Below are 72,089 nucleotides of genomic sequence, written 5' to 3' on the forward strand. Positions count from 1 at the left end.
CAGAGAAAAGATGTGTGTCGTACGTGTCTGTTTGGTGTCTTGTCAATTGACATTGTGAGGGCCAGAGTGATGTTATCCACAGGTCCCCCACCCCATCTCCCAGAGTGATTTACAACAGGAGACATTTGCTATTTTAAAGAAAAAAAGATTCCATTACATTGCGCAAAGGCTACTTAATTAAAAAGAAGGGGGAACAGAGGACCCTCCTGCCAGTTATCAGGTTATTTCCGTGCATTTATAGGTATTGTCCCTGTTTCAAGTGCTGGTTTTTTCAAAGTGTGCATTTGAACATATTAGCTATTGAGCTAAAAGATGAATGATCTGGGTGGCCTTGGTTCCCATTATTAAGAAAGATGTAAGTTGCTAAGATGAAAATGAAATCCCCAGGATAACACAATTAGGTCATGTTAGGTAGCTGGCTTGTTTTCCCCATTTCTCACTCCACAGACGGCAGCCTAACATATAACGTCACCATCCTCACAAGCACATATAGAATAGCACTAGGTATATTGCGCTCTTAAAGGGTTTTGCCTAATTGAATGGAGCAAGGAGAAGTACTAATTTATGTATGCATCTAAAAGAAATATTGTGTATGTATATTAATGTTTTTCATTTCTAGGTTCCTCAGAGTTGCAGGATATATAACAATTTATATTGTAAGGGGAATGCGCTAAAATGCTTTTGAAAGCAGTGCATTTGCCAGGGGCTACAAAGGATTGGACAAAGAGTCGTAATATTATGTTTATTTATTGGTCTTTAGTAATGAGTATATGCCAATGCAGAAGGATAGTGGGCATTGAATAACTGTGCTTCGTATTATGATGTTTTAAGGATACAATGTGTACAGATTTATTATGTCTTTTAATGTACAGGTGCAGTCTTTAGGGGTGTTAGTGAATAGGTGTCCTGTGACAAAAACCACTTGTCCCTTTTGTGCCATGCAATGCGGCGACAAATTATGGCAGCAATATCATTATATAAGATCTCTGAAATAGCATTTCTGATTATGCCAGGGCACCTTCCATAGTAGGGTTTGAATACTAACTATTACCTTATGCTGCCACGTTCCGCAGATCTACATACAGGGGATGAAGGTAATGGTAAGAATGCTGAGACAGGTTGGATTTTTACTCTTGAAAATGGCAGACATAATACTTCTTCCAAGGTTGGCTAAAAGTGGATGGAGGAAAAGTGAACTTGCAAACACTCAGATTTTCGCATGAGTAGATCTACGCCTGCATATTTGCTCATGCTTAAATGCACAGATATTTTCTAGGAATACTATTTCTTGGCCTACTTCTGTAAAGTCTTGTGAATTAACAACAGTTGTATATCTGCACCTAATGAAAGGACGTGGGTGCACTTTATTTCATAACTCGGCCCCTAATTAGGTCTGGCATTAACAGTGACCTTCTGTGTTTATTAAAATGTTGTCTCTTTCCCTCTCTCTCCATGAGGGGATTCCTCACACCCACAGGCCAACAAATATAACATGCACAGTTGATCAGTGGCCTCCTCCAAGCATTACTAAGACAAACCAAAGTGGCTATAATACAATGTGCAGCGCACACATCATCAAAGGAACATGTATCGTAGGGCAACGCATTTATTGATGGGGAAGAAAGGAGAATAGCACTGACAGGCTGCCAGTTAGCAATGGTACAAATAACAAGCAGTGAGAAGAACTCTAAAGATAACAGTGACTCATTACACTATGACCCAATTTATATTCAGAGGAAGGTAGAGAAGGCTAAAAAAGAGAAATGGGCCAAAGGAGAATGTGTGCAAACAACGGAGGGGTTATGGACAGGGCCCAATGGGAAGATATGCCTGCCTTCAGCAATGCTTCCTTCTATCACATGCCTTTTTCACGATCTCTCACATGTTGGCCGAGATGGCATGATCAGACTGTTTTCCCAATGTTGGTATAACTCCAAGTTCCGCCAAATAGCAGAAAGACTTTGCAGGCAATGCACTGTTTGCGCACAATATAATACTGGAAAGGGCACACCAACTGCACCTGGTCATTTCCCTCCTCCCCACGGACCATTTGAAAGCCTCCAGATGGACTTCATAGATATGCCCCCCACCCACAGGTACAAACATGTGTTGATAATTGTGTGCATGTTCAGTAAGTGGATGGAAGCATACCCAACAAAGAACTGTGATGCACATACGGTTGCCAAATGCCTCCTACAGGAACTTATCCCACGCTTTGGAATACCAGCCCTTCTGAGCTCCGACAACGGGCCAGCATTAATTTCCCATGTCATAGGGGGAATATGTAAGGGACTTGGGGTCACACAGAAACTACACTACACCTATTCCCCCCGCAGCGGGCGCGGTGGAGAGGAAGAATGGGGTGTTGAAGAATAAGATTGGAAAAATGTGTGCATCAACTGAACTTTCATGGGTAGATGCACTACCACTAGCCCTGCTGGCAATGAGGAGTACGCCAGATAGGGTAACAAAGCCCAGCCCAAGAAATAGTATTTGGCCACCCCATGAACATTGCAGGCCATATGTCCACAGCTCCACTATCAATGACAGACTACCTGGTTTTATGTTATTGCAAGAAATTAACAGAGACCTTACGTTATCTTCACCACCAGGTACTGCAGGCTCTTCCAGAGGCAACATCTCCACCGCCACATGACCTGCAGCCTGGTGACTAGATCTGGGTAGAGGCCCACGCCCGACTGCACTGCCTCCAGCCAAGGTGAAAGGGACCTCACCAGATCATCCTCAGCACAGTAACAGCAGTGAAGTGCCAAGGGCTGACATCCTGGATCCACAGCTCCAACACCAAGAAAGCAGACGCACCAGACAGCAGAGAACGAGCTCGACCAGCACCACCAGCGACATCTGAGGCACCTCGCAGGTACAACATTCGATCGAGCACGCAAGACAAGACCAACGGGAAATAAGAGGCAGACACCTGCTCGGGGCAGGCTAGGCCTCCAACAGAAAACAGAAGACACCAGAGGCAGTAACTTACTGCGCACAACAAGCCCAGGCCTCTGGGTATCATCACTCCAAAGACGTCTGTACCAGCTACTTTCCAAGGGAGTGCCAACTGTCATGTGCTAGTAACCTCTGACAGTACACCATCAAGGCACCAACGTTTTTTCTAAATGGTTGACTGGTGTCTGCACCAATAGACCCCTAGGAGGTGCAGAGCCTGCTAGTTAGAGTTGCTGGTTATGATCCAATTAGGCACATAGCGGTGTATCACCCGCTAGTTAGATATCAAGGACAAGGCTTTGGAACATCAAAGAACTGAATTGAACACTTGGTTAAGGGTATGTAACTACCTAAGTACACCTCAATTACAACAAATGCCAGCAACGAGATCTGGAAGGTTTAGATCTATACAAGTGAGGGTAGAAGAGTAACAACTAATAATTCATATGAGGTTATTGTGTCTTGGAATAAAATTAAATAGTGTGCTGGAACCAACTGTGCCAAATACTCCGCTATTAAGTGTGGTAAGAGACCTTATCTTGCAAGACATCTCGTTCCCCACTTTTAGACATCACACAACAGCACAAGAAATAGCAGACATTTGACTTGACATTTTGGATTGCGTGATTTATGCAATAGAAGAGATCTGATCTGGTCTTATCAGAGACATTAACTAAACAAGTGAAAGAAAGGAACAATGCCAAGTACAAGAAGAACGGACAGGACATGGCCATCAGTGTTAGGGGCCATATTGACACCAGTCATAGGGATAATAGTGACTGCTCTGATAATAATATTTGCATAAGATATTGAAATACTGTTCATCAATGGCCAGCAGGGAGGTGAGGGGTTAGAAGATAGTGATTTGGTATCAGATGGGGCAATGTAGAAGCCATCTTTCTTGTATGATACCAAATGCTGTAAGCTTTTAGGCCCATCTAAGTTGACATGAAAAGCAGTGCACAAAATGCTTGTACTTTTCCATTCGCTTCAGAGACACAGCTTTTGTAACACAAGGTCGATCAAGAATAATACGTGACAGGGAAGATGCTCACGTAGACACAGACATTTCAGCATAGCACATTTTGCAATATGTCTGGTCCTTTCTATTATGTTGCAATAATTTACTGGGAATGTACCAACGTTGATAGATTACATTACAGTGGAAAGTCCCCATAGCTGCCCACTTGGGACACGTGGTTAGCAACAGCATATTTCGGACCTTAAAAGGTATAGCACAATGTAGGCCTTTGCTAATTGGTCAAATGGATAGGGCTTAATTTGTGCTACGTATGCGATGATGCCGTATCCTTTGTGGTTTTGGCCTATAAAAGCTGTCTCCAATGTCACATCTTTGGGCATTCAGTATCTTTATTGTCTGCCTCCGTGCTGCACGTACTTTTGCATTATTTGTTGTTCCCAAATAAATCTGGCTAACAGTTGTGCTGACAGAGACTTGTGTTATTTGTATTATTCCTTATTATTTCTCAAGTTGCACCACTCCGAGTATCCAATATAGTATGAATTAGTCCAAATCCATCAGGTTTCTTTTCAAAGCAATCTTCTTTATTTCAATTTGTCATGTACACATTAAAACATCAAAAACAGCCAAAGCAGCCGACGCGTTTCGTCCACCTCGGGACTTCTTCAGGGCTGCAACAAATTTAATAAAAATACATGAAATAAATACCACACATAGGAGTTAAGCACAGAACAAATAGAACAATACAATACACAGCCATCAAAAGGCCCAAATTTTAAAAAAAGGGGGTTCACATTTCCATCAATGATAAAAATGGACATTCATTAATCGATGTCAACCAACATAGAGTCATTGGATCTATGGAATTTTTCAAATGTGCTATTCATCTAATGACAACATATAGTCGACCTCACAATGTCACAGTGATTTATTTACAAAAACAGATAATTTTATTCACATGTGGTGATTTAATTAAAAAGGACCTTTAACAATGAACATAAGAGGATATAACAGTTTCTTTATATAATTAGTGTGTCATCATTTAAGTATTTAGTTATTTTGGGGTAATCTCACTACGCTTCATGAAGAGTGAATCGGGGGCCTGTCTTATTGCTAAATTTTAACTAATAGTTAGCCCTCATCATGTCAAGATGTAAACAAATATCTGCATTTTTTCTGGGGTGCAGGGAAAGGAAGCAACAGAATTAAACAGCGAGAAGGGTAATATAATTGATACCCACCAAAACGAATTGCTGTGTTAATCTTAGTATTTTAAATGTATTTCTCTGGGTCAATAATAATGTCACCGGAAGCATCATTAGGTGTCACTAAGAGAAAGCCAGAAACCGGGTCAAAGATAAAAACAAACTACTGAGTACAAGAACAACATTTCTCCAAATTAGTCAGGGAAAAAATGCGTACTCACTTTAAAATGGTGTGTGTCTTAATCTCAATTGTGTAAGTAGAATCAATTGTTCTCTAAGTAGCTAGGTCTGTTCTTGTCCTTCAGCATAGGTACTCTTTAAAATTCTATCCAACGATGTAAGTAGCAATGTCGCTATTTTGTGATGCCTAGAGACAATTTATAATACATATTAAGAATAGGTCTACGAAGGAAAAAAGCAAAGACAGGATATAATAATAATGGCCATGATGAAATGTAACAGTGGACCATGTATATAATGCCTATACCAGCAGTTACAAAACAGTAGTTAAAGAAATAGGCTGGGCCAAGAGAATTATATATATATAGCCTCATTTAAACCGTTTTGTAAAGCATAGCCGTGTTGAGTAATTAGTAAGCTAAATGAGCCTATGACAATATCGGTTGGCCCCAGTGTAGTGAACTAACAATAGAAAAAATTCCAATGGGATTCCATGCCCCAAAGCTACCAACAAATTATCAACGTGAGTGAAACTGACAACATATTAGCAACGTGATTGAAATGGTCCCGGTATATCCACTACACAGCAACGCGAGTAAAGGGGTCCCGATATATCGGGACCCTTTTACTCGCGTTGCTAATACCAACAAATTATCAACGTGAGTGAAACTGACAACATATTAGCAACGCGAGTAAAGGGGTCCCGATATATCATGCAGATATTTGTTTACATCTTGACATGATGAGGGCTAACTATTAGTTAAAATTTAGCAATAAGACAGGCCCCCGATTCACTCTTCATGAAGCGTAGTGAGGTTACCCCAAAATAACTAAATACTTAAATGATGACACACTAACTATATAAAGAAACTGTTATATCCTCTTATGTTCATTGTTAAAGGTCCTTTTTAATTAAATCACCACATGTGAATAAAATTATCTGTTTTTGTAAATAAATCACTGTGACATTGTGAGGTCGACTATATGTTGTCATTAGATGAATAGCACATTTGAAAAATTCCATAGATCCAATGACTCTATGTTGGTTGACATCGATAAATGAATGTCCATTTTTATCATTGATGGAAATGTGAACCCCCTTTTTTTAAAATTTGGGCCTTTTGATGGCTGTGTATTGTATTGTTCTATTTGTTCTGTGCTTAACTCCTATGTGTGGTATTTATTTCATGTATTTTTATTAAATTTGTTGCAGCCCTGAAGAAGTCCCGAGGTGGACGAAACGCGTCGGCTGCTTTGGCTGTTTTTGATGTTTTAATGTGTACATGACAAATTGAAATAAAGAAGATTGCTTTGAAAAGAAACCTGATGGATTTGGACTAATTCATACTATATTGGATACTCGGAGTGGTGCAACTTGTGTTGTTTTCTTTACCTTCATTCCAGAATTTGGAATAGCACAGTGTTAGCGGGTGCTTTTCGAGTTTGCACACTCACGGTGAATAAGAATATCACCACTGGATAGGATGGGATAATCCAAAATTCGGTGCTGTCCCAGAGGGATACCGCTAGCTTTGTTTTCTTTTCCTTATTATTTCTATTTCAGCTTCTACAATAGCATGTCACAAAATGGTACATTTAATGCCGCTGCAATGTCTCCATTCGGGTGGTCATTATGGCCTCTGAACATGAATGTCTCTCATTCTTGTTTCGTGAACACTACTTCAGTGTTTACATTAAACAGACCTGATCCACATTATCCAGATTTCAACACTGTTACCACTTATTCTGTAGGTAAATTATGTCAACAGTGGTTAGAAAATTTCACATTGGCTACCGCGAAACAACATTTTTCTCTTCTAGTGGATGACATAAAACTATATGATTTCCTTTTAGATGCAAAAGCCCCTCGTTCAAAACGATTTGTTTATGCTGCATATAATGAATTTTGGAAATTGTCACCAATGGAAGCAGAAGAACGCGTACTCTAAATTGATCAGGATAATTTAGACGATGGGCTTGCTGTTGTCGACAACAGCATTAATACAAAACCATCTTGTATTTATACTTTAGATAATATTGTGTCTTCTGGTACTGATACCGTACAAAATGAAGTGTCTACCTTGTATCATGTTTGGGAACACATACTTTTGTCATATATGTATGCGCAGATGGGTAACACACACTTGGAGAGGGACCATTCCAGGGAAAAGATTGTGACAGCACCTGAAATGTAGAACTTTCATCTGTGTATACTAAGGCACAGGTCTGCTGCTAACACCTTGAGATCTTCAGATATATAATCATTTTGCTTCTGTAGAAGGGGAGGAAGGTTAGGTTACACTATTGTATATAATGACAGCTCCATTTATGATTTACAGACTACTTGCTATGCTAACCGTATTTGTGTTAGGCAGTTTCCTACTTGTTGTGGCATGCATACTGCATACTAGAGCACTATAGGTAAAACAAACACATTAAACTTCCCTCGTGTCTCTGTCAGAACTTATTGTGAACTAGTACGAGGGTGAGAGTGAAAGGTGTGTCCTGTAACCATGATTTCCGAGAGGGTCGGAAGTTTCAGGGGTGTCTAATTACTTGTTCCACTGAGTGAGTAGGAGGGCAAGTAAGACACTAAAGCTAGTCGGTCCCAAGTTCATGGGTACTCAGTGGTAGGATGAGACATTCCCTGCCTACTAAGGTTCTATGAGCCCAAGCATAGTTCTGTTACTCTACATAATCCCTGCAAAACTACCTCCTCTTCCTATCCTCCCCCAGGGGATAGTTGATTTCCACCATCAACTCTGACCGCATTCAATCTCACACACACCAGCCCAGTGCACACGTCCCCTCTTAACTTGATACAAATCTCAACTATTTTCCCGGAGCAGCCAAGTCATAAAGACAACAGCTTCTCCCTGAACTGCATGCTACATAATTGTCGGTCTACAGCCATTCACTGTCTAGAGGTATCTGACTCAGTCCAGTCTCATAATCTTGTCATCCTGATCCACACAGAAACATGGCTCAGTGCCTCATCTGACCATGCTCTAGACCTTCTTCTTCCTCCTAACTACTCAATTTTGTGTCACAACCGGGAAGATGGATATGGTGGAGGTCTTCCTCTCATTCACCGAAGCTCCTTGAGATGCCAAACCCTCTCAATGACTCATTTTCAGTCCTTCGAAGGCATGTTGCTGGAACTGACAACATCCACTACCTTCAACTATATATTGAATATGATTTACCACCGACCGGGTCAAATCAATACCTTCTTTGAGGACTGCATAGTTTTCTTCACCTTTTCAACTCATCAGCTCACACAACAATATCTTCCTTGGTGACATCAACATCCACTGGGGAGGCATGGGCAACAGTTACATGGACACTTTTACCGTCATTCTTAATGCCAATGATCTCTAACAACACTGCCAAAAACCAACACACTGCAAAGGCGTCATTCTGGATATGATAATCTCCAACTCCCCCAACCTAAAGACATATGATCTCATCTCAGTCGACTGGTCTGATCACATGCAGATTCCATTCTCTCTAACCGGCTCGCATACCAAAAAATTAAACAATCGAAGAAAGAGAAAATATGGTTCAGGGACACATCCAACGTTGACATAAAAACCATGGCTATCATAGCTCTTCCCATCCTAATTTCGATTACACCTCATCTGGACATTAACAAGGCCACTGAAAAATACAACTCCTGCATGAATCCGTTATCGACACATGTGCACCCCTAAAGTGCAAATTATCCAGACCAAAACCCTCCAGGCCATGGTTCTCTAAAGAACTTCATAAAGAATGGAGGCAAGTGCCATCTCACCTGAGTTTGGCTAAGCTTCGTAAGGTGAGAAAATAATACAAACACTGAATCCTCAGGGCCAAATCCTACCACATCAGAGTCATCGTGAATTCTGCAAAGAATAGACCAAAGTGCTTGTTCGAGGTCATTGCACAGGCTACTAACCCCTCCACCATTTCATCTCCTAAGTCATCCATGGTCTGATGCAACAATTGTGTGGATTTCTTTGATAAAAAATTTGTAGACATCCATATCTCGCTGCACACGACTCACTTGAAATGGTTGACACTCTATCATGCAAGGCACTACAATCATGGTCATCCTTCTCTCCAATTTCTGAACAAGACCTACAACGAACAATCTCTAAAGTAAAACCCTCACACCACCATAAGGACGCCATTCCATGTTCTATCAGCAAATCCCTTGCCGCACACCTCCCATCCATATGGACCACCATGGTGAACTCCTCTCTCAAACAAGACCTCTGCCCAGAACGTCTAAAAATGGGTCAAATAACACCTCTCTTGAAAAAAACCTCTAGATCCAGAGAACATGAACAACTACCACCCAGTCTCCACAGTCCCATTCTTAGGCAAGTCATTCAAAGTTGTGCAGCGTCCCAACTAGCCTAACACATTTGAACAAACAACCTCCTAGACTCTCTCCAATCAGGTTTCCACCTGGGTCTCAGTATAGAAACCGCAATCCTCCAAATAGTTGACTCCCTCAGAGGGATTCATCTGCTGCATTTAATACTGCCAAACTTTTGGACCTCCTTCGTACTCTTGAACTTCGCATGGGAGGTAGAGCCACTGTCCTCAACTGGTTTTCCTCATACATATCCAACTGCTCCCAAATTGTGAAATTGGGCAACTCGTACTTGAGACCAGTCAGTATTCTTAAAGGGGTTTCTCAAGGCTCTATCCTCTCCCCAACCCTCCTTAACCTCTACCAAGAACCTCTCTGTATGATTCTCAAAATCTCTGGAATTCTCTTCCGCCGAAGACACCCAAATACACTTGATAATCTCATCCCCAGAAGACATTTCCCTGCTTTCAAAAACACTTAAAGATTCAAAACTGGACGTCTAACCACCATTTAAAACTCAACTCAACTAAAACAGAATTTCTTTTTACCTCACCTGCGAAAGTAAAAACGCCAGTACAAGAATGGATGGCCAAACTTTCCACCCTGGATGGCTACTCCACCATTGTCCAGAGTTCCAGATTACTTGGCATCACCCTTGATAATCATTAAAATCTTCACAGCCACATCACAGCCATGGCCAACAGTGCACGTCACCAACTTAGGCGGCTTCAGGGCATAAGACAATTGATTACAGAATAAGGCCTCAAAATAGTGGTGCAGTCTTTTGTTCGGTCTCGACTAGACTATGGAATTGCCCTTGTCTCAGGCATTCCCAAGATTCACCTGGGCTTACTGAGAGCAACACTACATGCTGCAGCATGCTTCGTCTTAGGCCTCAAGAGATTTTACCATATTTCCCCTGTCCTGCTAATTCTCCATTGGCTCCCCATTGAAGCGCTGGTCTAATTCAAAATTGCTTGCATTACCACAGAGCGCTGCACTCCTCCTCACCCCCCTATCTAAAAGAGAAAGTGAAAATATCCAGAGCAAACAGAGCTTCAGAAATGCCCAATCCCAGCTACTGGAACTCCCACCTTCAGTAGGGAACGATACAATAAACAGTCTTTCCCTGGATGCGCCGCTAGCATCTGGATCTCTCTGCCTCCCTCCACCCAACCACCTACTTAGTAATCTTCAAAAGGGACCACAAGCTACTCCTTTTTGAAAGACATCTTGGTTAAATTCACCGTCGATCTGACTTATGTACTCCCCCACTACGATCTGACCTGCCCTTGTTTTATGACCCCACCACCTAAATTAATGCTTTTACTGTGTATCTTCCCCTGCTCATTAGCTGTGACTATTTCTTTTGATAACTCCTGCACACACCCATCATTGTTAACGTACAAGATTGATTACTAGTACTGTAACCCACTGTAACCCTTGTATCCTGCTTGTTGTAAAGCGATCTGATGCCTTTGGGCCATGTCCCTGATACATAAAATTGCAAATATTAATAAATAAATAAATAACTCAAACTAATTGTAAAATTTTGCACCTAATTTCTTTGTCCGTCGCCATGTTTCTTATACAAATTTCCTCATTATATCATTTTGGTATCATTATACTATGTTTTTGCCTTGTTGTGTTTTCACTTTATTACTGTTTGTGCGCTGCAGAAAAACTTTACACATTGCCTATAAGTTAAGCCTGACTGCTTTTGTGCCAATCTACCAGAGGGTTAAGCACAAGTTAATTTAGTGAGAAGAAGAAGCAACTTTATTGTTTTGTTAATTAAACCGTACAAGTGTTGTTACATAAAAACATTTTTTGTGACCCTAGTAAAACACATTAGGCACATGTGGCTTCCTTAAATGAGAATTAAAGAACGAGTTACTTACCTTCGGTATTGATGTATCTGGTAGAGACACAGTCTAGAGGCAGATTCCTAATATCCCCAGGCGTCAGACTGGATTCAGAGAATTTTCAGCAGTAACTCTGCGTGACGGGGGGCGGCGGCGCATGTCTCCGTCCTGACGTCGTCCACGGATATGACGTCAATGGAGCCATATAAGTTTCTCCCAGCGCGCTGACGTCAGTTTTCTACTGTGAAACTCCTCCGCGCCACAATGCAGAGCCACTACAAAAACTGTGAGAGTGCGGGAACAGTGTGCCAAAAAGATCAAATATCTTTGAAACAACAATGACAAGGAACAGAGAATAATGAGAAACATCCCTCCTGCATGACAAAGAAAGAGTACTTTATACTGTAAGCAGGCGCGTAGCTAGGGGGGGGCGGTGGGGGCGGACCGCCCCAGGCGGCACTATATTTAGGGCGGCTGCTGCCTGCGGCGGCCTTTATAATTTACTTAGGGACACAGTGTCACTAAATAAATTATAAAGTCGGGCGGCCCAGTTTGAGTGCAACTGCAAGCAGCGCGCTGCGCACTGCGCGCACTGACCTACTTGGTTGTAGTGCTGTGCGGAGTGCGCCAGTGCGTCAGCGCCTGCTGCTGCACTTGCAATTTGATTATTTGCCAATGGATGTTGATGTCGATCATGACCGTTAATCTCTGCCCGCGGCGCCGCCCCGGCGCGTATACGTTGACTGGCCCATCCCATGATCCCAGCCTGCTCCAGGGCCGTCAATCATGGAGAGCGCGCGCCAGCGCTACCAATGACGGCCCTGGGCTACATTTTTGCCCACCCCTCGCGATGAGAATGGAGCGGTGACGCGTCAGGCGCGTCACCGCTACGCACTCTCGTGACGACCTTGTGGCCTGGGGGCACGGGCACTGGCAGTCTCTGCTGCGTCACCGTGGCGGAGGATAATTCGTTACAGTGCAGTTGAAGTTCGTTCTGCTAGTAGGTAAGAGAATGTGTTTCTTACTAATTCTTTTCTTTTTTAAAAATATGCGCAGGCCCAGCAGGACACGTACTTCCTGTGCGCACTGCGCTTCATTCATTCATACCCAAGTGTATGCCCTTACTTGTCGTGCAATGACTGATTTATGTGGTAAGGGGATGAAAACTAGCTGTATCCCGTCCATTCATGGGCCCAGTTTTTAAGTCCTACAACATTAGTGAGACTTTAGAGGGGTGTAATATATGTTTATGGCACCTTTGGGCGCCAGAAGTTAGTGTTTTGAGCTTTGAGTTTTGAAAACACCTCCATGTTCATTTCATCAACCTCTTTTACAGGAAATGTGACGCCCAGCTAGTTGGGCCCGGATTATGAGCTTAGCACAGACATTTTGCCCTGTGCAAACTGGATTTGCAATGTTAATTCGAAAACAATTTTTATTTCAACTCATTCACAGTGCAATTTCATTTTAAGCCAGTGGGAATTGGTTTGGGACAAGAGGGCCGATGAGTGTGACTGGTCTTCGACTGGCACCAAAGTTTGGGAATTATACCTCTAATGTACTGGGGTTAACCCACATAAACTGAGCACCCCTTTAGTAGTTGACTACCACGCTAACGAAGCAGAGCAGTCCAAGGTTTACCCAGAGAACTGGTGTGGGTATGCGGTCAATAATCATTAAGATGCGTATATACTAATAAACACTTCACTTTCCTGCTTGTGCTGTTCCGAATCCTTAAACAGAAAAAAGTACATTAATGCACACACAACTAAATATTTATACAAACATATGGACTGAATGAAGGACTGGTGTATACAGCAGAAAACAAAAAGCTTAAATAGGTAAACAAATAATATAAAGAATGATTCCTTTGTTTTGTGAGGTTTCATTTTTGTCACTATTCGTGTTCCCATCACATATACTGGTCTTAATGCTGCAGTTAATTCAAAAAGGCACTCATACTTTAGAGCAATCACAAATCGAACTTTTTAGGCCCCAAGTCTTAAATTTTAAATTACGTTCCTTTCCGTCCCATATAATTTAATCAATCTTGCTATAACATTTGGTGCTCCACTGCCACATGTTTCCAGTGATCCTAATTATGAAGCTACAATATTCACCATCATCCAGGCTTTAACGTAGGGGACTAACCCAGGGATGTCTGCAGGGTCGGACTGGGACGAAAAATAGGTCCAGGCACTAAACTAAAAGTGCCCCCTTTAGTGAATAGTAGCCCATGTTTGCAAACTGGGACAGTATTTTGTAAGGTATGTCTTTGTCTTTCTTGTCTTTCCCCCTCTTGCCGAACGCCCTCTTGCTGTATAGCCGCGGCAATGCCCTCTGTGTCTCCTACTTTCCTGACCTCTTCTTGCTTTGTATTTTTTTTTATCCTTGTCGTTTGACGATATTATGGATGTTGCTTTTATATCTGACTGGGTTATGACCTCCGGATGCATTGGGGGGAAGGGAGCCCTTTCAGTTCAGGATTGCTGGCATGGCATTTAGGAAAGCCCCTGCATCTTTCACAAATGAACATTTTGAATATATTTTAGGTTGATAGCCGGTTTTGATTGTCTTTGCTGGTGACCGTGAGGCACCTTTTATTGTCACCAATGTGGTTTGCGCCGTAGGGTCAAGGAATCCTGTCATAGCCATGCCCTTGTAAGGCACGCCCAACATTTTGTTCTTCCTTTTCCTGTTGTTAATTATGGTGGTAACTGACCGCCTTTCACTTCCTGACCTCATTCTCCGCCTGAGGAGCTGCAAGGACTCAGGAGAGCCTAAAGAGCTGTGGTAGGGGAGCCACAAATTCGCATGGTTGCAAGTAGTCCGCCCGTCCACATGGCTGCCTCTGGCGTGAGGGAGAGCTGACCCTAGCTCGCAGGGTGGTTGAGCTGCTTGAAAGCAATGATCTTGCTAGCACCTGGCGCTTCGTGCTTCGTGAGCCTCTGTATGTACAAGCGATCCTCCGAACTTATCCAGCTCGTGGACAAAGGCCAATGTAGGGATGAAGGGAGAGGAGCCCACACGACCTTCCCAGAGAACACAGAGAGGGATGAGAGAGAGAGGCCCCCGAGCAGAAGCTTCAGAGCAACCGCAGGCGGCAGCCAGACCTAGCTGGGCAGCTTCTGCAGTGCCTGGCTCGCACTCCAGCTCCCTCCCAGATCCCCCCGCCTCTTATCTCCTCCTGCTGCTGAGGATTAGAGTCGGGCTGCCACTGCAGGTATCCCTCTATGCAGGAATGACCCTAAAAGGGATGCTGGATAGCAGGACTGGGGAGCCCGTTGAGTCTGCACCACCGCCCTGTTGATTCTTCAGGAACCGGGCTGCCACTACTGCCGCCTCTGCCACTGCATAGCTTGCAGCCCCAGATGAGAGATGTAGAGGTTGCAGAGGCTGAGGTTGCAGAGGCAGCTCCAGCTCCTCGCGCCCCGAATGGCTTGATGGTGCAGCACTAGGCTGACTCAGGGCATCAGCGGACATGCTCTCCGAGATCATGGAGGTCCCATTGCTGCATCTGCAGCTTGTTAGCTAGAAGATGGTCTGGAGCTGGACAGAGCAGACATTCCAGTTCTCCCAGTAAACAGCATGTGAGTAACGCATGGCAAGTCACCACAGTAGAGCTCCCAAGAAGGGTGGAGGAGAAAAAGTTAGGAGAGGCTCCGCTCCATTTGCTCCATGGATGAAGACTACTCTGAAAATTGGGATGTTTCCAGACATGGGCAACATAGGCAGCAGCCTGTGCCTAGACATGTTTAGGCGACTGGCACCACCTGCTGCAGAGTGCTAGTCAAACCCGCTGAATAGGGGATGTAGCTACAAAGAGTGCCAAGGACAAAGGACCTCCCCACATGTCCCTATAATACCTTATGGGGACCATGATGGGACCGTGCACAGATGCAGGAGCGACCTCTGTCTCGTACTCGTATACAAAGAGTTTAGGCTTGTCTGGATTTTGGTGTACAGATGTGATTTTGAGTAAACAGGTCTGAAAAGTGGCTGCTTCTCATTCTTCATTCCTCAGCCCCTAAAAATAGAGAGAAAGTCCCACAGAGATCAGTGGGAATCTTGGAATAACTCATGTAGAACCTCATTTGCTGAGTACCGCAAGACTCAATGGATTGGCTGAATATGAGGATGAGTGTTATTTCCCTCTGTGAGTGCAGAAATACATTGTTTTACCTGGCTATGCGGGCAGCCTTGGTGTACCTGTGACTGCAAATGTTGTGTTCTCCATACAGCCAGGTAGACGGCCAGTTCAGCCGCCTCTATATCAGGAACACAGTTGATCAAAGATGGGAACGTGACTCCTAGCCAGCAAAGCATTAGCTTTGATTTCTTGTTCGCCCACATTTAGGGATTCCTTGACCCAGAGCATCATGCATAAATGCAAACATGGACCGTGATGACCCAATAAAGTATTTCTAGCCCACTCATAAACACACACACACATGCGCAGATACAAGCGCCACGCCATCATCCAATCCCAATCGTACAGCACAGAAAGGTAACCCTATCCTGCGTAGGCCAAAGCAAACAAGAAAACAACCCTCCGTCGTACCACATAGGAGGTAGAGTAACATTCAGAGGGGAGTAACAAGGCACTTCATAGTTATCATTTTAATAACGTTTTTAGGTTAGATGTCATACAATTAAAATACCACAATGCAGACCACACCTGGAAGAAATACTTAGGGGATTCTAGCATTCACTGAAAAGAATCCGTCTTCCCCTAATAATGTTGCTACAAATTGGATAGAGTTGAACAAGTTTCCATGGCCCCCATAACTGTGTTTAAGGATTGTGATCATAATGTGTCGCCCCTCCCTGTATTTTAGCTTTGGGCCCCCAGGCAGGCTGTGCACCATGTGTGTGCTCAGGCTGCTGTGAAGGAGAGATGCACTATTACAAGCTGGTTTTGGGTACCAAGAGCACATGTCTTTTCATTCCCAGGGAGTTGGTTGCTGCTGCTTGGAAGTAATGACAGGGAGCGACCCCTGCTTGTTGTTGCCTTTGGGCCACCAGAGTGGGCTTTGTATCCGGTCTGTGTTGGCAAGGTGGAGCTGACTGACCCCTTTGTGCTGCGTTTAGTTTTAAGGGCACACAGTGAGTCATTCCCTGTGAATAATTAATTTGCTGTTTTTGAAAGATAAAGAATCACAGGCTTCCACACTGTTAAGTTAGTTTTGGGTCCACAGAGCACATCACGTTTGTGCAGGTCCCCACTGCTTTAATGGGGGGGACCATGATGTATGGTCATTTAATGTCAGCTGTAGATGAAGGTTACATGAACAGTGTCATGTATGTGCATGTTTGCATTGTGCTGAGGGGATTACCAGGTAATTGTTCACGCAGCTCTCTGATGGATGTCACATGCGTTTTTTCTGAGTCCCCAGATAGATCATGCAGTCTGTGTGTTCCCTTTTGTACTGCCAGTCACCGCTGTTTTCAACTGTGTAGCCTTGGACCGTGTCATGTATGTGCATGTAAGTTGCATGATCAAGGTAACTATTAGCGGCGATACTACGTGTCTCTCGGACCTCTTTGAAGTGCATGCCCCCCCCCCCCCCGGGGGGGCGGCAATCTGAGGGATAGCCCCAGGCGCCACAAGCTCTAGCTACGCCACTGACTGTAAGGGACTGAAGGGAAAGAACAGAGCACTCGTCCCTTGAAAAAGTCTTGCAGCAGCGAAGATCCATGCCCCCTTATGATGCAAAAGGGCATTGGAAAAGAATACCATGACAAACAATAGGCAGTCTGCAACCACCAGTTGTAACTGCAAGGGTAGCAAGACTGGAACAACATGACTTATGGAAAGGGACCAATTTCAGCAACAACAGAGAATGTGCAACCATACACTACATAAACAACCTATTGACTGGAGCACAGTGAAATAGACGCCCAAACCAATTGACTGTAGCATAGTCAAGAAGAACAGGAGTAATCCCCACACCGGAGAAACAGGGTGGAGCGAGGCAGGACATAAAAATCCACCACCCAATTATGAGAGCGGGTGGAGAATTAACAGAATGAGACATCCTGCCCCGGAGGGAGGTGAAGTAGACCACCCCACAGGAAGACAAAGGCCACCTGTAAGGGGGTCAAGAGCGTAGAACCCAACCTGAAAATGTCCTCGCAGAACGGGGAGGAAGGGTGGGCGTTAAGGAATCTGCGGCTAGACTGTGTCTCTACCAGATACATTGTTACCGAAGGTAAGTAACTTGTTCATCTGATAGAGACATCTAGCCGCAGATTCCTTAACTTAGAATAGATACCAAAGCCATACCCCATTGGAGGAGGGTCTGTGACTGAAACCCACCAAGTTCCAAAGAGAACTAATCTGTCAACAACATTGACTAAAACACGGTGGGGACAGCAATGCCAGCGTGACTGGCACCAGACCCATGAAGATCTGTAGGGGAGCATCAACAAGGGGAGGCAAAGGCACCAGAATCCGCCAGAGGAAGGAACAAGACCTCCCTCGTCCAGATAGGGACGAAGAAAAACACAGACCCAGAAAGGTCAGTGCATAATGGAAGACATGCCAAAAACCTCTGCAAAAAGAAGTTAAATGGAGTACCGGGTCCTAGGATCCGCAAGAGACAAAGTCCCAGAGAAGGAACAAAACAGTATGACAGCGTCAGAGTATACAAAGTAAACATGCACCACAGTGGATATATCAAAATGACATGTGAGGGGACAGATGTCACCATGCAGAAATATACAGAATCGTGACTACCAGGAGATACGTGTATGTGAATGACTGGATACATATAAGGAAACAGTGTGTACCGTGAGAACTGCACCACACACATGCAAAAGCCCAATGAATTATAGTGTCAAAAGCTCGCATGCGTCGACAAAGAGAGACAGGCGCAGCACCAGGTAGTCAACTAGCCATCTGTACCCAGAGGTACAAATGGTGAAGGGAAACCAGCAGAAGCCGGGAACACACAGAGGGCTTGAGAGAGAGAGAGAGAATGAATGAATCTAGGGCAAAAACCCCAGACACTAGGGCACAGAAAAATCTAGTATTCGTGCTCTCTCGCGGTGTGTATACCTCATGACATATATACATATAAATGTAGAAGTATATATGAAAAATGAAAAACAAGGGGGGACTCGAAGAGTATGCTCTAGGTACGAGGAGAACGCACAAGAGGCACCAACGGCACCGGTGTGAAGCATAGCAGAACATAACATTTTCAAGACACATAAAAAGCGTCAGCATCCTCCCCGTCGAGGATGAAGCCCTAGTCTCCCGTGTGAAAGGCGGTGACACTGACCACTACAATAACGAGGAATGAGTGAGAAAGACACATACATAGAGTTGCCAGAAAAAATGTATACATAGTCATATACAGAGACTGTATAAAGACAATGAGTATACAAAAGAAGAATACTCGCACTGTAAGCTTGTATTAAAGAAAGCAAGATTGCCTATATCTTTGATCGGCAACTCACAATCAGTGAAACACTGGATTTGAGCACATAGCCCGTGGAGTAAGAGTCATAGATCGTAACCACTAGGCCACAGTGAGCCATAAACAGCAGCAGAGATCAGGAGCAGAAGTACTGAAACCCCTGCATGACAATAAGCAGAGGGACCGAAGTACCTGCCAGGGAAGTGCACAAGGAAATAGGTTACAAGGCAACACGCAACAGTGACATAGCTGTCGGAAACTCCACTGTCCATAGGCAAAAACCAGACAGGGTCTGAGTAATGAGAGAAGACGTAAGCACTGCCTCACACCAGGGATTGAAGAGTAGACAATACCACCAGAATAGAACGCAGCCAATGAATATCCCACAGAGGGTATGGCACATCCCTATAAAGAGCAAGGAACACCTCTTGAGATGAGCTCGAAGACAGAGGACTCAAACAGAAATGCAGAAACAGCTGGTTAGATGTACCAAATAAGGGCAAAAAACGGGCCGTACAGTCCGTCCGGGAAAAACCGTCTTGAACCCATAGACGGATACCAGAAAAAGCACTGATAATACTGCAGCTAAAAGCCGAAGTCCGCAACAAGGACAAGAAACCACGGAATTCATGGAAACCCAAACATGAGATGTTGGACCGCTGAGTCAGCATGACAGTCAAAAAGGGTGACGCCATTAAAGGGCAAATCCCCAAGACGCTCCTAAATATTTTCAAGGAAACAGCCATGTTAGAATCCGGGGTCTCTGGTTGGCGCAGGTATGCACTTGCGACCAGCAGGGACCCTTTTCATCTAAGTCAGGGCGTATGATTACCTCTTTAAAAATAACCCACCGCTCACCCTCTAGGTAACGTGGCGCGAGCAGTCAGGCTAGATTCCAGAGGGCATTAGGTTAAGCATTCAAGATGTTCCACACAATAACCACCAACCCACCACACAGAGACACAAGGCTGTATTTATGTAAAAATAAAGTTCTTTATATAAAAGATTTCTTTAAGCAGGCTTTCAAAAATACAGATCTTCACTTAAATCAAGTTCCAGTTACTTGTATTGCTTTTAGGCAGTCCACAGTTCTTAAAATGGCAGATTGTTATTTAAAATGAGCTTCTTTGGGGGTCTGTGCGCTTCGTGCGCCGCTGGTACGCTTCGTACAAGGTTTTAAACGTGTCTTGCCGTTTCTCATGCTTCCCGCGTGAGCAACGTCCTATATATTCAATGGAGTACGGACCGTACCTTCACGGGGGCCTCGCACAGCTGATACGGAGGGTGCCAAAGTTCACGCTTCACGCGTGAACAGTGTAGCGGTACGGCAGCGCCAGTACAGCCCGAACAAAGCAACGGACGGGTCGTACTAGCGCGCGCAGCTCACAGTACCTTTGTTCTTTGGGGGAACTCGTCGTCACGGCCTCAGGGGTCCACAGAGGAAGGTCCCACGTCGCGTTGTCGTCCCTCCTGGTCAGCGGGCGGCGATGCTTCGTGGGGCACTTCGGAACGCTCCCAGGCACACAACGAGGTCGGTAGAAGGAGGGGCCGGCCGGGGGTGATTTCTAGCGTGTTGCAGCGCTGTCGGCTTTGTTCAGGGGATGAACGGTGCGCCGCAGGTCCTTACAGGGGCTTCCACGGCCAGTAGGGTCGCAGTGGCTCGGCGCTTGGAGCCTGATCAGTTTCTTCTTTGCTGTGCGAGCTACGGCTCGGGGGGCAGTTACTTGCTGGGCTCGGGCCAGGCAGGCCTATGCGGTGCTTACAATAGTCCCGGTGGCAGAAGTCGCGGTGCGAAGATGAGGGGCACACAGGTTCGCTGAGGTCAGCGGCTTGCAGAATCACTTCCAGCAGCTTCTCTTCTTCTTGGGGAAAGGTAGCGCCCACTATTCCTGGGGCGCAGTTCAGGGGGCAAGTTCACAAGCAAGCCCTTGGAGATTGTTTGATAAGCACAAGTTGATCAAAAGTCTTTCTCAGTCTTTTTTTCCTCTCCTTCCAGCAGCAAGGCACCTACTGCAGGCCAGTCTCTCAGGCTTAGAGACAGTACTCCTCCATACAGCTTTTCCAGGTCCTTCTCTTCAGGCAGAGTTTCTTCTTGGCGCAAACAGGATCTGATTTCTTAGGAGCAGGGCTCCTTCTTTTATAGCAAGTTTCTTTTGTTCTTTGTCGCCAGGGGGCCTGGGCCTGGCTCAGTCCGGTTTTGGAGCACTTTGTTGTGGTGACTCAGCTCTTTCCTTTCAGCAGCAGGGCAGAGACATCAGCCGCTCCACAGGGGGCGGAGCCAGTATTGTGGTGGCAGAGCACAGGTCTATTCAGAGTCAAGGTGTACTCCTCCCACCCATCCTGGTGTAATCTCTCTGCCCACCACCTGGCAGCCAGCCCGTCTCCTGGAATTCCCCGGCCCTGCTCCTCACTGTTACTAGGCAGAACACACACATACAGCAGAGGCGGACTGAAATGGGCAGGTCAGTAAATACTAACTTTCTAAAAGTAGTATATACAAACACAGGATATTAAAATAAACTTTACTAAAAGAGGTATTTTATTATTCTGAGTTCAGGCATACTAAACTTGACTTTCTACCCTGCTCTCTGAGTCCACTAGGATTACAGCGTGTAGTAATTCCAGCAGCCCAGTCTGGCCTATGGAGAGCAGGTAGCCTTCAATAGTGAAAAACGAAAATGGCTCTAATTCACTATTAGGACATGCCACACACATCAGGGCATGTCCTACCTTATACCTACAATGCACCCTGCCCTTGGGCCTACCAGAGGGGTGACTAATATGTAGTTAAGTGAAGGTTTGGGGACTGGCAAGTAGGTGCACTTGCGCAATCAGCGCGACAGTACCAGACTGCGCGCAGGTTCTGCAATGGCAGACCCTAGACATATTTTACCAGGCCGCTTCTGTGGGTGGCACAACCAGTGCTGCAGTCCCACCAGCAGCATTTGTATTTACAAGCCCTGGCACTCCTGGTGCACTTTACTAGGGGCTGATAGTAAACCAAATAAGCCAAACATGGACACCAATCAATGTATACACTTTTCAAAAGGGAGCACTTGCACTGTGGCCCTGATTAGCAGTGGCACAGGGCCCTGAGCAGCTAACACCAACAAAACACAATGAGGCACAATAGCAAAAAGTGGAAGGGAAACTCACGCCAAGGTGCCAGGTCTAACAAGCCATCACGCAGCCAGGCATGGTGACGCAGAGCAACCGACCTGGCCATAGCCCAACCCACAGAGTCAGTGGTGTCCATAACCAACCGAATGGAAAACTGCGCCATTTCCCGGCCATCATGTAGTAACCCATCCAGGTCAGTTTCAGGGCTCTCCGGAAGAGGTGGAAGGAGACACTTGACCGAGTCCCCAAAGGGCAGAAGTAGCCAGTGCAAACATGCAAGACGTGTTCAGGGATCTAAGGCCCGCACTGGTGGACGCAGACATGGTGGCCACACGACTCCAACCATTGAGACATCCAAGTGGGAGGGAGTAACGGAGGAGGGGGGGAAGACAGCGAGACTACCAGCCCTTGAGCCCTAGGATGAAGGGACAAACAGACAGGGTCATCTGGAGCCAAGAGTGAACCCGCCGGCGAAGCCCCGATCTGAGCTCCTACCCCTCTGTGGGGCCCAAAGGCGCACCAGGGAGAGGGGGCGTGCCAAAGATGACAAGTAAGGCCCAAGAATAGGACTCCATCTGGGTCCTAGTCGCCCCCAGCACCAGGAAATGGTGGGTCGTGGGGGTCAACTCCTGGGGACCAGTGTCCGGTGAAGACCGGGAACAGCAGGCCCAGACATCACGTTTATGTGAGGTTGATTTCCTCTGTGACTTCTTCTTGTGCTTACCTACGTCAGGTGAGCGAAGTCCGCGGGAACGACTCCATGATCTGTCCCGAGCCGAAGCCCCAGCTTGAGAGGGAGACCAGCGGCACGAGGACTCCAAACGGGACATCGAGGCGGTCAATAACTTCATCCGACGTTCCCGTAGAGATTTCGGCCTCAGCTGCCGGCAGGCGTCGCACTCCTTAGAGTCGTGGTGCTCTCCCAAGCACCACATACAGATTGCATGTGGATCCGTCGCTGACATCTGCCGCGTACAGGACTCACACGACTTGAAGCCTGAAGGCATCACACCCTGTTGCCGGACGCTAAAAGGCGTGGATAAGGCCTGAAAACAGAAAAAGGCCGGAGGATCCGCGTTGGAATGTGGAAAAGAAGGAAACTGACGTCAGGGCCCCGGGAGGGACTTATATGGCTCCATTGACGTCATATCCGTGGATGACGTCAGGACGGAGCCACGCGACGCCACCCACCGGTGCACAGAGGTACTGCTGAAAATTCTCCGGATCCAGTCTGATGCCTGGGAATATTCTAAGTTAAGGAATCTGTGGCTAGATGTCTCTATCAGATATTGCTGTTCAGTGCAATAAAACAGTTATGTTTATATTGTTGGTTAAACTAGTATGCTTTTTAAGGCTAATTCATGATACTTTAAAATCTTTAGCAGCTTATAGTTCAGTTGAGTCTCTAATGGATTAAGGCACTGAGTTATGGCAGCCATACATGTCCTGATTTTCCTCTTTTTAAGGTCAGGCTGCAGTCCAGTGACTTGTGCCAAATAAAAGTATGGGCAAATGCTAATCAGATGAACAAAATCCTCTTTTTTTTTACCACAAAGTCTACATGTTATGGGGCCACTGTATTGACAGCTTAGTAGATCTGCTGTTGTTGGTACGTCACCAAACCAGAGTGCCATCAGTCGTTTCTTGTAAAAGACAGAGAATGTGGCGTTTAGATAGGGTGCTTGTTTTAAAGACGTAGTTATTAATTACCATCCATGCATGTGTTTGCCTGCTGAATGTTGTTTTGTCTTCTGCAATGTTTGAAGTCTTGCCAAATGGCGATACACCGGAATTCTGAGAAGGACAGACTTTTTTCCACAGGTCTTCTGTCTTGGTGTTTTAAAGGGCTTTATGGAGAAAATTAATATATGATGATTCTTTATCCCTCTCAATTTCTATCCATAGTGCTACACTGAGTTTACAGTGTTCTTTGTCAAGTTCTGTTTTGTACCAGCTTTTTACAGTCAAAAACATCCTTCCTAATGTTTAATTTATTAGTCCAAATTCCATCCTCCCCTGAGCTGGTGCTGCACTTTTTGGCAGCTGAAATGTCCATTTACAGGTGGATACCTGCAATTTGTTTAGTAGTGCAGAATCTTTTCCCTGTTGAGTAATGCTGCCATAAGTTAGTGTTGGCAGGAGCCTTGCTGCCATCACTGCTAGTAGTGGCTTAAACGACAGACACACCAGTTTGTTTGCTAATGTGCTAAAGGCGAATGATAACGCACCAGCACTTTTTTCAATATAATTCCTTTGTGCTTGTTGGTTGAATCTGTTGTCTAGGTAGACTCCTAAATATTTGTAGTTTGGGACTTCCTCCAGCTTCTTAAGTTAAGTTAATTTAGTGACTTTTTAGGTTCACCCTGGTAAGATTTGTGTTTATTACTTTAATAGGGCTTCCACCCCGCTCAACTAAAAACCCAATTTCTTGAATCCATCATTCCTTGTTGATGTCATGTGCCTCACGTTGAATGTCTCTGAGTTCATTGAGCATGTGAAAGGTGGTCAGTATCATTTTTGTCACCTAATCAATGTCAGTTTTACATGGTTCATCCACATTAAATGAGCTGAACTCAAGAATACAGCATTTGGCCACTTTGTTTGCATATCAAAATCCTGATGTGACTATGTTGTCACCACTCTTGTGTGCTGCAAATTGCACAACAAAACACACAAGATGATGAACGGAATGTTGCACATTGGCAAAACATTCACCCCCAGTCACAGATCTGGGTTTAATCCATTGTTATTTTGCTCACCACGCCACCCCAGTTCAGACATGGCCATATGCAAATGAGTCTTGACCCTGTGCCTCATGGGAACAGTCCAGCTCGAAGTGCCAAGCCATGTCTTCCCTGGACCGGAATCAAGCATCCTAGGACCGGTTTCTGGGTTTCACCCCTCTTCAGCCAGGATAGCTTGACCCCAGTGGCGTAGTGAGCACGGGACCCACCTGTTCTGTTCATTCAGAAAGTGAATGAGCAATAAAGATGCCATTAAATCTTGTTTTTATCTTTACACATCTGCTGTCTTTTCAAGAAAAGAGTTCAAATGTCAGTTTGTCACTTAACTAATTGCTGCTTGGAAAATTAGGTTTATTTTTCTCTCTCTTAATAGAGTTAGAGATTTTTGTCAAGTGAGCTGTCTGAAGATGTCAGTTAAATTTTTCTAACATTTAAATAAATAGCTTGTAAATTAATATTACAAAATATATCAGGAATTACAAAAGCAAATTGTTTTGTAATTAAGAAGTGTAATGCAAACAAAGATGTAAATAGGAGCAAAGCAAACCAGAACACATTACTTTGTGTTATGCAAATGACAAATATTTGCGGGAAGTGAAGCTGAACGTTGTTGCCCTGTTTTTGGTTTGCCCTGCTGTTGTGGCCATTGCAAGGAGGGTCTCATTGTCCCGGTAGGGAGAGCGGAGGAGGAGGCGGACTCCCGCGCTGTGCTCTGAAAAGTGCAGTTGACCTCCCGCTGTGTGGGCCACGTGCGGCCCGCGCCAGTGAGGGCCTGTCTGCCCCCATCAGGGACCAGAGGAGTCTGAGCTCAGCCTACCCTCTCGGTCTCCATCTTTCTTGGCAGTAACCTACTACTTGGTGCATCATGAGGTGGAGGTTGTCAGTGGATGTCGCACCTGGGCCACCCATTTCATTCCTGGCGATAAGTTCAGAGGAGCAGGTAGGGAGGGCAGTGTTCCCTCGTGTTACATCATTAGTATTCGTATTCATTCACCTGCCGCCGGTTGTAGTGTCACAGCGCCTAGGTGACTTGTGAACTTTTTTAACTGCCTGCAATGCCTGTCAGGCTTGTCCTTTTTGTTCTACTATGTGCCAATGTGCTTTTAGTCCACTACTGGAATTATGCGCATCAAACTGCAGCACGTATTTGGTTACTTTTCACTGTAAATTCACAGCGGAAGAGTGCAGAGTGGATATTTGTCTGGGTCTACATCGGCAAACACAAGGTGACCACGGATTCTGGGAGGGCTGCAACAGGCACAGTAGTGGCAATGGATTCTATTTTACAGAAGGCGGCAGGAGTGCTTGATAAAGAGATGGAGCTGGTAACTAGGCTTCTATCTCGGACCCCTGTTAACCACCTTTTATGGTATCCAGCCAGGACGCTTACGATCCCTGATAACGCCACTGGTCTATCAAATTGATCTGTGGTACAAGATGTAGAGGGTTGGGTCAGCAGCATGGCTGGTCAGCACATTCCTCTACCACCCCCCTTTGAGGTTACTGAATTACCCAAAATCCAAAAGCAAGTGGCTGGCAGTTTTGATAAACAATCAACAATCTTTACACCTGCCACACAAGAGAGGACAAGTGGAGGAGAGATGGCCGGTATAGAATTAGGTTTGAAAAGAAAGGGTCAAATGCCTGGGGGAAGGCTCAAAGGTTGATCGCGCTTGCCATATTCCGTGGCTTAACCATATGAAGAATTGTTTCGGAAGATTGGGAAGAGCCGACTTATTCACCAACCCAGAATTAGTGATTAAGAAAGACTTGGGTTGAGTGCGAGAGGCTTTCTATAATCAGAGGATACTAGATAGGGAAGAGTCTGAATTAAGGAAACCTAGAGTCTCTAAATTCATTATTCTGAAAACTGAGCCATATCTTTTAGGGTCTCTTAGTACTTATGAACGTTTCTTATTGACCAGATTTTGCTTTGATCTCTTCCACCTTCTGTTGGCTCAGCCACGCGGGTGTAGTAGAGGTCAGATCTTACAGTCTTGTGGTTGCGACGGTAAGTCTCCACTGGACATGCTTCAATTTTTTTGTTTTGTAAGCAATATGTGATTCCTCTGAAATATTTTTTCATCCCAATTTTAAAAAGGTTGGAGTTTAAGCAAGAGTGACCAGCTATTATCTATTTACAATTGTTGTCTGGTGATACTGTCTTTTTTGTTCTTAATTTTCTAGTTCTTAATTTTCTAAAATCATCAATGAGGATTAGGGCCTGTTGCGATTAATTAAAAGTTGTTTTTAAATGACAGTGTATTGCCTTGCTAGGCTTGCTGATGACACATATAGCTCATTTAGGGTTTTTGTGCTTATTCTCACTTTTTTCGCTCATTCTTAATGATTTATTGTACATGCACTTTATAACAATTTTTCCTATTGCATGATAATTTTATATTAGATTTCTTATTAATGTGTTTTTGTACAAATATATTGTATTATATTATATTTTATATTATGAATGGTTTTAGAATGCTTTTATGGTTTTATGGAGAAACCGGATAAAGTGCAGTTGATTGATTGATTGATTGATTGACTGATTGACACATATTCGCAGAAACTCAATTACTAAACATTATTGTTTGTACACTATATAGTTTTATCAGTAACGCTGCATGTCAGTGGGAAAGTTTGCGTCCAATTCAAAGTAAAATCTCCAGATTACAAATCACAGTTTGCTACCACTTCATGCTTTAGTTATGTATTTATTAAAAGTGATAGTTTTTAAGCATGATTTAAGAAACATAGGTTAGTTACAGATTCCTTACCTTAGAATTACCCCCAGGCGTCAAACTGGATCCGGAAAGTTTTTCGTCAGCAGTACCCCTGCACGTCGGAAGGTGGTGTTGGTCGACTCCGCATTCGTCGTCGTGGTCGCCGGGATGACGTCGCGGTAGCTACATAGACGCCGCCCTCGCACGCTGACGTCAGTTCTGTACACCACATTCCACGCCAGAAGCGCAGAGCCATGCAAGACACTGACCACTGGTGCACAAAACTAGGGCCCTAAAAGGATGACCTTAACCCTAGAAGTCAGTTCGCAGAATGGGAAGGATGGGCGGGCGGTAAGGAATCTATAACTAACCTATGTTTCTTACAGATATATCATTACCGAAGGTAAATAACTTGTTCATCTGAAAGAAACAGTGAGTTATAGATTCCTAACCTTAGGATAGATACCCCAGCAATACCAACCCCAGAGGTGGGTCTGAGAACTAAGTTCACACCAGAGAGTCCTGGAGAACAGAATGGCCAAAGAAGCCGTCTCTCCGGACTTGGCTGTCCAGGCAGTAGTTTTTAATGAACACGTGCAAGGCTGCCCACATAGCTGCCTGACAGATGCCATTTAGGGGGACTTCTCATCCCAAAGCAGTGGTAGCTGCCGTCGCCCTGGTGGAATGGGCGCGCAGTCCCACTGGAGGCTCCTTCTTTGCCAAAGAATAGCAGGCTTTGATGCACAGAATCACCCACCTGGCGATGGTCCGTTTGTGCACAGCCCGAACTTTCTTAGCACCCACGTAACCAAAAAAGAGCTGGTCATCCACCCAGAATTGTTTGGTGCGAACCAAGCAGAAGGAAAGCGCACGTTTTAGATCTAGACGGTGGAGCTTTTCTTCCTCTTTCAAAGGATGCGGAGGCGGAAAGAAGGTGGGCAAAGTGATGGTTTGGCCAATGTGGAAAGTAGAAACCACCTTTGGAAGAGAGAAAGGTCTAGTTCGTAGGACAACCTTGTCCGGATAGACAGCCAGAAAGGGAGGCTTGGAAGAAAGAGCTTGTAGCTCACTCACCCTGCTTGCAGAGGTGATGGCCACCAGAAAGGCAGTTTTTAAAGTGAGAAGCCTGAGAGGACAGTTATGTAGTGGCTCAAAGGAAGCGCACATAAGATATATAAGAACCAAGTTCAAGTCCCACAGGGGCATTACGAAGGGAACAGGAGGAAAAAGATGAGTAATGCCCTTAAAGAATCTATTCACAACAGAGGACTTGAAAAGAGAAGGCGGATCAGGAAGCCTAAGGAAGGCTGAAATGGTCGAAAGGTAGCACTTTAGAGTGCCCAGAGCAGAGCCTTGCTGGGCCAAAGAAAGGAGGAACAAGAAAACCTCAGAAAGAGGGGTAGAAAGGGGATCCATAACCTTTGCTGGGCACCATGCCACAAATGTATTCAACTGGCAGGCGTATATCGTCTTAGTGGAGGGATGCTTGGCTGCCAAGATAACATCACAGACTTCGGGAGGCAGGTCAAACGACATCAACTGCCGCCGCTCAATCTCCACGCAAGAAGGTGGCGGCTTAACAGGTTCAGGTGGAGGACTGTCCCCTGCTGCTTTGACAGAAGATCCTCTTGAAGAGGCAGCCGGATCGAAGGATCGATTGCCATGTTGAGCAGCTCAGGATACCAGACTCTTCTCGCCCAATCCTGAGCCACAAGAATAAGTTGGGCCCAGTCGCACTTGATCTTCTTCAGCACTGTGGGCAGAAGTGGTATAGGCGGAAAGGTGTATAGAAAACCGCAACTCCACTCGCGACGAAAAGCGTCGCCTAGCGAGTGCCGCCTTGGAAATTCCAAGCCGCAGAACTGCTGACATTGTGCATTCTCTTCGGTGGCGAATAGATCTAACCAAGGCTCTCCCCACTGCTGAAAGAGACCTTGCACCACCTCCGAGTAAAGACGCCATTCGTGATCCGTCATGCACCTGCGGCTGAGTTTGTCTGCCCTGGCGTTCAGGGAACCTGCCAGGTGTTGAACCAACAGGGATATGCCCTGATGTTCATGCCATCTCCAGAGGCGGAGGGCCTCCTGACATAGGGTCCACGACCCCACCCCGCCTTGTTTGTTGCAGTACCACAGGGAAGTGGTGTTGTTTGTGAACACCTGCACTACTCTTCCCTGCACAGAAGGATAGGAATACTTTTAGTACAAGACAAATCACCCGAAGCTCCAGAAGGTTGATGTGGAGAACAGACTCCGCCGGAGTCTAGAGGCCTCTGATCTCCGCCTCCCCCAAGTGGCCGCCCCATCCCAGAAAATGATGCATCGGTCACCCCAGTAAAATCTGGTTGGGGAAGGGAGAGGGATCTGCCACTGACCCAATCCTGGTTTGTCAGCCACCACTGCAATTGATGTGCAGTGCCCTCCGAGATCTGGACGCAATCGGACAGATTCCCTTGATGTTGTGCCCACTGGAACTTCAGGTCCAACTGCAGAGCCCGCATATGCCATCTGGCCTGATCCACCAGCTGGATGCAGGATGTGGAGAACAGACTCCGCCGGAGTCTAGAGGCCTCTGATCTCCGCCTCCCCCAAGTGGCCGCCCCATCCCAGAAAATGATGCATCGGTCACCCCAGTAAAATCTGGTTGGGGAAGGGAGAGGGATCTGCCACTGACCCAATCCTGGTTTGTCAGCCACCACTGCAATTGATGTGCAGTGCCCTCCGAGATCTGGACGCAATCGGACAGATTCCCTTGATGTTGTGCCCACTGGAACTTCAGGTCCAACTGCAGAGCCCGCATATGCCATCTGGCCTGATCCACCAGCTGGATGCAGGAGGCCATCAGACCCAGCAGTCTGAGGGTCATCCTGAACGAAACCCGAGAAAGAGGCTGAAAGATCGGAATCATAGCCCGAATATCCTGGACTCGCTGTTCGGGAGGATAAACTTGAAACTGCGTTGTGTCCCGAGCCGCTCCGATGAAGAGGAGCTTCTGAGAGGGGGTCAGGTGTGACTTTGGCACGTTGATGGAGAACCCCAGCAAATGCAGGAGGTTGGCCGTAGTCTGGAGGTGGGAGACGACAGCCTGGGGCGAGTCCGCCTTCAAAACCTGTCGTCAAGATAGGGGAAGACTGGAACCCCTGATCTGCGCAGATGAGCTGCGACCACCGCCATCACTTTCGTGAACACCTGAGGGGTGCTCTTAAGGCCAAAGGGGAGAACGGTAACCTGAAAGTGCTCGTGGCCTACCGTGAACTGTAGGTAATGCCGGTGGTCCGACAGGACGGGGATGTGAAAGTAAGCATCCTGCAAGTACAACGCTACCATCCAGTTTCCAGGGTCGAGGGCAGACAAGACCTGAGCGAGCATCATCATCTTGAACTTCACCTTGCGGTGGAAGCGGTTGACGTTCCTGAGATCCAAGATAGGACGCAGGCCTTTGTCCTTCTTGGGCATCAGAAAGTAGTGGGAATAACAACCACAACCTACTTCTGGGCAGGAACGCGCTCGATAACACCCTTGGCCAAGAGTGCCGAAACCTCCTGTTGGAGAAGGGCCAGGTGATCCTCTGACATGCGATGGTATTGAGTTGGCATGGATGGAGGGGAAGTCTCGAGGGAGGGAGTAGCCCCTTCGGACTATTTGCAAAACCCACCTGTCTGACGTGATGATGCGCCAGTGGGGGAGGTGATGGCGGACCCTGCCACCCACTGGTGTTTGGTGGCCCTGAAAGGTCGGACTAGGAGGGATTGGAGGCTGCTGCAGAGGGGGCTGTGGTGGACTGGCCCACCCGCTGGCCCCCGGAACCACGTCGGTGGTTTCCACGTCCCCAGCCGCACTGGGGCTGTACAGCTTGCACCGGCCTGTGGTTCTGGATGGGACGTAGCAGGGCACCCCTTCCGTAGCCACAAAAGGGGCGAAAGGCAGATTGCGCAGGGCAGGTGGTGGAGAGGCCCTAGGACCTGACCTTAGCCCGAGAGTCCTTAAAGCACTCTGGCGCGCTGTCTGCCTTGTCGCCGAAAAGGCGATGGCCATCAAACGGCATGTCCATAAGGGTGGATTGGACATCCCCGGAAAAACCAGTCGAACGCAACCGGGTGTAGCGTCGAAGGGCTACTGACGTGGAAATCGTCCTGCCAAGTGCGTCAGCGTTATCCAGCCCACAGCAGATGGTAAACTTCACTGCGTCTCTCCCCTTGGCAACTGCATGGAAGAGCACGGCCCGGCCTCCTCTGGGCTCTGGTGCAGCACCTGCGCTACCATATCCCCCACAGAGTGGGTGTAACGGCCTAACAGACATGCAGTGTTTACCGACCGCAGTCCCTGGCGGAAGAGAACATTTTCATCCCAAGGTGGTCCAGCTTTTTGGATTCCCTATCTGGTGGTGCGTTAGGGAATGTGCCTTTTGAAGTGGAGGCTTGGACCACCAAGCTCTCAGGGGTGGGGTGTTGGGAGAGGAAAGTGGGATCGCCTGGGGCTGGGCGGTGGCGTCGGGCAATCATCCTGTCCACAGGAGCCCCTGTGTTGGGCCTGGACCAGGTGCCCGAAAGGATGTCCGTGAGGGCTTCATTAAACGGCAGCAGGCGCTCACTGCCGGTTGAAGGACCTCTGTCAGGAGGTTAGTCCTGACTGCCACCATAGGTAGCTCGAGGTGGAGAGCCTTGGCCGCCCTACGCAACACCACTGCGTATGACGCTCCCTCCTCCGTAGCCATGGTAGGAGGAGACAACATGCCAAGGTCTGGTGAGGTATTCAGACCACTGGCTTCCCCCAGTTCCTGTCTCCAGTCCTGCTCATACACCAACTGGTCGGTTAAAGGGTCCCCAGACCCCTCCCAGTCCTCCTAACCCTCCTCTGGCTGCCAATATGGTCTCAAAGAGCCGCCGGTCCGACTCCGTGTCTACCTAGAGGTTGAGGCTGGGGTCGACGTCGGCTGGGGACACAGCTGAAGCCCGTTGCAGACGTGGTGCTGGTGGAATTGGCGCTGGTGGAGGCATAACAAGGTCGAGCAGCGCCGATCAGGATCCAGGCCTGGATCCAAGGGGACCCTGCGGTGCCAAAGCCGCCAAAGCCGAAGGCCCTGGGCCCCCTGCCGAGTCCGCAGGGCCCGAAGGCGCGCCCGCGGAGTCGCGCTGCCCAAAGATGGCATGCATCGCTTCGTAAAACTGACGAAGCTGGGCAAGGGGTGCTCTCGGTCCAGAAAAGGGGGGGGGAATCCGGAGCGGACCCTACGGGCTCTGCACACGGAGCCATGGGAGGGGCACCACCCACGTCCCTCATCGCGTCGGCCGACGGACGGGGAGAAGTCGAACAGAGATGCTGCTTCTTTGACTTGTTATTGCGCTTCGACTTACTTGACCCCGAGTGGGAAGTCTTGGAGGAAGAATGGTGTTGGCTCCACGACCGGTCCCTCCACCTCTTACGCAAACGGGACATCGAGCGGCGTGGAGCTGACTACCAGGCCTCGTGTAGCTTTTGGGACCGCTTCCGCAAAGACTTCGGGGCCATGGCTTGGCAGTTGGAGCACGACTTGGGGTCGTGGTCGCGCTCCAGGCAGTAGAGGCACACGTGGTGTGGATCCATCACCGACATCAGTCAGGTACAGGAACCACAAGCCTTGAAGTCGGGCATCCATCGTGCACCAGGAGTCGATGAACTCAAAAAACAACGAAGTCAACAAAAGTCGAGAAAAAAAGTTCAGTCAAAAAATGACTGGGGGTGCCTCTCTCTCCAAATCTGCACCTGCTGGCGTGGAAAAAGAAAGAACTGACGTCAGCACACAAGGGCAGCATCTATGTAGCTACTGGGATATCATCCAGGCAACCACAACGCCGGCCATGAACACGTAGTCGACCGACGCCACCTTCCGAAGCGCAGGGGTACTGCTGAGGAAAACCTTTCCGGATCCAGTCAGACGCCTGGGGGTAATTCTAAGGTAAGGAATCTATAACTAACTGTTTCTTTCAGATACTTGTGACAGAGCGGGACATGTACCTGTGTTCCGGGTGTTTGGACAGAATATCGACTTTTAAATATTGTGATATGAATATCTTGTCAAAAAGTATTGTTACCATCAAACTATTGTGGCACTAAATATCACAGGGAAGAATACTGATTTATTTTGGCATATAATATTGTTGTAAATAATATTATTGTTTTTCTAATATTGTCTCCTTTAATATAGTTGTAAAAAATATTTGTTTAATTAGTTTATTTCATTTAATTAATGTAATTTATTCATTATTTTTTGGGTTAATATAAATATAAATGTTTTAGCTGCTAATATTGTTACCGTAATTGTTTTTCTTTTAAAACAAAGTTTGTAATTTAAAGTGTTTTAGTAGTTTATTGTTAAATTTAACTAGTCATTTATTTTCTTCTTTTTTTTTTGCTGATGCAAAAATAGAGAATACCAAAAAACATTCAACCCAAACCCCTCCACCCCCAGTGCAAAAAAAACCCAGCATAATTGACTCGTGGTGAAGAAAGAGCTATTACATTCAAACAATTTCTAATTATTTCTTAAGCCATAAAAAAAATGCATGATTCAAAACATAATCTCGTAAGAAAAGCTAACTTTTAGTAGCTATCTTTTTAAAAAAAAATTATATGTAAGATAGACAATATGGGCAGAATAGTGTCCCTATCATAAATTCTATAGGAGTTGAATAAAGAAGAGCTTTCCTATCCCCAGGCGCCACATACATTCCAAATCCGTAAAATGTGTATGTCCTCATTGGTAGACCAGGGAGTGCTTAAAAATATGAATGAATTCTTATTTTTAGGGACCCCAAGATTGTATCTACTCAAGCCAAGCAATTAAAGGTTCCCAGATAGCAAGACCCTTCCTTTTCCCCCGGTTACCCTTCCTGGCAAAAATAGCCTTCTCAGTGTGGCAAGTCGAAATCAGTCGGGCCAGCCAGTGGGAGAATAGTGGGGGGTTTAGTTCTATCCAAGATGAAGCTATGCAGATACGTAATATAGTCATTTATACAAAGATGAGTGTTCCTCCACTCTTTCTACTGATCTTATCTTGCATTCCTAGCAGAACAATCGTGGGAGATATCTTGAGAAAAGACTTTTGTTAGAAAGTCCTGTATTTTTCCCAAAAAAGGTGCAAGTTTCGGACATGTTGCGAACATGTGTATTAAATCTGCGCTAAACTCTGAACATCTAGGGCAGAGCGTTCCTTTCCCCGTTCCCCATTTAGCGACTCTGCTAGGTGTGACATATAAAAAAAATGCAGTCTTATAACATTGTGCCTGCAATTTAGGAGACAATAGGTCACTCTTGGCGAATTGCACTGCCTGATTAAAGGTGTTATAAGGAATATTCAGCTTTACCTGCCATTTATTTGCTATGTTAAGCATATCTTCGGGCATTAAACTAATTAATGTGGCATAGATATATAAAATCCTGGGTAAAGTGGGATTTTTTAGTTTATCGATAAGACCCACCTTTAAGAACCCAGAAGGCCCCCCCGGCCTTACGAGTCAAAAAGTCTCTTATGGCAGTGTATTTAAAAACCTCTTGTTCCCTCAGATTATATTCAATTTTAAGATCCGAGAATGTTTTAATACCTTCGGCAGTTATCAGGTCTCCCATTTGTAAGATTCACGCTCTGTACCATTCTTGAAGATAAGATTTCCCAAATATTGCTGGTAAATTAAGGTTGTTATTAATGGGGGAGTAATAATTCAGTCTGCCTAGCCCTAAGATTCTACAGATGTTACAGAAAACTTTATAAGTACCCATCAAGGTCTTAAATCTTACCCGTTTCTAATATCCAAATTGCACTGTGGTGGAGGGGATGATGTCACTTGAAATTAGTATATTGATTAGGGTCAATGTGCAGCAAATTTTGAAGCTAGGAGTCACTAAAATGCAGAAAAAGAAGGGAAAAATAAAGAAAAGAGAAAGAGAAAAGGAAAAAATGCACAAATTGAGTAAATATGCGGCACTAGCAGGGAAGAGCCTCTGGAGCCTCCTGAGGCATTATCACACACAGGATAAAAATGCTGATAATGCGGACATACAAGGTGTATGTTGGTTAAATCTGATTATTTGGAAAAAAGAAACCATTTAGTATGAACAACCAAAATTCCCTAAATATTGTGTCAGTAAATATTTGTAGTCTGAATGATGTCCCGAAAAGACAGAAGGTAGCTCAGGGTCTGCGCTTACTGGGAGCTGAAACAGGTACCCTTCAGGAAACACATGTGGAGGGATCCCAGAAGCATCTACTGAATTCTTTGGGGTATAGGGTTATTGGTGGGACCACACAGGGGGCAAAGACAAGAGGGGTAGGGGTTTTGGTACAAAACAGACACCCATTGAATTCAAACCAGGTGAAATCTGACCCTCTTGGTAGGTGGGTTATTGTGGAATGTCATTTTCCTCCTAATTTGGTTTTTACTTTATGCTCTACATACGGGAGCAATACTGATGATCCCGGGGTTATTAATTGGATTACAGGAGAACTTGATCACTGGCCACGTCATCTGTGGGGACCTAAACATCAATTTACCTAGTAGCTGGAAAGCTAGCGATCATTGGCCCTATATAGGTAGAAAGCCCAAAGTATATCAAGCCTTGCTCAATTTAATACAAACTCATGAGCTTAGTGATGTGTGGGCCACCTTAAAACCTACTCAGCCGGGCTATACTTACTTTTCAGTGCCGGACCTCTCCCTGGCAAGATTAGATTACTTTCTTGTTTCTTCTTTTCTAGTCCAAGATTGCTCTATAGAGATCGCCCCACGATTCATGTCAGATCATAACTGTTAGACTTGGGGATCTCTAGTTGGCACAGGTATGCACTTGTGACAAATAGGGGCCCTCGCCTCTAGTCAGGGTAAAGGGGTACACTCCTAAAATAACCCCTGCTCACCCCCTCACCACACAGGTTTTTATATCAAAAATAAGTATTCTTTTATATAGATTTACCACAAGACCATAAACGACAAAAATCCACAATACTGTTACTTTAAGAAGGTAGAATTTTGCATAGTTTTCTTTAGTTCTTAAATGCGACACTTTAAGTCAATGTACCTTTTAGATGCGACACGTAGGGCAACAAAAGTGTTGCAACGATGTTGATGCGATGAAGATTTTGATGCAAACAAATAAAGACGTGAAGATCTTCCAGATGCGGCACGCTTCTCCGATGTTGCGAGAAGACTCGATTCGATGCGTCAGCTGCAGCGGCGACACCACTCTACGCGATGCGACGGCAGTGGCTATGGCGGCGACACTCTTCTCCCATGTTGCGAGACGCTTCCGCTCAATGCGACAGCTTGCAGCGGCAATACACTTTACGCGATGCAACAACAACAGCTCCGACGGCGACACGCTTCTCCGTGGATGCGAGGCGCTTTTCTTGATGCGGTGCAATGCGTCAGCTACGATGGCTGCGATGGCGACACGCTTCTTTCTCGATGCGAGACTCTTCTCTTGATGCGGTGCAATGCGTCAGCTACGATGGCTGCGATGGCGACACGCTTCTTCGGCGTTGCGACACTTCTTCGATGATGCGAGATGCTTCCGCTCAATGTGACAGATGCAGCGGCGACACACTTTACGCGAAGCGACGACAACAGCTCCGATGTCGGCACGCTTCTCCTTCTTGAGTCGTGCTTCCAGCTCCTTGCAACACGCAGTCCCTCAGAAGGCCCAGAAATAGCAGCAGGCACTTCCAAAGAACTCTGGGGAGCTTGGGGGTGAAGTCTGTTGTCCCTGAGACTTCAGCAGGAGGCAAGCTCTTTTCCAAGCCCTTAGAGATCCTTCACAAGTTGAGCAAAAGTACACACACAGTTCCTTTCTCCTCCCTTTGGCAGTAAGGGAACCACTGCAGGCCAATCCCCCAGTTTCAGGGATAGTTTCTCCTCAGCTTCTTCTTGGTTCCTCTCCTCAGCAGAGTTTTCTTCTTGTTTCCCAAAGTGATCTAAATTCTTGGGATCAGGGTCCCAATACTTATACCCCAAAATCCTTTGTCCTCTGAGGGCAGAGGGGCCTTTGCCTTGTTCAAACCGGTTCTGGTCAGTCCTGGAGCACTTTGTTTACCTGACTCCTTCTTTCCTTTCAGAGTGCAGGGCAGAGACATCAGACGCACCACAGGAGGGAAGGCACAGCCCTTTTCAGGTCCCAGGTGCAGCTCCTCCCTCCCATCTAGATGCAGATCTCTCTATTCACCACTGGGCCACCTCACCCTGTCTCCTGGAATTCCCCAGCCCTGTCACTCACTCTCCAGACAGGGAATACACAGCCTAGCAGAGGCAGGTTTGAATGGTTAGACAAGAAAATACCTACTTTCTAAAAGTGTGTTTTTCAAACACAGAATGTTAAAACCGACTTTACTAAACGATGTATTTTATCATTCTGAGTTCAGGCATACTAAATTCGAATTTCTACCATGTTCCCTGAGTCAGTTAAGATTATAAGATGTAATAATCAAACTGCCCATTCTGGCCAATGGAGAACAGTTAGCCTTGCCATAGTGAAAAATGAAAATGGCTGTAATTCACTATTAGAACATGCCACACACACCAGGGCATGTCCTGCCTTATCCTTACAATGCACCCTGCCCTTGGGCCTACCATAGGGGTGTCTGAAATGAAGAAAAGGGAAGGTTTAGGGACTGGCAAGTGCGTGCACTTGCCCGGTCAGCATGACAGTACCAGACTGCACGCAGGCTCTGCAATGGCAGACCTTAGACACACTTTTACAGTCTGCTTCTGTGGGTGGCACAACCAGTGCTGCAAGCCCACCAGCAGCATTTGGATTTACAAGCCCTGGGCACTCCTGGTGCACTGTACTAGGGTCTGACAGGTAAACCAAACCAACCAATCATGGAATCACAAATTCATACATTAATTTACAATAGGGAGCACTTGCACTGTGGCGCTGGACAGCAGTGGCACAGTGCCCTGAGCAACTAACACCAGCAAAAACACATGAGGCAACAGCAAAAATGGAAGGGAGACCCACGCCAAGGTGCCAGGTCTAACAATAACCCACTCATCTTAAACATCAGTGGGATGGGTGTTAGGAGGGAAGCCTCGAATTGGAGCTTCGAAAAAGCTTTACTTTATGATGATAGATATAGAATACACATGCAGGGGTGGATCAAAGAGTTTCTGGAGCTAAATATAGGGTACGCAACAGTGAGAATTGTATGGGATGCACTGAAGGCGGGCATCCGAGGGGAGACCTTGTGGTTCTCTATAAGGGAAAACTAGAAAGAAAAAGAACAGATCTAGAAGTTGCAAGATAAGATGAAAAAGGCAGAGGAGAAAGTAACTCTAGCAGTTCAATTGGGAGCTGAAATTGAAGCTGCTCAACTTGAAGTAATAGTCAGCAAGGCTGAAATTGGGTCTATATTTGCTGAGAAGGCCACCGCTAAATGGGCGTCCGCCAGGGAGAAAATATTTGAATGCGGCGACTGCATCGGCCATCAACTGGCCCTCAGAACCAGATGACAGGTGTCTGCTAGTGAAATACTATCAATCCAACTTAACACAGGAGAGATCACGAATGATTCAACCAAGATACAAAAAGCATTTTGCAAGTTCTACCAGAATCTCTATTTCGAGGAAAATGTAGGGTCATCAAATTTGAGAGAGGAAGAGAATTTTGAATATCTCACTATAGCAGAGCTCAGTGTAGAAGATCATGACCAACTAGAGGAACCTCCCACATGGGATGAAATAGCTAAAGCACTGGCAAGTTTACCAGATGGGAAAGCGGCTGGTGCCGACTGTATCCCGGCTTGTATTCGCCCCTCAATTAAAAGCTCTCCTCACCTTATTGGTAGTTTCTATCTTTAATGGGGCACCTCCACCTGCTTCCTGGTCCAACGCTAAGATTGTAATATTCCCAAAGAATGATAAGTCACCACTTGTACTGGGATCCTATTGACCAATAACTTTAATTAATTGCGACTCTAAAATATACGCTAAGATCTTTGCAATGAGACTATACCTAAAAATAGAACCCCTAGTGTCGCAGTGGCAACACAGGTTTATCCCAAAAAAAATACGACGGAACACATCAGACGGACCATCACTTTATTGGACACAGCTCAGGTATCAGGAGACCCGATGTCATGAATTCTGCTTGACGCTGAAAAAGCGTCTGACCGGGTCTCCTGGTCATTCCTCTGGGACGTCATGAGAAGATGTGTTTTGGGCCTAAGGCAATCCGAGCCATACAAGCTCTTTATCTCAATCCCACAGCTAATAGCTCTATTAATGGGATACAGACAGAGCAGATTGAAATCTGACGGGGGACTCGCCAAGGCTGTCCGTGCTCACCTCTGCTCTTCGCACTATATATAGATGCTTTTATAAAAGCAATAGAAAACAACCAATCTATCCGTGCAATGAGCAGATTTGGACTAGACACTAAAATCATGGCCTATGCCGACGACCTGGCTGTAGTGACCCCCGACCCTCTGAGCGCAGTTAACGCACTAGAACAAGAGGCAAAATAATTTGGGAAAGTCTCGGGGTATGCTCTTAACAAAGGCAAAACTCAGATCCTTGTAAACAACTAAATTAACTGGGTAGATAGTCGGGTTGTTCAGAAAGCTAAATATCTGGGGGTTACCATTGCCGCTAACACCGACCTGATAATAGAAGAAAATCTGATTCCGCTAGCTGCAGAAACCAAAAGTGAGCTCAAACGGTTAAATAATTGACACCTAACTATCGTGGGGCGGTGTAATGTCATTAACGTGACCTACTTCCCAAAACTACTATATTTCTTCAGTGCTATTCTTTTAGAGATTAGTAAAGCAAAGTTTCAGGGATTTGACCAGATCTTCTCCCAATTTGTTTGGGCATACTCTTGACCAAGGCGAGCTCTCAAGCAGCTTTCCCTTCCCAGGGAAAGAGGCAGCTGGGTGCTCCCTAATTTAACCCCTTGAGTGCCCCGCCCTTTCCACGCCCTGTGCCGGGCGTTTCATTAGCGGGCGGGGCTCATGACGAGATAGTCTCGTCATGGGTACAGCGCAACCGCGGCCCATGACGAGACCATCTCGTCATGGGCACTCAAGAGGTTAAGATCTTATTATTGGGCTTCGGTTCTACAGTATAGCATGGAGCTGCTTCAAGAACGGTCATACATTCCAACCGCAGGTCTCCTGTCTCCCTTTCAATTGCTACTTGGGAAAGAGGCCCGTGGATGTCTCTGGTGACAATTCTCATTACAAACGGGTAAGATTTAATTAGTCATTTATAATGTAGTAGCAGGTTGTTGGATCTTTAGGAAATATGATGGAAAGGTAACTAATTTAAAATTAATTTAAATGTAATGATAATTAGCTTGCTATTGTAAATTATTTATTTAATTGATTATTATGTAATTAGTTTAATTGGTATTTTATCTTTTTTATTGTAATTTAATGTATATTTGAGTTTTATTATTTTTAATAGTAAGATGAACTTTAGTAGTGGGTTAATAGGTTTGTTTGGAGAATAGGGCAGGAAGTTACTTTCTTTTAATGTAAATTTCTTTTTAATGTTAATTAAATATTTAATTGAATATTATTAATGTAAATGTTATTTTATAGCTTTTGTTTAATGTATTTAGTGCTTTAATTCTTTTAACGTGTGGTTTAATTTTTATATGTTTGTTAATAATGTACTTTTTAACATTGTGCTATTTATTTAGGGGAATGGGTGGGAAGATAATTAAAATTATACTATTTTTACATCACTTTTTTATTTTTATTTAATTGATAATGAATTATGTAGAATTGCAATATTGTAGTTATTCTGTTAATTACTTGTTTTAAATGAATTATGAATTAATTTGTTCTTTTATAACCAAATTTTTAAATTTTTTGAACAAGACAACAAATGCAGCAAACAGCCACACATAGCCACCATAACAAGAGTACTTAACCACATATCCGAGCCCTCCAAGTAGGAAATGCAATCAACATTACAGAGGTATGCTCGGCCCAAAGTGGTCCCACCTTTTGCTTCATATTTTGGTGTGTTTTTGGGCAGCCTCGGGACTGGTATACCAGCATCTCCTGCTGTGCACACCAGTCCAGACCTCAGCACCACTGAGTCAGTAAGGGCGGTGTGGGTATTTCCGACGTCAAGCAATGTCTCGTTTTGCAACACAGTGGCCACTCCAATCGTGCCCCCATCTCTTTGAAGATCTTCTGTAGAGCTATTTGTGGGGAAAATTCCACTTCCCATCCGGGCCAGTTCACCACAGAAGCTGGCGATCAGAGAGCATGTCCACACCATATGGTCGAAATCTGCTAGCAAGTAGGGACATCTGAAACATGTGGTATTGAGGAGTAGACCTGCACGGTGTAAGTGAGTGGGGGTGAGATAGGCACAATCAAGTTAATACACTTGCACTACTCTTAATTTGAATAAAATGGTTAAGGGCGAGGGGCCATCCTAGTGCTGCGTAACTCTCCTTCCTCTAGGGGATCAACTCAACTCTTCACTAGGTTCGCAGTGTTGCAGGGGTATTAAAGATTAGAGAGGGGTAGATATGGAAGATCCTTCCTTTAACCAGCCCACTCATCAAGATTTTAGCCACTAGGGGACTCAGTGGCGTAACAAAAGTTCAAGGGGCCCTCTGCAATGTACAAGGAGGGGCCCCGCTCCCGGATTTAATCCGGAGCACTCAGGCCTGAGTAATGTGCAGAGGGGGCCCCCTGCAGCTCGGTGCCCCCACACCGTGGGGGATGCGGGGGCCTGTTTTACGCCCCTGAGGGGACTATGTTCAGAGAGTTCCATGTCCGGAGAGAGGCGAGCCTTCAGTGGGTGCCGCAGTTGAAGATTTTTATGAACCTGTGTGTATAATAGAGCATAAGTCGATTGCAGCTCTTGAAAGGTTTAGACAAATACCTATCAAAACCCTGTGACTAAAGCCCTCTAGGCCGGCTGTTTCACGCAGCCAGTTCCCTCTCCATAAGGGGATCTGCATCTTAGGTTTGGAATCCCAGCCCGTGTATCTAAGACCCATATGCCACCTGGGAAGGACCACCATAGTGTACGCAAATTCGGTTCAATCTTTTTCTCCAGGTACAACCAGCCTGCGCTAAACCAGTTGTTAATGACTAGAGATTGGGCTGCTAGGTAATACAGGTAGAGGCTGGGCAAACCTAGGCCTCTGTCATATGTAGCGTGTTGACATTTGGCTCGGGCAATTCTCGGTCTAGATGTATGAGAGGGAAGCTTTTGCCAAGGATATCCTCTTGTTGAACCATTGGTGAGCCACCCACCGTTTTAAATTGTTTTTTTACTTCTGGATCAACAGCATGAAGTAAAATGTTAACACCAACTCTAGAAGAAGAGCAATATGGATTCCCAGGTAGCAAAAGATCAGACGTTGCACCGGGATAGACATCTGTCGGTTGATACACTCCAGAGAGGGCTGGAGCGAGACAAAGACCAATTTGGCATGGTTAGCCCACAGTCGCGAGACCTCCCATAAAGCTGAAGGATATAGAGACAGTGTGGGCTTGTCAACGATGGGTTAGACATGCATACTAGAATGTCATCAGCATACATGGCAATGCAAACTTCATGACCCATGTCCCACCTCCAGTCCTGAACCTGTGTGTTGCAGCAGATAAGTCTTGCCAATGGCTCAATGATGAGGGTGGAAAGAATGGGGTAGAGGGGGCAGCCGTGCCTCATTCCTCTACAGATAGGAATCGGTTCAGAAACCATATCATTGATTTGTATTCATACCTACAGAAGCGAGGGCCCAGACCCGACCTATTGAGGACCTGGGACTGGAAGGTACAGTCCCCCATATCAAAGGCTTTTTCGAAGTTGACCAGTAACAGAGCTCTGGGAGATGTAATTTTTTTTTTTTTAAATATGTTTTTATTATTTCCAAAACATAACGGTACAATCATCATCAAAATATGCAAATTAGCAGGTGCTCAAACAATGAGGATACGACTTGGCCGCTCCCAAGAACAGTTGACAGGTCCATAATCAGCATATATTGAGTTCCATTCTCCTATACAATAGTGCCAAAGGTCAAGGAAAACATCTAGAGTAAACATATTAGCAGCGGCCAAGTGTCAATGGGGAGAATATAAAAGGCACCTTCAGCACACACTTGTTAAAACCAATTACAACGTCCCAGAACAATCATAAGCACAAGGGGTATATACATCAAATTGTAGGATGTATATTGGTCAGGCCAAGGCGGCCGGCTCATCAGTGACCGGGTCCTCGTCCAAATCAGTGTCTGGGATTTTCAACAAGACCATTAAGTGTTCCCAAGCCCTAGCTGCCTCCAGAGCTTTCTCACTATTGGCCCGTTTAGCTAGTTGTAATCTAACGGTTCCTTCGCATTCCGCCCATTTAAGGAGGTCTATTTTCCATCTCTGGACACTTGTACCCTTCTTGGATTTCCAATGTGCTGTGATGTCTCTTTTAGCCAAGAGAAGGCCCAAGTCTAAACATTTGCTAGTAATCTTATTCTTGGATGTATGGGGGAACCAGTGCAGCACGCAAAGACGCATGGTGGGCTCTATCTCTCTATCAGTAATTTTGTGTAGTAGTGTAGCACTCTCCTCCCAATAAGTCCCAAGCTTGCCGAAGTTGTGTTGAAATATTTATTCATTTTTGCCGGGGTAAGGTACGCCCTATGCAGTATGTAAAAATGCACCAGTTGGAAACGGGCATTTCTAGAGCTCTTCCACGCCCACTCAACTAGCTCGGCCCAAACTTTCTCAGGAATCTCTTCAACCAAGTCCTCCTCCCTTGTCTGTCGTAGTGTCCGTGAGGGAGTCAATGTCTCGTGTGTCATACGCCTATAATTGATTTATTTTAATGTAAAGTCTCTATCTATGCTATATAATTATTAGCATGTTGTACAGCAATCACGTGTGTCTCGATATACCCAACTAGACACGCTATTCAGGACAAGTGTCAACCCACTTGCCTGACACTTGAGCCCTGGTACTCTTAGGTGCACCGATCTCACAATTAGTGCACCAGTGGTACGACCTAATGGCACATCACCGATTGAGCACTTTGTTTGCTGCTTGACTGACCTGGCAGCGACTGATTATAAGTTTGGACATCAATACTTACAATCCTTTCTTTGTTTTGTCTTCTGTTGTGTGTCTGTCTATTATAAGAATAAACTCGTTCCTCTCCACCACCATAATTGTTGGCGGATTATTCCCAATATATATTTTTTACACTCACAGTCCTCGGCAGGGTGAGCCTTAGCGCGCTCATACTGCCGGGACTCTGCACCCCCACTCTGGTCCTGACGAAAGCCTGTATACCATATATCGAGGCAGAAACATGTTGACCGCCACAGAGTGAATCTGGTCTTCTAATTTTTGACCCTCATTCTCTTTTTTAATCTTTCCAATTAGCAAAACAAATAAAACTGCTTTTTTGACTCATTTGGAAATTTTTAAATTCACTGTCACCTCACACGAACCCCGCTCCGCAGTAACCTGGCGTTGCAGCACACTGGGATGGCATTCGGCCATACCCAGTGGAGCCCGATGATGAAGCATGTCACCAGCCAGGTTGGTGAGTGAGGGCTTTATACGAAACCTATGTTGGTTTTTTCTCCTTAAACAACATAAAGTGTTGTTTTGAGTCAGCAGACTCGTGCTCCTTTGACCCTAAGAGGTTGTGTTTAAACCACACGGACTCTGTTGTTTGTTGAGATTTATCCCTTGAGGGGAGTAGTCGTGTTGTGTTCCCTTCCTCTCTCGTTGTTTTTGTATACACCTATAAAGCCAGGTGACTGCCTTGAAGGTTCCTGCTGCCAAGACTACATACTGGCGGGCCATTGAGGTTTGTGGTTCACTCAGCCCCCCTCTCCAATGTTTTTGAATAGCCGCAACGTGCGCCGACTGAAGAAAAAAGTCCCAGCGAGACAGGTCGTATCGTTCCTGCAGTGCACCAAAGGGAAGCAAGGCGCCCTCCTCGTATACATCCCTAAGTGTAGTCAGTCGCTTCGCCGTCCACTCCGTCAATGCTGCCCAGTTACTCCAATGCGGAAGTGCAGGGCATACGGCCAGAGGGATCTCAGGGGCATAAGGACGCGCGATCTGCGTCCTTTTCTGGCTCCTGTTTCAACACAGCCGAAACATCCACAATTCATTGGACAGTGACTTAAGCCGTAGTGGTAATTGTAAAATAATTTGGGAGAGTATCTGCCCAGAGGTCTGTCCTTCGTCACATCCACCCTGTCCTCGGAATGCTAGCGCCACTGCCTGGGTAAGCCACTGCAGCTGGACCACGAAATAATTTGTCTCAAGGTCCACCCTCTGATTTCGGCCTCATTAAAAATTTGAAGGTCACCCTCCGTCTGCCAGTTGCCTGAAGAAATACCATAATCATTGTCTGAAGCTGCTTAAAAGTTGTCACTGGTATCCATACAGGCAAGGTTCTAAAATAGTACAGCAGTCTGAGGAGTGTGACCATCTTAAGGAGGGCCACTCGTCCAGCCATCGAAAGAGGCAGCGTTCCCCAAAACACAAGGTTGCTCTTAAGGCCTGGAATGGCTCTGCCCACATTGCCCTCCAGTAAATCGGTTTGTGTATGGTATATTCGGGTCCCCAAATATGTCAGGAATCGATATTCCCATTGCACTCCGTCTGTAGTTGAAGGGCCATCAACCAGTGGGACAGCGGGAAACAAACAAGACTTGGCCCAATTCACTTTAAGCACAGCTACAGTGCCCAGGTCTTGTAATAGGCCCTTCCCTCTGGGGAGGGCATCGGCAGTGTTAGCTAAAAACATGAGTAGGTCATCGGCGTAAAGCGCGATGTGATGAGTCTGACCGTGCACGCGGAGCCTGGGGTACCGCAGTCCCATTCTGGCTTGGGCCGAAAGCGGCTCCATGGCCAGGGCAAATAATAGGGGGGAGAGCGGGCAGCCCTGTCTCGTCCCTCGGCTCACGGCACAGGCATCCGAGATCAAGCCACCCGTCTTAACACTAGCAGTGGATTGGCTGTATAATAAAGCCGTCCAAGATACAAAAGCATCCCCCAATCCGAAACTGCGCATGACCTGAAATAGGTAGGGCCAATCCAGACTGAGCTTTGGGAGATGTCAATAACTGTCGGCACGCCAAAGCGACATGCACTCTCCTAAGAACGTGCCTTGTGCCTCTTGTCGGAATAAAGCTGTATTGGTCCGGATGAATAAGAGGGTCAGAGGAGCCTTCAACCAGGTGGCCTGTATCTTGGCATATAATGTAAGTTCCCAGTTTATCAAAGAGATGAGTCGGTATGCAGAGCAGGTGTTTGGTACAGATCCCAATTTGGGGGTGAGCACAATGGTGGCCATGTTAAGTTCCGGAGGGAAGCAGCCTAGTTTAGCAGCATCGTTATGAAGCGGAAGTAGAAGTGGGGAGAGAATATCTCTATGCGCCATAAAACTCTGTAGGACAGCCATCTGGGCTGGGTGTTTTCTCAGTGGGTAGGTCAGAGAAGGCTGACCCTATCTCTGCCAACGTAATAGGCTGATCTAGGTCATCCCGTAGAGACTGGGACACCAGAGGTAGGGAGATGTCATTCAGCAGAAGAGAGGCTCTTTCGGCTTCCGTCCTTGGGACGGCCGCATACGGCTGCCAATTTAGTCAATGAAAGTTTGTATTATGGCTGGAGTAGTGTGGAGTGGAGTGCCTTCAGTGTCTAGAATTTCAGGGATTGTGTGGGATGCCAGAGGTCTAGTGGCCAGCCAATATAACAGCTTGCCGTTTTTATCTCCGTGCTTGTAAACCCTCAAAGTTGAGGCGCACCAAATTAGGTGCACCCCTTCCAACGATTTCAGCAGGGGCCGCGGTAAGTTGACGTGAGGCCTCACCCTGGGGATCATCCAGAATCTGTGCTTCTTAGCACAAGATAAGAGCTTCTAAAAGGGTTATTCGTAGAAGTCTCTTTTTTGCTAGTGTAATATAAAACCCTTAGCATATCCTGTGATGGTGGCTTTGCATGCCGCCTGTTGGACCCGGCCTCGTGGCGTGGCCCATTTCGACCCGTAGTAACACCACACCTGATCCCCCACAGAACCCGGGGCAACCCCCGTCCCTCCCTCCATCTTCCTGACACCGGGCCCCCTCCCTACTCCATCGGCCTCGCATCCTCCAGCGACCAGGCCCTGCACCCCAGATGGCCGACCCCTGACCCCAGCGCAACCCCGGCCTCGGCGCGCCATGCCGGCTGGGTGGGGGAGAAAGAGCTCCCAGTGAGCAGGAGAGGGAGGAGCAGTTTCACTCACACCTCTGGCCTCCTCTCAAGCAATGGTTTCGATCGCCCTCCGGCCACCCTGAGGGCTGGCTCCACGCCTGCTGGGTGTCTGGGATCCCTCCCGAGTCCCGACACCACCTTGAAAGGATCAAAGTACCGCATGGCAGGACCTCCAACAAACGACCCCCAGGGCCAAGACCCCTGCCCGTGAGGACTCCGGACATCAAAGGGGAGTCGACCTATAACAAGGGGCGCTCTGGGACTATCGGCAGATTGAACCTGGAACGAAGAGAGCCCTGCTGACGTGGTCGCGGCTAAAGGAACATCATCCCAAGATCCGACAAAACTTTTGGAACCTCGGTGAGCCCTGCAGACAGCGTCGCGGCTCAACCTGGCAGAGACGGACTTCTGCCTAAGTCATCTGAGCCCTGCAGACAGTGTTGCGGCTCCCCCTGACAGAGACGGACTTCTGCCTGAACCAACTGAGCCCTGTAGACAGCGGGTGCCTAGTAAATGTGTTTCTTTCATGGAGCATTAGGACTGCTGGAAGAAAGCGGTGAAGGTGGCGCTGGCCTGTGGACTGTTTGATACAATCCAGCAGCCCGTTGACATTCCAGAACAAGACCTGGAACTCTGCCAGGGCAGGCACAGGAAATTAAGTAGTGTCAAAAGGAAGGGCGTCTGGCACTCTATGGGGGCTGCAGTGTGGACAATCTGCTGTAATTAGTGATGTGGCTCAGTTGCATGTGCAAAACAAAAAGTAAAAACAAAACCCCTTGTAAGTACATGAAATAGACCCCCCACAAGACCCTACTCCATACTTCCACCCTTGAAGCATATGTCACCCATATAATCTTAACATAACCCTTAAAAATTATGCAAGTGAAGTGTGGAGCAGTAGACCCCTCTGAAAGTATCTTTGATTAGCTGTCAGGGGCTATAAGGTTACATTTAGTGTCAATCCAGAATTAGCTTCAACTCTGCATGAACAGCCGGGCAGCAGGACCACATGATTTCAGTAGCCACCAACAAGGGTGTCCTCAGGTTGCAGACGGGGCGAGTCCCCGGAGGCCTCCTCTTACAGGTAGGATTCGCATGGTGCCAATTAGTTCTGTGATAGCTGATGGAGGGCTTGTGACTGCAGCATGGAAGTGTCTTATCCTGAGGAAGGTGAGCGAGTCATGCCCCACACACGGCCCCTGCAAGTGCTGGACCGGATCTTAAATTTCAGAGGAATATTGTGTTGTTCCACCCCTAGGGGGTGCTGATTCAGAGGGTAGAGCAGAGTGGTGGTCTGTCGGATATGCATTCCGCCCCTTTACTCTGTCCAAAGGCCTTAATGAGGAGTGGTCCAAACTTTTCAATCTCAAGAAGAAAACTAAGCGAACAGAGTCGCATGCAAATTTTATGCTTGAGTATCTTAAGGCAGGAACTATCCCTATTGGGCTTCGTGTCAAAAATATACCGGGTATATTTGTAGATATTAGAAAATCTCTGGAAAAGTGGGCTCTGATTTCGAATAGATCTTCCAGAGATTGGAGGATCCTCATTATTGAGACAGCAAGAGAGGTCATCCAACTCCTCAATAAAGAAATTCAAGAGCTAGAGGAAAAACTTAAACAGACCCATAGCGTAGATGATTGTAAAAAGAAACTAGAGGAAATTGTCATTGAGCTTGATTCTTTCAGTGAGTACCTTCTCAAGAGGAAAACTGATAAGCTCAGAAAGGATATTAGAAACTTTTCTCAGGAACGTGTCTATCCATTCCTGATAGAAAACTTCTACGCTAATGACGGCGAATACGCCACAAACACCAATTATTCTAACTGGGGCAATAAACGTGTTACTACTTTCTCTGATACCACAGATTCAGACAGTGAGGGCCCTTCATATAGTAATCCACCACAAGGGCAGACTTTTGATAGGTCGACACCGGAAAATCGTTTTTGTGGCAACCACTGCCCCAGGTATCAGAATCGCTTTCAAAATCGATCTCAGAACTTTCAACACAGGGGCCAATACCAGGACCCAGCTGAACCCCAGAGATATATTCAAACCCGCCAACATCAGTATTGGAGGACATGAATATGATCCCTGTCTTTAACTTGTCGACATACAAAATGGACTGTTCCACTGTGGCACTACTCACTAAGGGTTTCCCTTTTGTTCCATCTACTAAGATAAACAAATTTGAACTTCTAAAGGATTTACATGCTTTTTTTCTCAAAGTGAGACTAAGAAAGTTTTTCCTAGACAAAAGCCCTAATATAGACAATGACAATCTATCAGGCCTTAGACCCCCTTCTAGTTTCAGTCCCGGCTTAGATATGTTGGGTCTGGAGAAAGCTGTTCTCAGAAAGATCCAGAAGGCTACCAAATTTGTTTCTAACTCTATCTACAATGTCTCAAGGGAGGAAAATGCTGCCCTTACATCGCTTAAAAACAATAACGACCTTACCATAAAACCCTGTGACAAGGGTGGGGGCATTGTTATCTTTGATACCAACAAGTATAAAGAGAAAATGTTGGAGCTACTTGGATCTCCTAGACACTATCTGAAAATCGTGTCTAATCCTGAACCTAGAATCAAACGCTAGATTCTCCGTGAGGTGGAACAGGCAGTTGAGAGGGGAGATATTTGCCCATTAGAGGTTCAATTTCTTACGCCCACGTATACTCGCATCCCCATCATCTATGGGGTGCCGAAAACACACAAGGATCAATTTGACCCGCCCTTGAGGCCTATTGTTTCAACCATTGGCTCTGCAACGGAACCTCTATCCAAATATCTTGACAGGTTTCTTCAGCCAATGGTGAGCACTCTATTATCCTATGTAAAGGATACAGGACATTTCATCTCTAAGATTGAAGGCCTTGATTATGATCACAAACATGAGATTCTAGTGACTCTTGATGTTGAATCGCGTTATTCTAACATTCCCCAGACGGAAGCCTGCAGGGTAGTGAGCAACATTATTGACACTGAACAATCCCTACGTAATGGCAGATTTTTGATCCAATGCCTTAACATTGTCCTAGAAGAAAACTTTTTTGAGTTTGACGGACAACTTTATCAACAGGTACAAGGAGTCAGCATGGGGGCAGCCTGTGCTCCGGGCATCGCCTGTTTATATATGGGCGACTACGAAAAACATTACATTTTCAATGAGGTTGCGCCTTTCTTCGAGAACGTCCGTCACTGGTCGCACTATATAGATGATATTTTTTTCATCTGGACTGGCAATCAAGCGGCATTAGACGACTATATTGAATGGCTGAACGCGGCTGACAGTAACATCAGATTTACCGCTCACGCTAGCACTACAAAACTTGAGTTCCTTGATGTCTGGGTAGAACATCGCGATTTTAAGCTTATGGTGTCCCTATATACGAAACCCACTGCCAGGAACACGCTACTCCATTTTGAGAGCTTCCATCCTAGAAGTCAGAAGGATGGGATTCCCTTTAGCCAATTTCTACGATTACGTAGAAAATGTACTTCTGTCAAGGACTATCTCCGGAATGCGGACACTATGAAGATGAAATTCATTCATAGGGGATATCCACCCATGATGGTGAGAGACGCCCTTAAAAGGGCGCGTTTCTACAACCTTAATTCCATGTTCCAACCGAGGCTCCAGGAACAAGCGGACAAGCTTGTCTGTGTCACCAAGCATACATCCATCAACAATAAAATCAGGCAGATTATCAATTCATAGTGGCATCTGCTGAATTTGGGTGAACAAGCATCCTCATTGCTTAAACCTGTCTTTGTATTTCGCAGGAACAAAAACCTTAGGAATTTGCTAGTCAGAGCGAAAAACCCAGACCAGAAAAGTTGGGTACAAAAGTCAATTGAAGGTTCTTACCCCATTAGAGGGAATCACAAATGTGGCACGTGCCACGCATGCGCTAATGCCATTGTTGGTAGCCGAATCTGCATCAATGGCTTTTTTGCTGAATTGAAAGAAATGACCAATTGCAGAACCTCCAACTGTATCTATGCAATACAATGCCCCTGTCATCTCACCTATGTAGGTGAAACTGCTAGAGAGATTAGGATTCGGATCGGTGAACATAAGTCCAATATCAGACGATCTAAACATGCAGCACCCCTTGTAGGACATTGGACTGAGAGCAACCACAAAGAGGACGATCTGCGCTGGACGGTCTTTGAAAAAGTCTGTTCCCAAAAGGGCTCTGATTCCAACAATACACGCAAGAAACGCGAAGTTTATTGGATCTTTGTCCTCAACACGAAGGACAAAGGGTTAAATGAATCCCTTCCATGGGAGAATGCGATCTTGTAATATTTCCCTTTATGTTTGTGTTCTTTTATGCTCTGATATGTCGATTTTCTTGTCAGTGTTACACCCTCTATGTCTGGCGAGGATTAGCCTAGTTATGCATGTATAGTTATTTTGATTCGAGAGCTGTGATTTCATTGTTATTTTTATGGAATGTATTTCATCTTCGCAGCATGATTCTCGTTTCTTTGCACTAACTCGACATTTTGGCAGGCGGCTCACTTCTTGAGTGGATTATCTGTCTTCTATCGTTTTTCACCATTTTACGCTTTCTTAGTGCTTATCGCCGCTATCTCTTGGTCTCGCTTAGACCCTGTGTAAACTTGTCTTTTCGGTGGATACATTCTGGTTTTTTCGTTATTGGTTTTTTCTTTATTATTTTTTCTTTATTCTTTCTTTATTATTTATTTTTCCTTTGTCACTTAATATTTTCTCTCGCTATTTCTAGTATATTTTTTTCATTTTTATTTTTCCCTTGGCCCCTTTAATTTACTCTTGTTTGATCTGTTCCCGTTAATGACGCTGCTGATATGACACGCCCCCTCTTTGAAATCAGGGACATTGGATTGGACTATTTAAAAGCCTTACCCTACCTGGCCTCCTCCTTCGGATCGCTGTTTGTGACCCTCTTACTAGGACGCCGGTCGATCGTCGTTGGTGCCTTCTTTATCCTTTAAGGTACGCCATTCCTTATACCTGCTGCCGCTTCTCCAGCCCTACAGCCCCTTTTTTTATTCTGAAATGTATGACTGTCCTTTGATGCCGTCAGTAATCGCAGCTTTGAAAGTCCTTGTCTATAACTCTGTTTGCAGCGCGCCTTTGTCAACCGCAGGGATGTAGGAATATTTCTCTCCCTGAACTCGGCATTATCTTTTAATCCCTCTTTTTACTTTACTTTATTTTTCAGTGTTCGCGTTTTCATTTCTTGATCTGATTTAAATTAAATTCTTTGAAGCTGGTGTTCCCGCTCTGCATATCTCTGTGTCATCATACTAGGTGAGCCCATTTTTGGTTTGTCTTTTGATCCTGATTTTAACTGTTACATCGGTTGCACACGGACGCGACCGCTTGATCCAGTTCTCCATATTGGATACTTTGTAACGCTTCTTTTGTTTTCCCTTTCTTCAATGCTAGAGTCATGTTTTATGGAGCGGCCGCTCCATTCTAAAATGCTTAAATAATTTTGAAGAGTTCTCTTTTAATATCCTTTAGGATCCGGCTTGGCGTGGAATTTAGGTAATCTCTTATTCTTTCCGTTCTTGTGTTCTGCCAGTACAGTTTATAGTAGTCTCTGATTAGGCGTTAGTCTACATCTGCTCCGTTTGGATCTCTGCATCTATTTCTATTTCTATATGGTGTGTTAATCTCTTTTCATTTTCCTTTTTCGATTTGTTCTGATCTAGATCCTTATTCTCTGATTTCGATCAGAACTTTTGCGTTGTCTTACGTGGATCTGCGCTTTGTGAGAGCCCTTGCCTTGAACAGTTCCTCTGTATTGATACAGGTAAGCGCCATGTTCGATATCCTTTGCATCTGTGGAGGTTGGCCCTGTTATCTTTTCCTTAATAGTTTGTTGACTATTCTTTTCTTTTTATTTCTAACGCAATCTCGTTTGCTGGTCTGAATTTTGGGCTCTAGTGCTGCTAAAACAAATATGAACCTATTAATTATGTGACACTCTGTTCTGATGACCGGTCCATTGAATCTTTTTTGGTATCTGTTTTTAAAAAAAAATGCTATCTGTGAGATATCCTATATATGCTTTACGCATTGCGTGAATATTAGTATATCTAGATATATATATATATATATATATATATATATATATATATTTCTTTCACTTTCTTGACAGATCCCTTCTTACTCTGTTTGTCTTTTGCGTCCTGAAGAAGGTGATACTCTAATTTGAGAGTTGTTTCACCGAAACGCGCGTCGGCGCTCTGAACGGGGCCCCCCCCTCTCTCTTATTGAACCTTTTCTAGAACTATGTTCTCAGAAACCCTGAATTTCACTACTACATATTAATTTGAATATCTACAAGTGTGTTTATTTAAACCCAGGCCAGTGGGGCCCCTATGTACTGTCAGTGTGTATTTTGATATTGGCGTGATATGTGGACCCGTGTTACTGTGTGAATCTGGTTTGAGTACGAATGAGTGTGCGGATTGATTAGCTGTGTGTTTTTTTTGTTGGGATCCTGTCTCTTAGCACTATAATTGTGTGTAGTGATTTGTTTAGTTATTGTAATATATGAATTTATACAATTGTCAATGTATGTTGTCTTGGAACTGTCTTCCTGGATCAACTAAGAATGTGATGTATATGAATATTTATTTATTTTGTTAAAAAAGAATTAATAAAAAAAGTTAATATTACTTTTTCTTCTTTTTTGTTCCCATGAATAATATATATGTCTTTTCATTTGGTCCAGTCAGAGTCTTTTGCTTGATTTAAATACATGATACATTGTACATGCAAAAAATATAAACGTTAGAGTACGTTTTCTATGTTTAATTTGATTTTCCCCTGATTCTCTACCGATATTAGTTTACTAGGGGTCCCCCTTTTTTCATTGGGGATGCATTCCTCACTAGCCAGTCCCAAACCGCCTCCAGTGTGCCGAAGAAAACAGTTTTGCAGTTGAAGATCACATTTTGGTACATGTGAACAGGAGCATGTAGGACAGGTTCATCGCCTTCAGTTTTTGCTTAATCTCTTTATACAACCTCCACTGGGTCTGAACTGCTCTGGTGTAATCAGGGAACACCAATATTTTTGAGTGCAGCTCCCTGGTCTGGCAGGACTTGCGAAGTGTGGCATCAAGATCACAAAGATTTAGGACACCAGCAATCACAGGCTTAGGTGGGGTCCCTGGGCGTGGCGGAAATGTTAATAATCTGTGACCACATTCTACTACAATCCAGACTGAGAGCTTATCCGCAGGCACCCGGGATTTGAGCCACATTTTCAAAAATTCCATTTGGTTCGGGTTCTCCGAACCTTCCTGGAAGCCAACTAGCGTAAGGTTGTTGAAGAGAGAGGGGCAGATTGATTTTCTGGGTTTTCAGCCCGGTCTTGCAGCTCCACCATTTGAGACATTCATTTGGAGACATTTGTTTTCAACTCAGCGGTGTCGTCCTCCACCACTGATACGCAACCGTCATTAACTCTGCCAACCACATTGTGCACATCTTTGCATAGCAGCGCCACTGGCACTTGCAAAGTGTGAATGGCCTTAAGCACATAGAGAGGTCTCCAGATTCAGGGTCTGACCGAATTCCTGGGGACTCCTCAGAGGTTGCGGGGCTCCCAGCGGGCCTGTGGTGAATTTATTAATAATCCCAAATTAGTGTTTGGGATGATGTGAGAATGGTTGATCTTGTCCTTTCCCATGGTTTAATCTGTAGTGATAGCCGATATGACAGTATGTGCGGCAACTGGCCCGCTTGCCCCGACAGGCCAGGGCAGCACGAGCAGTTGGTGCAGTCCAGGGAGATATTAGGGTCCAGTAGTTACATAAGGTGGGGTCAGGCAGGCAAAGGAGACATCCGACACACCTGCCGTTCTAGTCACTGTCAGCATGTCAATCCACCAGTACCTGTGCACCTTCCCTTGTTGGCGTCCAAGCCACACAGTTAACCTCCAATTATTATGGGCTTGATGGGCATGGGGGGAGGGAAGGGAGGCCCTGCATGCTGCCCGAGGAAGGAGCTGTCACAGGCTCCCGCTACCACCGGCTCACAGATTTGTAGCCCCCAGCATCCTTACATCGAGGCCCTACGGGCCGATGCTTACATGGTTGTTTGTTCATAGGCGGGAGGGGAGCATAACAGTGGGATGATGCTCCAGGTGCTACCTCCAGGCCTCCGAGTCCAACCGGGCAGCGTTTCCATGAGGGGCCCGCCTAGCTCAGGTTGTTGCAACACACCCAGGAGAGTCCCTTTGAGCTCTAGGGGTACGCCCCTTTTGGAACTGGTACTTTCTGGCTGGCTGAGGTGGTGCCCAAGCCAGGCCGAACCTACCACTCCTTTCAGGGTTAGGCAATTATACTCACTGTATACACTTGGCTCAACCTTGGGTAGCTTGGCACTGAGAAGTCAGGCTTATCACAGAGGCAATATGTAAAGCATTGGCACAGCACTCTCACACAATAAATACAGTGAGCATCACGAAAGAGACTTCACACATGGTGTATGTAAATAAAGATTGTATTAAAAACACACATTAATTAACACAGCATGACCAGCATGTATTTCTGGGTATAAATCACACTCAGAAATATTACTAGCAGTTCTAGGCCCAACAGTGTTCAAATAAAATCAGTGATATACACACTTGGGAAAAATTCAATTTTACCCCCAGCACACTTATGTAGTGCAATATGTTGTCAGAACTGGGCCCATTCTGGCAAATAACAAAATTCAAATACACACATTTATAGGGTACACCCCAGGTCACAACGATATCAGGAATGTGTACACATATGAATTTATAACACTTTTCAGCAGCACCGAGGGCCAATGCCGCACGGGTAAAACCAATGTCAAAAGGGAGTATTGGTTAGGTAATGAAAGAAACCTGGAAAACAATACTGTTGTGTGGTGCTACAAATAGTAGACTGTTCTCATGCAGCACACTCTCCCACACTCACACAGCACTGTAACGCGGTGCAAAGGCTATCAACAAGTCCATATGAAGCCCACTTGCACACACATGTACTTGGCACAGTAATGTGGTGCAAATGATATACAGCTGGTCAGTTGTTAATATGAATGCAGACCCTGTGACACAATCCCATCCCCACCTCTCAGTTATCCTCCCCACTACTCTCCCCACAGGTTAGAGTAAAAAAAAACACCCACACCCCTTACTATACAGGTTTAAGGACAAGGTGGAGCCACACTTAGTCAGGGGCCCAGGGGAGAAGGCTGGAGTAACTATCAAGGTAACCAGGCAGCAGTCAACAAATGGGTGGTTAGCCACCACTCGGGAAGTTCACCCATTTTATGCAAAGCATAAACAGGCTAGAGGCTGTCCCAGTTCAATCAAAAGGTCCCTCAATTCGCCTTCGGCACCAGCCCAGTTCTGCAAAGCACAGAGGGTCACGCAGTCTCTCGATCGCTCTCGGAAGGGTTCCTCAGCCCAGTCACTTACGCTTACCAGCCAAGCCCGGTCTGAGCGATACTACTTGGCAACACAAAGTCGTACGGCTGGGTGAGGAGAGGGCAATTAAATCGCCCCACTCAGGGCAAGACGGAACACTCAGTGAATGGAGGTGCAGCTGTCCCCGCACCTCACATAAAGTGATACATAACGTCTGGTGAGCGTTCATCCGAGTCGCCCAGACAATCCTGTCATAATGAAGCATGAGTCGGGTTCTACGTACCTCCCAGGAAATAAGGGACAACGTCTGGTGCGCGATGATCCAAGTTGCACCAAATAATTAGGTCACAATGAACCAAAAGTTGGGGTTGCCGTGCAGCCCTCAAAGTGTGGCACAATGTCTGGTGCATGATGATCCGAGTCGCACCAGATAATCCAGTCCCAATCAACCCGTGGTTGTAGTCATTGTACCTCCCTGGTATGAGGCACAATGTCTGGTGTGCGATGATATGAGTTGCTCCAGACAATCCGGTCACAATCAACCAATGACCAGATTTGCTGTACCTCCCTGGAATGAGGCATAATGTCTGGTGCACATTTATATAAGTAGCACCAGACAATCTGGTGACAATCAAGCCAAAGTCGGGTTTGCCATCCCTCCCTGGAATGTGGCACAATGTCTGGTGTGCGATGATATGAGTCGTACAAGATAATCTGGTTACCATCGACCCACAGTCGGGTTTACTGTATGTCCCTAAAATAAGGCACAGCATCTGGTGCGCGATGATACAAGTTACACCAGACAATTTGGTCCCACACACACACGCAAGTTCAGTAGTACCGCGCAAGTTAGGATGAAGCACTACTACAGATGCGCCCTCCCCTACGAGGGTCGCAACCTGTGAATTGGACACTGCCTGCAATGAGCATACAGTCGGCGTATCGCACACGAAAGATGCAGCATGGACAACAAAGCGGGCCATGCTGAGTCCCGCAACCGGTAAATCTGCTCACCATCAACGAGACGCTTGTGAGTGCCGAGGCCCTACGATGAAGGAGCCACACTCCTTAGATGCGGGCTTGGTTTGGATGTTCCGCACAAGGCAATCCAGTCTCCAGGCACAATATTTAGTTCCACGCTCACACTACGCTGCAGTCAGGATCCAGCAAACAAAGTAGGCGCTTGAAAGGGCACTGCTGTCCAGGTGAAACTCGTAGACAGTGTAGGTCAATCACGGGAGGTCTTTGATGTCCCTGAAACCTCCATAGAGAACAGGGGGCAAGCCAACAAGCCCCTGGAGAGATAGTCAGCCCAGCCCAGTCCAGCCACTATTTAGGAAGGGCACGCGGTCCCTTTCAATGGCAGTAATCCTGTGTGTAACAAATTCCTCTGGCAGTGTGCTCTACGCAGTCCAGGATGTTTGGTCCCACTTCCCCACAAGTATATCTCTGCCCTGCTGAAGGATGACACCAGTAGTTATAGTGTAGTGTGCCTTTGAAGTAGGGGGTGGTTCAGAGGGTTTCCCAGTGAACCACAGATGTCTCCCCTAAAATGAAGTTGTGTGTGTCATGGGCCTTGGAATGCAGATCTTAATCTTCAGTGGGGCCATGATCTGGCTTCCCAGAGGCCAAGTGTCAAAACCTCTCCCCCCAATCTATCCAGCCAAGTTTTCAAACGGCAGCGGTCTGTCATTCCAGCTGCATGCCCAGTGCTTATGGCTGTCTCTGGGTAATGAACAGATGTGCTCTCCCAGCCTCCAGTGTGGACTGGAGTCAAACTAAAAGGCACACAAAAGAGTTTAGCGCAGAGAAATGCCCACTTTCTAGAAGTGACATTTCTAAGCTATTAATGGCAAATCCACCTTTACCACAATGTGAATCCAATGATAGTAAACATTATGAGACTGTTCCTCTGTAAGCCACCACTGCAACTTAAAGTAATCTCAGCTATTCCCCCATGTTAACCTGAGGGGAGAGCAGACCTTTTTTAGGTAGTGAAAATTCACATGGGGGTTCTTTACTGCCTGGGTAGGGAACATACATGTGTACCTGCCCTACCTTTAACCTATCAGTTGCTCCACCCCCCCTCCCCGGGCTCAACCTAGGGGGGCTCTAGTGTTAGTGAAAGGCACTCTCAGCATTAGCCAATGATTTAGAAAAGCCAGCCTTAACATAAGTGCAAATGGCACACATAGGCTTGCAGTGGCTGGCTTGAGACATATTTAAAAACACTATGAGGCTACTTCCTGCTGTAAGCTAAAACTTTAGTTTTAAAATAATTCAGCAATTTCCCCATATTGGCCCATGGGAAGAGCAGACCTCCTAGGTAGGGATAACCCACATGGGGATCATTCACTACCTGGGCAGAGAACACGTGTACGTGCCCTACCTTTTTCCTACCATCTGCCCCACCCTTCTGGGCTTACCCTAGGGGTGTCCTTGTGGTAGTGAACAGCCCACTCAGCATTGGCTAATGGTTTAGAAATGCCAACCCGAGCATAAGTACAACTGCACATACACAGACCTGCATTTGTATGCTTGAGACATGTTTGAAAGGCTATTCTTGTGACTGGCACAATCAGTGCTGCGGTCCACTAGTAGCCAGTGCAGTACCTGCCCTGGGTATGTAGCATACCTCTTTACAGGGTACTCCCAGGTACAACACCTAAACCAATCAGGTCAGCATCACTTCCTAGCATGTGTAGGAAGAGCACGTGCACTTTCACAGTACATACAGTGGGAAAGTGCCCAGAGTTCTAAGAACACGAAAAGAGAATCGGCAAAAAACAGGAGGAAAAAAAGCTAAACATTTTAGGTAAATTCCCTAAGAAGTGCCATGTCAAACTGCCCCCAAGTGACAGGCCTTGTGGGGAAAATGAGGCTGCCTCCAGGTTAAGGCTGCCACACAGGAGGAGGGGAGGGAGCACCTCAAACAGGCCCGGGGTGCCGTTTTGAACGCGGGATTTGTTCACACGGCAGTCAGGTCTTAATTGCGCGCCTGGAGTCGGAGTCTCGAGTCCTCCCTCGTCGGGGACAGTCGATCCATGCAGATCATGGAGAGCGAATGAACCCCAGGGAAGCGCTGGATGAGGCTTGTTTTAGCTGCAGATGACGGAGGGGGTCCGGAGCACTCTTAGAGTGTGACTGCCATCTTAAAACCCAAAGCCACGCCCCCAAATTATCAATTAATTTAATGGTCTTTAATAATTTTGTATGTGAAGAGATTTTCCTTTTTAAATTATTCGTTTTTTTAAGTAATATTTTAAATTGAATATTGTGGTATTTGTTGTAAAATGTATTTGTTTGTAGGTGAAAAACAATGTTATAAGCAATTCCATTTGTAAAAAGAATTTATAATATGAATTATTTGTATGTTAAGTGACATAGTATATATTTCTTCTATGAAATATAAACATTTTCTTTCAATAGGTCTGAAATATTTTTAGAAAACGATTAGGATTTGTATTCTCCTATGTAATCCGTAGAAAATTAGGTTACTGGCTGAGGGGGCTGGAACCCTACTCAAGCATGGCCCACAATTTTTGTTAGAGTGAAACACAACCAAACCCCAAACTAACCTGTGCACAACTCTCTGGTAGCTTGGTACAAAAGCAGGTTGGCTTAACTTAGAGGCAATTTATAGACTGAAGCCATTGTCTGGCCTCTGCCCCTGGGTCACTGCACACTGCACCAGGAAACGGAGCACTGACCGAAGCCCATGTCCGGCCTCTGCCCCTGGGGTCTGTGCACGCTACACAGGGGTATGGAGCGCATACTGAAGCAAGTGTCTAGCCTCTACTCCTGGGGTCTGTGCACAATGCACCGTGTTATGGAGCGGTCACTGAAGCCAGTGTCCAGCCTCCTGTCCTGAAGTCTGCACAAAATGCACCACCAGGACATGGAGTGGTGACTGAAGCCAATGTCCAGCCTCTTGTCTCAATGTCTGGTCACACTGCACCAGAGCATGTTTAGGTGTCTGAAACCAGTGTCTAGCCTCTGCCCTCAGGGTCTGCGCACACTGAATGTGGGCACGAACCAGAGACTGAAGCTAGTGTCCAGCCTTGCCCACGGGGACTGCAAATAATGCAACGGGACATGAAGAGAAGACTAAAGTCAATGTCCAGCCTCTACTCCTGAGGTTTGAGCAGAATGTACCAGGGTATGGAGCGGTGACTGAAGCCAGTGACCGGGATCTGCCCCCAGAGTCTGTGCACACTAAACTGGGGCATGGAGTGGACACTGAAGCCAGTGTCCAGCCTCTGCTCCCAGGGTCTGCGCACACTGCACTGGGGCATGTAACGGTGACTGAAGCAAGTGCCCAGCCTCTTCCCCTGGGGAATGCGCACACTGCACTGGGGCATGGAGAGGTGACTGAAGCCAGTGTCTGGTCTCAGCCCCATGGGGTCTGCGCACGCAATACCGGGGCACAGAGCAGTGATTGAAGTCAGTGCCTGGCCTCCTGTCCCAGGGCCTGCACACACTGCACCAGGACATATGCCGTGATTGAAGTCAGAGTCTGACCTCTGCCCCCAGGGTCTGTGCACATTGCATGTGGGCACGGAGCGTAGACTGAAGCCAGTGTCTGACCTCTGCATCCAGGGTCTTCGCACACAGCACCGGGGCATGGAGTAGAGAATTAATCCAGTGTCCAGACTTCGCCCCCAGGGTCTGCGCACACTGCACAGGGGCATGGAGCAGAGACTGAAGCCAGTGTAAAGCATTTGCCCCCGGGGTCTGCGCACACTGTACCGGGGCATGCAGCAGAGACTGAAGCCAGTGTTCAGCCTCTGCCCCCAGGGTCTGCGCACACTGCACTGGGGCATGGAGCAGAGACTGAAGCCAGTGTAAAGCATTTGCCACCGGGGCATGGAGGGGTGACTGAATGTCCGGACTCAGCCCCAGGGGTCTGGTCACACTGCACCTGGACATGGAGCGGTGACTGAAGATAGTGTCCGGCCTCCACCTCAGGGGTCTGCACACATTGCACGGGGGCATGGAGCAGTGACGGAAGCCAGAGTCCGGCCTCTGCCCCGGGGTCTGCACACACTGCACCGGGGCACAGAGCACTGACTGAAGCCAGTGTCAGGCATTTGCCTCCGGGGTCTGTGGACACTGCACCAGGGCATGGAGCCGTGACTGAAGCCAGTGTCTGGACTCTGCCCCCAGGGCCGGTGCACACTGCAACAGGGCAAGAAGCAGTGACTGAAGTCAGTGCACGGCCTCTGCCTCCAGGGTCTGTGAACACTACACTGGGGTATGGAGCGGAAACTGAAGCAGTGTCCCACCTCTGCCCCGGGGTCTGAGCACACTAGACCGGGATATGGAGCAGAGACTGAAGCCAGTGTCTGACTTTTGCCACCGAGGGCTGCGCATCATGGAGAGCGAATGAACGTCAGGGAAGTGCTTGATGAGGGTAGTTTTAGCTGCAGATGACAGAAGGGGTCCGGTGCTTTCTTAGAGTGAGACCACTGTTTTGTAAGCCGAAGCCACGCCCCCGAATTATCAATTAGTTAAATGGTATTTTCTAAATTTGTATGTGAAGAGATTTTAATTTTAAGTTCTTTGTGTTTTTTAAGTATTATTTAACTTGAATATTGTGATATTTATTTTTATTTGTTATTTGTTTTCATTTACTTGTTTGTAGGTAGAAAAGTGAATGTTATAAGCAATTCCAATTTAACCTTTTTTTATAATATAAATTATTTGTTTGTTAAGGAATATAGTATATATTTCTTCTATGAAATATAAACATTTTCTTTTATTAGGTAGTGAAATATTTTTTTTAAGTGATTAGGAATTGTATTCTTATATGTAATCTGTAGGTAATTAGGTTGTAAGTTGAGGGGACTGAAACCCTACTCAATCACCAACCACAATTTATAGACTGAAGCCATTGTCTGGCCTCTGCCACTGGGTGACTGCACACGGCACCAGGAAACGGAGAAGTGACTGAAGTCAGTGTCCGGCCTCGGTCCATGGGGTCTGTGCACACTGCACAGGGGTATGGAGCGGATACTGAAGCAAGTGTCTGCCCTCTACCCGTGGGGTCTGCGCACAATCCACCGGGGTATGGAACGGTCACTGAAGCCAGTGTACAGCCTCCAGTCCCGAGGTCTGCACAAAATGCACAAGGGCATGGTGTGGTGACTGAAGCCAATGTCCATCCTCTTGTCCCGAGGTCTGGTCACACTGCTTCGGGGGCACGGAGCGGTGGCTGAAGCCAGTGTCCGGCCTCTGCCCCCAGGGTCTGCGCACACTGAACCTGCACCTGGGCATGAAGCAGAGACTGAAGCCAATATCCGGCCTTGCCCAGGGAGTCTGCGCACACTGAACCGGGGCATGGAGTGGAGATTGAAGCCAGTGTCATGCCTCTGCTTCCTGGTTCTGCACACACTGCACCAGGGCATGTAGCAGTGACTAAAGCCAGTGTCCAGCCTCTTCTCCTGAGGTAGGCACACACTGCACTAGGGCATGGAGTGGTGACTGAAGCCAGTGTCTGGTCTCAGCCCCCGGGGTCCGCGCACACAGCACCGGGGCACAGAGCAGTGACTGAAGTCAGTGCCTGGCCTCCTGTCCCGGGGCCTGCGCACACTGCAACGGGACATGTGCCCTGATTGAAGTCAGGGTTCGACCTCTTCCCCCAGGGTCTGCGCACACCGCACCTGAGCACAGAACGGAGACTGAAGTCAGTGTCCACCCTCTCCCTCCACGGTCTGCGCACACTGCACCGGGGCATGAAGCAGAGACTGAAGCCAGTGTCCTGCCTTTGCCTTTGGGGTCTGCACACACTGTACCAGGGCATTCAGCGGAGACTGAATCCAGTGTCAGGCCTCTGCCCCTGGGATCTGCACACACTGCACTGGGGTATGGAGCGAAGACTGAAGTCATTGCTCGGCCTCAGCACCTAGGGTCTGGTCAAACTGCACCTGGGCATGGAGCCGTAACTCAAGCCAGTGTACGGCCTCTGCCCCAGGGGTCTACATACACTGCACGGTGGTATGGAGCAGTGACTGAAGTCACGATGAGGCACATACACCGGGATCACTGAACACTGCACTGGAGCACGGAGCAGTGACTGAAGCCAGTTTACGGCATCTGCCTGCGGGGTCGGCGCAACACTGCAGCGGGGCATGGAGTGGAAACTGAAGCCAGTGTCCGGCCTCTGCCCCGGGGTCTGAGCACACTGCACCATGGCATGGAGCGGAGACTGAAGCAAGTGTCTGGCCTCTGCCACCTGGGGTCTGTGCACACTACACCAAGGCATGAAGTGGTGACTTAAGTCAGTGAACAGCCTCTGCCCCAAGGGTCTGTGCACACTGCACCAGGGCACGGAGCAGTGACTGAGGCCAGGGTCCGGCCTCTGCCCCCTGGGTCTGGTCACACTGCACCAGGGTACAGAGCAGTGACTGAAGCCAGTGTCCTGCATCTGCCCACCGGTCTGCGCAACACTGCAATGGGGCATGGAGCGGTGACTGAAGCTAGTGTCTGGCCTCTGCCCCCAGGGTCTGTGCATACTGCACCAGGGCATGGAGTGGTGACTGAAGTCAGTGCCCGTCCTCTGCCCTTGGGTGGGATTTGCGCACACTTCACCGGGGCACTGTGTGGAGACTGAAGCCAGTGCCCAGCCTCTGCCCTCGAGGTCTGCGCACAATGCACCGGGGTTCAGAGTGGAGACTGAAGCCAGTGTGCGGCCTCTGCCTCCTGGTCTGTGCACACTGCACTCAGGTATGGAGCAGAGACTGAAGCAGTGTCCCACCTCTGCCCCCAAGGTCTGAGCACACTACACCCGGTATGGAGAAAAGACTGAAGCCAGTGTCCCGCTTTTGACCCAGACGTCTGCGCACACTGCACCTGGGCATGGAGCAGAGACTGAAGCCAGTGTCTAGGCTCTGTCTCGGGGGTCTACGCACAATGCACTGACGCACGGAGCGGTGACTGTAGTCATTGCCTGGCCTCTGCCCCTGTGGTCTGCGCAAACTGCACAGGGACACGAAGTGGAGACTGAAGCCAATGTACAGCCTCTGCCCCCGGGTCGGCGCACTCTGCACCGGAGCACGGAACAGAGACCAAAGTCAGTGCCCGGGCTCTGCGCACACTGCACCGGGGCATGGAGAGGAGACTGAAGCCAGTGTCTGACCCCTGCCTCCAGGGTCTGTGCACACCGCACTCAGGTATGGAGCTGAGACTGAAGCAGTGTCCTGCTTCTGCCCCCAGGGTCTGTGCACCCTGCACCGCGGCATGGAGCGGAGGCTGAAGCAAGTATCAGGCCTCTGCCCCCAGGGTCTGTAAACACAGCACTGGGTTATGGAGCAGAGACTGATGCCAGTGTCATGCCTCTGACACCAATGTCTGTGCACACTGCAACTGGGCACGGAGCAGTGACTGAAGTCAGTGCCTGGGCTCTGCCCCCAAGGTCTGTGCACACTGCACTGGGGTATGGAGCAGAGACTGAAGCTAGTTTCATGCCTCTACCACCGGGATCGGCGCACACTGCACCAGAACATGGAGCGGTGACTGGAGCCAGAATCCAATCTCTGCACCGGGGGTATGCGCACACTGCAACTGGGCACGGAGCAGTGACTGAAGCCAGTGTCCGGCCTCTGACCCAGGGGTCTGCGCACCCTGACTGGGGCACAGAGCAGTGGCAGAAGCCAGTGTCCAGCCTCAGCCCCTGGGGTCTGTGCACACTGCACCGATGCACAGAGTGGACACTGAAGCTATTCTCCTGCCTTTGCATGCAGGGTCTGAGCACACTTCACCAGAACATGGAAAGGTGACTGAAGCCAGTGTCCGGCCTCTGCCCCCAGGATCTGTGCACACTCCACTGGGGTATGGAGCAGAGACTGAAGCCAGTGTCCAGCCTCCATCACCAGGATCTCAGCACACTGCACCTGGGCACGGAGTGAAAACTGAAGTCAGTAGCCTCTGCCTCCAGGATCTGTGCACACTGCACTGGGGTATGCAGCAGAGACTGTAGTTAGTGTCCGGCCTCCACCCCGGGTCTGAGCACACTGCACTGGGGCAACGACCAGTGACTGAAGCCAGTGTCTGTCCTCTGCCCACAGGGTCTGTGCACCCTGCACCGGGGCATGGAGCGGAGTCTGAAGCAAGTGTCCAATCTCTGCCCCCAGGGTCTGTGCACACTGCACTGGGGTATGGAACAGAGGCTTAAGCCAGTGTCATGCCTCTGTCACCAATGTCTGTGCACGCTGCAACTGGGCACGGAGCGGTGACTGGAGTTAGTGCCTGGCCTCTGGCCCCAGGGTCTGTGCACACTGCACTGGGGTATAGAGCAGAGACTGAAGCCAGTTTCATGCCTCTGCCCCCGGGATCTGCGCACACTGCACCAAGACATGGAGCGGTGACTGAAGCCAGAGTCCAATCTCTGCCCCGGGGGTATGCGCACATTGCAATTGGGCATGGAGGGGTGACTGAAGCCAGTGGCCGGCCTCTGACCCAGGAGTCTGCGCACACTGACCGGGGCAAGGAGTAGTGGCTGAAGCCAGTGTCCAGCCTCAGCCCCTGGGGTCTGGTCACACTGCACCGAGGCATGGAGCAGTGACTGAAGTCAGTGCCCCGCCTCTGCCCCCGGGGTCTGTGCACACTGCACCGATGCATGGAGTGGAGACTGAAGTTAGTGTTCTGCCTTAGCCCATGGGGTCTGAGCACCTTCACCTGGGCAGAGTGGAGACTGAAGCCAGTTTCCAGCGTTTGCCCACGGGGTCTGCGTACACTGCATCAGAACATGGAGAGGAGACAAGCCAGTTTCCAGCGTTTGCACCCAGGATCTGTGCACACTGCACTGGGGTAAGGAGTAGAGACTGAAGTTAGTGTCCAGCCTCCACCCTGAGATCTCAGTACACTGCACCTGGGAACGGAGTGGAGACTGAAGTCAGTCTCCCGCCTCTGCCCCCAGGGTCTGTGCACACTGCACTGGAGTATGTAGCAGAGACTGAAGCCAGTGTCATGCCTCTGCCTCCAATGTCTGTGCACACTGCAACTGAGCAAGGAGCGGTGACTGAAGTCAGTGCTCCGCCTCTGCCCCAGGGTCTGTGCACACAGCACCGGGACATAAAGCGGTGAATGAAGCCAATATCCAATCTCTGCCCCAGGGGTCTATGCACACTGCAACTGGGCAGGGAGCAGTGGCTGATGCCGGTGTCCGGCCTCTGCCCCCAGGGTCTGTGTACAATGCACTGGGGCATGGAGCGACTAATGAAGTCGGTGCCCAGCCTTTGCCCGGGGTCTTAGCACACTGCACCTGGGCATGGTGTGGAGATTGATGCCAGTGTCCACCCTACTGTGTAAATGTGCCTAAAAGTGGGCACACTGGTGCAGGGTCTAGGAATAGCTATCAGCAAACAATGGCAGATGAATTACCATGTGGTCAGCAAAGTGGGAGGGGGAGCAGGAATGCTTATGGCAGCAGTAAATGGCCAACATCTGAGACCAGGTTCATTGACAACCATAAACCCTCAGCATGCACATTGCTTTAGCTGAGTCAGAAAGTCAACAAAAATAGATGACACAAGCAGAGTGGAAAGACAAAAGAATTACGAAGTAAACTTAAATGGACACCATAGCCAAACGGCTGTTGCTTATGCTAAGTAAAATATTACACGTTTTCCACACCCCGCCCAAGGATCTGTGCACATTGCACCGGGGCATGGAGCAGACACTGAAGACAATGTCCAGCCTCTGCCTCCAGGATCTGAGCACACTGCACTGGGGTATGGACCAGAGACTGAAGTCATTATCTGGCCTCCACCCTCGGGGTCTGCACACACTGCACCGGGGCATGGAGTGGTGACTGAAGCAAGTGTCCGCCCTCTGTCCCCAGCGTCTGTGCATACTGCACTGGGGTATGTAAGCCAGTGTCCAGCCTCTGCCCACGGGGTCTGCGCACACTGTACAGGGGCACGGAGCGGTGACTGTAGCCAGGGTCCGGCCTCTGCCCCCGGGGTCTGCGCACACTGCACCGATGCACAGAGTGAAGACTAAAGCCAGTGTCCCGCCTTTGCTCCCGGGGACTGAGCACACTGCACCTGGCACAGAGTGGAGACTGAAGCCAGTATCCAGCCTTTGCTCCCGGGGACTGAGCACACTGCACCTGGCAGAGAGTGGAGACTGAAGCCAGTGTCCAGCCTCCACCCCGGGGTCTGTGCACACTGCACCGGGGCATGGAGCAGAGACTGAAGTCAGTGTCCAGCCTCTACCTCCAGGGTCTGTGCACACTGGACTATGACATGGAGTGGTATCTGAAGTCAGTGCCTGGCCTCTGTCCTGGGGTTGTGCACACTGCACCAATGCACAGAGTGGAGCCTGAAGCCAATGTCTCGCCTTTGCCCCCGGGGTCTGAGCACACTGCACCTTGGCACAAAGTGGAAACTGAAGCCAGTGTCTAACCTCCACCCCTGGGGTCTGGGCACTCTGCACTAGGGCATGGAATGGCAACTGAAGTCAGTGCCCGGACTCTGCCCCCGGGGTCTGAGCACACTGCACCTGCGCACGGAGTGGAGACTGAAGCCAGTGTCCAGCCTCCACCCCAGAGTCTGCACACACTGTACTGGGGTATGGAGCAGAGACTGAAGTCAGTGTCCGGTCTCTGCCCCCAAGGTCTGCACACACTAGACCAGGGCATGGAGTGGTGACTGAAGCAAGTGTTCGACCTCTGCCCCAGGGTCTGTGCACACTGCACTGGGGTATGGAGATGAAACTGAAGCCAGTGTCATGCCTCTGACACCAATGTCTGTGCATACTGCAACTGGGCACGGAGCGGTGATTGAAGTCAGTGCCTGGACTCTACCCCAGGGTCTGTGCACACTGCACTGGGGTATGGAGCAGAGACTAAAGAGACTAAAGCCAGTTTCATGCCTCTACCCCCCGGCACTCTACCCCAGGGTCTGTGCACACTGCAACTAGGCACAGAGCCGTGGCTGAAGCCAGTGCCCTGCCTCTGTCCTGGGGCCTGCGCACCCTGTAGAGGGGCACGGAGCAGTGACTAAAGCCAGAGTCCGGCCCCTGGGGTCTGCGCACACTGACTGGGGCATGGAGCAGTGGTTGGAACCACCGTCTAGCCTGCACACTGCACCGGGGTATATAGCAGTAACTGAAGTCACTGCCTGGCTTCTGCCCCCAGGTTCTGCGCACACTGAACCAGGGCACTGAGTGGAGACTGAATCCAATGTTTCCACCCTCTCCCTCCACGGTCTGCGCACACTGCACCGGGGCATGAAGCAGAGACTGAAGCCAGTGTCCTGCCTTTGCCTTTGGGGTCTGCACACACTGTACCAGGGCATTCAGCGGAGACTGAATCCAGTGTCAGGCCTCTGCCCCTGGGATCTGCACACACTGCACTGGGGTATGGAGCGAAGACTGAAGTCATTGCTCGGCCTCAGCACCTAGGGTCTGGTCAAACTGCACCTGGGCATGGAGCCGTAACTCAAGCCAGTGTACGGCCTCTGCCCCAGGGGTCTACATACACTGCACGGTGGTATGGAGCAGTGACTGAAGTCACGATGAGGCACATACACCGGGATCACTGAACACTGCACTGGAGCACGGAGCAGTGACTGAAGCCAGTTTACGGCATCTGCCTGCGGGGTCGGCGCAACACTGCAGCGGGGCATGGAGTGGAAACTGAAGCCAGTGTCCGGCCTCTGCCCCGGGGTCTGAGCACACTGCACCATGGCATGGAGCGGAGACTGAAGCAAGTGTCTGGCCTCTGCCACCTGGGGTCTGTGCACACTACACCAAGGCATGAAGTGGTGACTTAAGTCAGTGAACAGCCTCTGCCCCAAGGGTCTGTGCACACTGCACCAGGGCACGGAGCAGTGACTGAGGCCAGGGTCCGGCCTCTGCCCCCTGGGTCTGGTCACACTGCACCAGGGTACAGAGCAGTGACTGAAGCCAGTGTCCTGCATCTGCCCACCGGTCTGCGCAACACTGCAATGGGGCATGGAGCGGTGACTGAAGCTAGTGTCTGGCCTCTGCCCCCAGGGTCTGTGCATACTGCACCAGGGCATGGAGTGGTGACTGAAGTCAGTGCCCGTCCTCTGCCCCTGGGTGGGATTTGCGCACACTTCACCGGGGCACTGTGTGGAGACTGAAGCCAGTGCCCAGCCTCTGCCCTCGAGGTCTGCGCACAATGCACCGGGGTTCAGAGTGGAGACTGAAGCCAGTGTGCGGCCTCTGCCTCCTGGTCTGTGCACACTGCACTCAGGTATGGAGCAGAGACTGAAGCAGTGTCCCACCTCTGCCCCCAAGGTCTGAGCACACTACACCCGGTATGGAGAAAAGACTGAAGCCAGTGTCCCGCTTTTGACCCAGACGTCTGCGCACACTGCACCTGGGCATGGAGCAGAGACTGAAGCCAGTGTCTAGGCTCTGTCTCGGGGGTCTACGCACAATGCACTGACGCACGGAGCGGTGACTGTAGTCATTGCCTGGCCTCTGCCCCTGTGGTCTGCGCAAACTGCACAGGGACACGAAGTGGAGACTGAAGCCAATGTACAGCCTCTGCCCCCGGGTCGGCGCACTCTGCACCGGAGCACGGAACAGAGACCAAAGTCAGTGCCCGGGCTCTGCGCACACTGCACCGGAGCATGGAGAGGAGACTGAAGCCAGTGTCTGACCCCTGCCTCCAGGGTCTGTGCACACCGCACTCAGGTATGGAGCTGAGACTGAAGCAGTGTCCTGCTTCTGCCCCCAGGGTCTGTGCACCCTGCACCGCGGCATGGAGCGGAGGCTGAAGCAAGTATCAGGCCTCTGCCCCCAGGGTCTGTAAACACAGCACTGGGTTATGGAGCAGAGACTGATGCCAGTGTCATGCCTCTGACACCAATGTCTGTGCACACTGCAACTGGGCACGGAGCAGTGACTGAAGTCAGTGCCTGGGCTCTGCCCCCAAGGTCTGTGCACACTGCACTGGGGTATGGAGCAGAGACTGAAGCTAGTTTCATGCCTCTACCACCGGGATCGGCGCACACTGCACCAGAACATGGAGCGGTGACTGGAGCCAGAATCCAATCTCTGCACCGGGGGTATGCGCACACTGCAACTGGGCACGGAGCAGTGACTGAAGCCAGTGTCCGGCCTCTGACCCAGGGGTCTGCACACCCTGACTGGGGCACAGAGCAGTGGCAGAAGCCAGTGTCCAGCCTCAGCCCCTGGGGTCTGTGCACACTGCACCGATGCACAGAGTGGACACTGAAGCTATTCTCCTGCCTTTGCATGCAGGGTCTGAGCACACTTCACCAGAACATGGAAAGGTGACTGAAGCCAGTGTCCGGCCTCTGCCCCCAGGATCTGTGCACACTCCACTGGGGTATGGAGCAGAGACTGAAGCCAGTGTCCAGCCTCCATCACCAGGATCTCAGCACACTGCACCTGGGCACGGAGTGAAAACTGAAGTCAGTAGCCTCTGCCTCCAGGATCTGTGCACACTGCACTGGGGTATGCAGCAGAGACTGTAGTTAGTGTCCGGCCTCCACCCCGGGTCTGAGCACACTGCACTGGGGCAACGACCAGTGACTGAAGCCAGTGTCTGTCCTCTGCCCACAGGGTCTGTGCACCCTGCACCGGGGCATGGAGCGGAGTCTGAAGCAAGTGTCCAATCTCTGCCCCCAGGGTCTGTGCACACTGCACTGGGGTATGGAACAGAGGCTTAAGCCAGTGTCATGCCTCTGTCACCAATGTCTGTGCACGCTGCAACTGGGCACGGAGCGGTGACTGGAGTTAGTGCCTGGCCTCTGGCCCCAGGGTCTGTGCACACTGCACTGGGGTATAGAGCAGAGACTGAAGCCAGTTTCATGCCTCTGCCCCCGGGATCTGCGCACACTGCACCAAGACATGGAGCGGTGACTGAAGCCAGAGTCCAATCTCTGCCCCGGGGGTATG

This window comes from Triturus cristatus, chromosome 8 (assembly GCF_964204655.1).
Source record: "Triturus cristatus chromosome 8, aTriCri1.1, whole genome shotgun sequence".
Classification (NCBI taxonomy): domain Eukaryota; kingdom Metazoa; phylum Chordata; class Amphibia; order Caudata; family Salamandridae; genus Triturus; species Triturus cristatus.